General features: G+C 38.9%; 1 long non-coding RNA gene across 1 annotated transcript; it reads right to left on the reverse strand.

Moving 5' to 3' along the window:
• Positions 1-12,145: 12,145 nt before the first annotated feature.
• On the reverse strand, positions 12,146-56,092 carry LOC138066732 (uncharacterized). Its single transcript, XR_011140172.1, has 6 exons — positions 55,913-56,092; positions 40,521-40,675; positions 40,138-40,248; positions 26,553-26,619; positions 16,708-16,938; positions 12,146-12,490 (listed from the first exon to the last, which is right to left on the reverse strand). It is a non-coding gene; the product is annotated as an uncharacterized lncRNA (long non-coding RNA).
• Positions 56,093-72,089: the final 15,997 nt, after the last annotated feature.

The raw sequence follows: 72,089 nt of genomic DNA on the forward strand, positions 1-72,089 counted from the left end.
ACAATACCAAGCTAGTTTATTGCAGCAGTTATCTTCTGACATTCACTGACAAGTTTTACACCAGCTGTAAATTATGTTGCAAAACTTCCTCATATTAAATCCTGTCAGCAAGACCCTGTTTCAGCTCCAAGTCAGCACAGCAGAAAAATACTTCCTTGTGATTGACCAAAATGGGGGGGGGGGGGGGGGAATAGAGAGAGAGAGAAAAAATATAAAAAGAAAGCCAGAAGCCCTTTTTACAGTATTTCTAATTGTAGCTTCAGGAAGAGAATAGAGAGAAACCTTAAGACTCTGAGTTGGCATGGAGGGTTTTTCATGTCACTTCTTCACTGGCTTAAATCGACTTTGCCATTGGATGCTGATTTGCAGCTATAAACTACTTTCAGTGTTTACATTAGGGTTTCTGAAAGAAATGCATATCGCAGGCCAGCAGATCAAATACATCACTGTCTGCAGGAACTGAAGTGAGGTAAATATGCATTGTATCCAAATGAGGCCTGCAGGAATCCAAGACAAGCAAAAGTTTAAGTTACACCCAAAAATCTATGCACAAAGACAACAGTGAAGACCAAGGAAAGGAATAAAGTGAGTTTTTTTTCCATGTAGGAATAAATGCAGCATGGCTGTATCCATCTGCCTTTGTAAAGGTAAAGGTCTGCTTCACACGGGGAAGGAAAAGCTTTTTTTTTTTCCTATTCCTTAAAATATAGAGTGAGCAAGTTAAAGTCTGTGCCTTATTTCAAAATCATATGAGTTAGAGCAGGAGGTGAAATAAGATTTTCATGAGAGAAGAGAGCTCTGAGCTGATCCTGGTTTCAGCATGATGGACCCCTGTCTGTTATTGAAAGCTGAAAATCAGGCACTGTGCCCATGCCCAATATTTATGCCAGTTGCAGGGCAGAAGGGCACAGAGCCAGAGTGAAGGAAGCTTCTCTCCCAGGACTGTCCCAAATGCCATGCAGTTGTCTGGTGCATCCCAGCAGCCAAATTTTATGTTCCAATATGCGAAAAGACTTTGACGCCAGTCAGACCTCAGGTTCTGCTCCCCCTTTGGCTCATTTCTGTCATGCCTCTTGCCTAAATAGCTTCCTGCTGCCACCCCCAAATGACACTCATTCCACTGCAATTGGGCCCTTTGAAGTCACAAAGGAGGGGCCTGGATTTTATCCATAACACAGAATCCTAACATAACTTTAGACCTTTTTTTTTTCCAGTGGGGGGAAGGGGAGGAGAAGCAGATATTGAAAAAAAAGGAAGAAAAAATGTAAACATTAAATTTTGCTAATCTGCAGTCATCAGTTAACACATTAATAACTTGCTCCTCAGATTAAAAACAAAAAGTTGCTACAGTATTTGTCCATCCTAGTAAGCAATTATCTCACCAACTTGAGAAGATTTCCACAGCTATGTCACCATTTAGTCAAAGGCTCTTGCTTGCAAGGTCAATTAGCCCATGGTCATGTTACAGAGAGCTCCGAAGAAACTCCTCCGATCTGACACCTACATTTCATGCCTACCCATGTGGAGGAAGAGGAAGTGAAACTGTTAATTGGTTGTCAAGCTGTATGAAAATATCATTCTTTTGGCTCACTAGCTGTTCTTACATAAGAAATCCCTTTTTGTTGTTGTTTTTATTTTAGCCAATCTCCTCCCCCGTCCCCTCCCCAAATAAAACACCCTGTGTAATTCTTAGAATCAACAAAATTGGGGCATTTTGGTTTGATTTTGAGGCTTTTTCTTTTCAGTGGCCATAAATAAGATGAAAAGTTTTGCTGAAATGAGAAATCATTTCAGCCCCCAAATGACAACATATCTTGTCAAAAATGTGTCAGTCACAGGGAATTTTTGGAATGTTTACATTTGTTAAGGAAAGATTTGGCAAAACGCATTCTTGAAATGTTTTGGTTTCACTAAATCTGCCTCTTTACACATACACACACACACACACACACACAAAGATTGGTGAAAGAAACTTTCACTGAACTCTTCTCAAATGACAGATGGCTCTTAGGGTATGCAGCTTATGTTAAATGAAGAAAAGTCCTTAAACTGTAGTTCAGGTCACTGCTTAGTCTAGCATGTGTCCTTTTAACTTCTACTATATTTCTCAGATTTATAAGAGTGGACTCTTCCATTCAAAGTATTATGCAACTCTACCTTATGTCTTGGTTTCTGAATGTAAACCAAAATCAAAATATATCTTCCCCTAGCATGCTTCTGTTAACGTATACCAAGTGGTTCGCTGCGATCACAGAAGAAATCTTTGTAAAAAAGATTGTGCACAACCTATAAAGCTATAATTAAAATAATCAAAATCCTGACAAAATGAAGGCTGCTGTAATCTTTTAACAGCAAAGAGCTTTCTGTCAAGAGACAGTGCAGAAATTAAATAAACAGGGTAGGAATGAAAGCATGAAAACGGGGGCAATATAAAGGTGATAATATATAGCAGCAGAGACCTGTTTTTCAATTCATGAGAAAATCAAATAAAATACAAGCAAACACATTATGTATGTTTATATTGTTAGGTTCAAGCTAAAAGCTGCATAAAACAAGCTCTCCCCAGAGCGTTACACATTTGAGACCCTTGGGATTTCTCCCTATATTTTATGCAATTTATTTCTTATAAACTAATCTCCTACTTCCTCCTCCAGCATGGAAAGATGTTTTATTGCTATTCTGTTTGCTTTAGCAATGGCAACATGCCATAGACAACACTCTAGCAAGTATACAAAGCAAATTTAACGTTTTCACGTCCAAAGTATGAAACTGCACTGAGACGCACAACCATTCTTTTTTTCAAATGCACCCATGCTCCTGAATCTTACTTTCCTTTCAAAACTATTTTGTCTCAGCACCTTTTAACCAGACTCATGATCAACTATTTCTGCAATGCATTTATTATACACTTATACTCTATGTACTACCTGATAGATTTCTTATCTACATGGCCAAAGTAAACTATTCCAAGCATGTCGAAAGATCATCAAGAAGTTAGCGACAATGGTAACTATTTTTTGTGTGCTCCAGCTTTTTGGATTAACTTGGAATGCCAATCTCTTCGCCAGTGAATGTTGTGTACGTCCAGCTTCAGCAAACATAGTAACAAGGAGCAGAGCCGCAAGCTGCAAGGACATGCAACCTTACAACAGTAGAACAAGGACCACCACAAAGAAGGAGACAGAACACTTTTACTTCAGCATTTCATTTCAGAAGCCTGACTGAGATGGAAACAGTTCAGACTGCAGACTAGTCTTATGGTGCCTATTGCCATAAAAACATATTGCCTTGATGATACTATTTCAAGACTTTTAAATAAATTCTGATTTCGTGAGTTCAGAATCAATAGCAGTATTAAAACACGCTGGTGCATATTCATTGTTCAAGATAAGTGCAACATACCCACTATAGACAACCATAACATGAATCAGAAAACACAGCATAAACTAGACATTTGTGCGTTCTTGTTTCGGTAAGAATTCACAAAATTCAAGAGTGAAATATTTAATATAGACAAAAAAAATGCTAAACTTTATTATTTTGAGTTAAGCTGCTCGCTGGGATGTTCATCTTTCAGACATGACATTCAGCTTGTAATTCAGGAGTGTAAACAACTGGTTTACATCCTTCAGTGCCACTCTGTGCAATATAATGGAAGAATCAGTATGTTTTATTTAAGAGCCAGTGGCTTGGAAACGGAGGTCATTTTTCTCTGAACTGTAGAGTTAATCAGTGAAATTAACCCTCCTGTTTAGCATTTTAACACCTTTCCAACCATTAACCTAAAGTCATTTTAATTCAGTGTCTTGACTGATGCTTTACTAGGTGGCAAACTCTACTACACAATTTCTAGTATATTTTTTAAGATCTTTGGGGCAGAAGATCCTAGTTTTGATGAGAATTTCTGATCAACATGATAGTATATAATAATAGTTATTGCAACTTTCTGTAGCCATTCTTCTATTCCACTTAGGAAAGAAATTATTCATTGAAAAGTGGAAAAAACAGCCTCACTCCAGTAAGTGATCATGCTTTTTTTAAAGTCTATTTTTGATTTATTGATCTGGCATAATTTTCATTTTCTTTTCATCATTTTGATTAAACAACTCACTCTAGGATATTGAAATTTGGAGAAATTTTAGCAGCAGACAAAAGTCAAGTGGCATTAAAAAAGAGTTGCTTCATTTTGCACAAGTACTCACTTTAAGATTTAACTAAAGAGAATGAAATTTCTGCCTAAGTTCCTATTTTATCAGAACTAATGATCCATCCTTGAAAATCAGTAGTGATGGCCTCTAATCTCACTAACAGAATGTTTGTTTACAGAAAAGCTATTTGCTGGATTTAGTATAATTGGCCACAATAATTACAGTGAGGAGAATTTGTTTCATTTAGAATACTCCTGGCAACATAGGCAATTTAAGTCCTTAATCCACAAAAAGCGTGTTTTCAACAGGTTTACCTAGAAATTGTAGGTTTTAAGAGCCTTTGTGGTTGTTTTCATGTTCCAGAACCGTGCAATTCTTTGCATATATTTCCATATGGCTGGGGAGGTGTCAGACTAATGGCAGAGGAAGAGGAAGGTTGCAGGATAGGTGTGCAGCTCAGAGGCAGGGTACGTTTACCATCACCCAGCTTGTCTCTCGGCTGTGTCCTGGTCCCCTAGGGTTCAGATCCCTAGTTGTAGGCATAATTCGGGTTGCCAGCACAGCCACCAGTGATAGCAGCATTTCCATTTGTGGCTTTGGACAGTATGTTTCATTCTGGGGATTGCCATTTCCATGTAAACCTAGGCCATTTCAAACCAGCAGCCTAGAGGTGCTGGCTTCCTACAGCTGCGAAGCCCCTCAGCCCTTCAAAGCCCCAAATTCTCAGATGCATCTTTCAGCCGAGAAGTTTGGATAAGAGCTCAAGAAAGTGAAATCGCCCTGACCTGTAGTTTGCTCATCAGAAGGACTATTTGGACATATAGACTATGTCATTTTTTTGTGTGCTGTTTTTCGGATTTGCATTACAACTGAGAGCTTGAATAAGGGAGCTTTCTCTTTCTTTTGACAGTGGCAAAGAAATCTTTCTTTCTGTGGCAGTTTTCTTAGGTGTGTAATAGGAAGTTCATTTTCATCAGATTTTAAGATTTAGTTCACCTGCTACCTCTTACGTTCTGTGTGCTAAGATCATAAAATTAAGATCTGAGGCATTTTGGATCAAAATATATATAAGGCTGCAGGACCAAACCAATGTTTGAATGTGCATATTCAAACAGTGTATGGTTATGAATAACCATTCGTATCTCTATACAGTTAAAACTTCGTTATTCCTTAATATACAGTAGTGTCCTCTTAACATCAGTTTTGTCTACAGTTAATGAAAAAATTTTTACTTGACTAAACTGGTCATTTAATATGTATACACTTTAACAAAATGCAAGGCAAAGGAAATTTTTGACATTCTTCTAAAAAGCAAGGTCCATCCACTTGAGACTTCAAAATGAGAAGCCAGCCAGTACAGATTGTGCAAATGGTTCTGCTAAGAGCAGTCTGCTCATTTCTTGTGCTTCTAAACCAGAAAGAAAATACTTCATGCCTCACTGAGCTGGATTGTCAAATGTTTCTTGTACCCCAAAATTTTCTTTGAGGCCTTCAACAAATTCAGGCAGCTATCTCTCAGACTTCATTTTTTAGGGATGTCTTGGCTCAGAAAGGCTAAGTAGCTTTCAGAAATGTTCGATCTTAGATCTTAGAGTGCTATCATAGTTTTCATAGGAGAAAAAGTATTAGCTTTCAATTTCTTCTATTTCAAACAGGAAAAAATACAATATATATTGCTTTTCATTGTGATTCCTTATTATAACAGTTCTCAGAATTGCTAGTGAAGTAGAAGGGCACTTAATACTATTTTATGGTTTTCTCTTTCTTAAAATGTTTGCAGTATCTCAGTCATGCAAAGCTGAAATGCAGCTTTCAAGGTGTCCAGTCAAGAGCAAGTAGGCTTTAGGCCCTATCATGTTTAGATTTGAGGATCTGTATAGGTCACTGCCCTACCTAAAATGATTCTCACTCTTCAATGAAAGGACTTTCATTGGAGTCTTCTTGGACTTTCAAAGGAGTCTTTTCTGAAAACAAGTGTGAGAGCTCAGTGCAACACCTTGTCATTTCAAGGTGAGTTAAATAAACTGCTTCCTGGGAGAAGAGGTTTGGCATAGTTCACTGTCACAGATTTGCTTTGGTTTATTTATCTGTGTAAGCAATTTGCTAATTTTTTACCAGGAAATACATTGCTATGGGGCCACAGGAGCTTGTTTTGAAAGTAATAGGTGTTTGTAGCTGCTCTGCCTGTCCATGAGGGCCTGGACAGCAGAGCACTAATGCATAGAGGTCCCCACATGGTGGGCTACATGTATGTACATCCCACACACCACCACAGCCTACTCCCCAGCCCTCCAAGCAAAAAAGGGCCTTCCCTCAACACAAGCACCTCAGAGCAGGACTGGGGTAAAGTTTTACAGAGAGCAGCTCATCTTTTCTGGTTCTCAGACAAGATGCAAACAGGGCTAATATTCATTGATTTTAAAATGATTTTAAGTGTCAGTAATTTGAACTGCTCTGAGAGGAAGAAATTTTATTTTGTATTTGGGGAAATGGAATCTATGCTGTTTCAGTGTGAGAATATGTGAGAATATTTCATTTTAAAATACACAGATTAGATAGATTGAGAAATAAGGTGAAAACATGCTTTCTCAATAAATAAACAGAGCAGCGAGAATGTGGCTTGATGTGACTTTTCCTAATGGAATATGATTTTGACTCCAAACGGCGTATCTGACTTGTCAGGTGACAAAGGTTAGCCCTTCCATTAAATACAATAGCTATTTTGGTTAGTCTTAAATGTATGCGCTACATAAAATAAACCAAATATAACGGGTTAAAAAAGCACTGAGAGTATATACAAGCTTATCCTTTCTTTTTTGTAGGTACTGAAACACCACCAAGCATTCGACTGTGACATAGAAACTAATATTCGATTTCTGCATTAACTTTAAACCCTTGTGAGGGTTTGTGAGTCTTGTGAATCTTAAGTAAGTTGACTTAAGTAAGTACTCTGTTTTATAAGAAAACAAAATGCACCTTTGCTATGAAGTGTCTTAAGAAATACCATAATACTTCTGAGAGTTCTGCCAAACATGCCTATCAAATAAAATGAGTCACCGTAAGTACACTCGTGACCAGTTCCTGCAGAAGAAAAGGGGAGCTGTGACATTTTAACTAAGTTTTAGTTCTTCCTTTGGGTTAAACCAATGCCTGATCACAGAAGGGATTTGTGTCTAAGCATGTACATTTTCTTTTTCATAATAATTAAAAGCAATATAATTATATCAGACTTACACTCTTTTGAACACGGGCTTCTTTTGATTTGTCCAGCAGAGAGCTCACAGTTTAACCAGTAAACATCATTCCCTGAGCTACACTGACATCATCCTGGGTAAAAAAAACAAGGAAGCAGGCTAATCGGAGATCTCCTGATTTATATTCTGTAATGAATACAAAGGGGCAGAAAGCAAGGTCTTTTAAATGGAAGCTGTCAGCAAAAAAGAAAACAGAATAGAATTATTTTGGGTGGTGGCCAGGAAAGAGTAAAAGGGTCATGGGGGAAGAGGGGATTCTAGAAAATAGGGGAATGGTCTAGGAGATAACATATACTACTGCAATATTGCCCCAGCTGGTAATGTTATGTAAGGAGTTTTCACAATGTCATATCAGTCAGACTTTGTGAAATAACCACTGAAAAAGCATGGATCTTAAGAGAAAGTTGTGAATATATTCCATGTGGAACTCTGCAAGTAATGGATTTTTGTTCAAAGTTCTGATTTTTTAAACATTTTCTTTTGCCTCAAAATAATATTCATTTCGAGAAAATAGTCAGCAAATCAAAACAAATGAACAAACAAGCAAATCAATGTTTTAGGTTGAACAAGATTTTGAATTATTGGGCTTCTTCTGCTTCAAACTCTGTAACTACATTTATAAGCCATTTCATTTTCATTTCAAAAGGCTAGAATCTCTTGTGCTTTTGAAATTTTGTATCTTTTTTTTTTTCAGATAAACATTTCAGTTCAGTCACTTGAAATTCTCAAAGCATTTTGATGTTGCCAAATCCTTTTTCTCCATAAAAGGGTCACAGTCTCACTCATTAAAGGTAGGTTTTCTTTAAATTAAATTTGAAGTTCTTTGTTTCTAATGCAGTTTGAAATTCAGATGTAGAAACTAGCCACACTGTGACTCTGGCCCAGTGTTAAGCATAGGAACACAGCTCAGGAGTCCTCTCCTCCCCACTGCTGCGGTGCTGGGGCCAGCCACAGAAGGCAGATGTACTTTCTGGGAAGTACGTACTTACGCTGCTAGCTACATCTCTTAGCTGAGATCCTGTTGGGACATTCCCCTGTCCTGTTCAAGTGAATAACATAGGGAGATGTGGTATATCACGGCTGAAGCCATCTCCTCTCAGCTGAGGACAACAACCTGCTCTTGAAGAGCAGCGTCTCTGTGTGACTGGAGATGAGAAGCAACACTGAACGTCCTGTAAGGTGAAAGGTGGGAGAGGTAGGTAAGTTCTTGTGACTCACTGTCCCACTGCAGCTGAAATCCCCCTGGAAATAGAGGAGGATTTTCTTTTATCAAGGACTTCAGTAATACTGGAGAGGGCATCAGTTCAAGGTTGCAGTGTTTAAGTGGTCACCAAGCTGGGTCTCAGCCTTGTTCACAGGCATCTCTAATCACATTGTTCCAGGAGGTGGGAATTTAAGAAACTGTTTCAACTCGATAAAATAAAGAGAACTAGCGTCACTTGAACCTGATACCTGCTGCAAAGTTTGTCTTCTGATGCAGATCCTAGGCTGCACTAGCTGGCATGCTGTGAAGGTACAGTCTCTCCTTTCTTCCCTCCCTATTTTATTCATTCCCCAGTTGCCTCTGATGAACTGTGGAATAGCATCTCTGCAGTAGCTATTCTTTCATACTTCCCGAGATGAAAACAGTGGATCAAACACCATACTTTCCTTTGTAGGCAATTGGTATGGGTCACTGACTGGCCCTTCCGTTAGACTTTTTCTTTGTTGTATTACCCTTGGCATGACACAGGAAGAGCAAAACAAATCTGTGAACCTCAAAAAAAAAGGTGGGGGGGGGAACATTTAGAATAATAGCAAATGTATCATCAAGGTAAGCAGACTTAATAGCGCTGAGATCAATTCTGTCAAGGCTTCTCGTGCCAGTAGCTGAATGGAGCTGCTGGAGGAAGACTGGCATATACAAGGGTACAGGCCATTAAGTATTGCTCCTGCGGTCACAGTTGTAAGCATTACCCTCTTAGGCAAAATCAGCAGTACATGTTGCAATCAGAAGGAAGAGCGGATCATAAACCCCGTTAAACACAGCACATATATTTTTGGCATCAAATCTGAGAATTCAAGTCCTGGAGGAACTACTAGTAAAGCAGTAGAAAGGAGAACTATACTTTCAAAGAAAAAGGTAAGGGAAGAAAAATGCAAGCTAATGAGCTGTGGGAAGACACAAAACAGAAGTATCAATCCAAGAAAAATAAATTAGAAAAAAATCACACAATTACCTTTAAGCCAGAAAACAGTGGCATCAATTATAAGTATTCATCCACAGTGGAAATAAAGTATTAAAGCAAATCTGCTGATCCTGTGAAGAGCAGTAAAATAGCTACGGTAGGTTTTTAAAGTATATTCTGCTTTGGCCTGAGATCAGTAATCATTTGGGAGGGAAGGTTATTTCTAACCTGGCTCATTCCAGCAGTGCAGCTGGAAGCAGGAGGAAGGAGATTGCAGCAGGCTGTGAAAGACCTAAAGGTACCTATAACCACGGGTGTCCAAAATATGGAGACAAAACAAGTGGACAGTGAAAGGGGACCTTCTGAAGGTAGCTTCCATGCCAAATCTGCCCTCTGATGGGGCTGCACTATTTCTCCAATACTACAGAAGAGTCAGTGATCAAATTTCCGGTTTACTTGAGAAGAATCAGAACTGCGTTTCCATACTTGAAATACTTACATACTTGAAATATTTTGGGTTTTTTTAATGAGGAATGGGGGAAAATTTTTAAGCCTGTCACAAAATGGAATTGTCCTTTTTCAGTCCATTGGACACACTCCAACTCTAGCTACATGTCCATCCACAGAGATATCAGTGAAGTCTTCACCACACACAAAGCCAGGTTGTAAACTGTCATTCATGTTTCCTTTGCAAATGAGGTAACTATGTATTTGTTTGCCATATATAAGTGAGTAAGCACGATTTGTTTCATCAGTCCCTGTGGGCAAGGTAGGCCTAGCAAGGCTAAGCGAGCCATAACCTTGCACAGCATAGTAAGCCTTGGTCTTATTCACATCAAAGAGAAGCGACTGGACCCAGGACACACATTCGCATTACCTCAGGCTTCATCCACAGGTTGTGTTATCAATAGAGTGCCAGCAAAAGATTGAGGGTCTCCAATGACAGTTGTCCAGCTGAGACGCAGTGCAGCTTTGGCTAGAAATACAGGTTCCGTCCAAACCAACGATAACGGACGATTATAATGGGGAAACTAACTGGATAGCAAAGCTGGACCACACTCTTGCAGTAATACCAGTATAGCTAAATAAGAAAGTTTTTGGTGAATTCCCAGTCATAGTTTTGGGTGTTTTAAACGATTCATTTTTGTAATAGATCCATTGACAGGAGTTACTGGCTTGAGCCTATCTGATAATAATCCTCTTTCACATTTGTACTGCATGGCAGTGAATGTGGTGGCACACTCCAGGAAATGCAATCATTACTAAGATACTCACACAGTATCTGTCAGGAAGATATGTGACCAGACTTCCAAAATAACAAGTAAATTCAGACTACTGATTTATCTTGCCTAGAGTATATCTCTTGTAAAACACTGTATGTTTAAATACAACTGTTAATCACGTTTCCTAAACTGTTTTGCTAGTTTTACTGAAGGATATATTTGTTTAGGTTTTACTGGCAGTCAATCTTCAATTCTTATTTCCTGGCATTTGGCAGCCCTGTATATGATGTACATGTCTCTTCAGTGTCATTTAAAAAAATCTCAGACTCAGCTGCTTCCAGTGACTTGGAAAAAAAATGCACCTAACAGCTTTGCATTTCATGAAAACCACAGTCCAGCCAAACAGCTATCAATACCGATTCATTTTGACTGTTCAAATGTGCCTTGAAAGAATTAGCTTCCTGACTTTTTCTCTCACAAAGAAGACAGAAACAAAACCAGTTAACACTGTAAAGTCAAAATATTACTTTAAAACACCCTTTAGCTTCTGAAGTTTAAACAACTTACCTAACAAAACCTTTCTCATTATTCATATATTTGTCACTAGCAAAACTTCCTTTTGGTGATAAACTTTGCTCAGACAAAGCCTTTCTGCCTTCCTACAAAGCTGCCTTAAGTCATCTGTCAAGAAGAAACAGAAATCTTTTTCAGAAGTTTTTAAATAGCTTTCCATTTGCTTATCCTCTTCATTGCCTCCAAATTTCTTGACTCCCGTAATCTGTAGGTACTGTTGTGTTAGATTTGGGCAAACTCCAGACATAGCCAGCGAAAAGGTTTTCCTGTACTGTCACTCACACAGCGGCTATCTTGCTCAGGGGGTTTCGTACATGGAGGGCTTCTGGCTCAGTTCATATTTAAAGGCAGCCATTCATCCGTGACACAATCCCTTTGCACTAAATTGAACGCAGTTATACCAGACGTGTCTGATTTGAAGGTGTGGGATTTTTTTATTTTTACTTACAGAAAAGGCTATTAGTGCTGCCAAAGAAAAATGCAAAAATGAAGAAAGCAACAAGCTGTCTAATAAATAACATCTGGACAGTGCTACATTATGGGATTCCAATATTGAAATGAGCAGTGTTTACAGCATGTCTTGAATGACGTCAGTCAACCCCCCCTCATCAATCTTCTGCAAAGTAAAACAAAGCTAAGAGTCATAAAGTAACATCTTGGAATAGTTACAACATTGCTGATGTGCAGCTGATAGAAGTTTTATGTATTACATCAAATCAGACAATGAACTCAGAACGTCACCTTGCAACATTATTTTATTATATATGGCAGCCCTTGATTCTGAGTAGTCAGAAGGATATACATGGATTTCAATAAAACTTGCTAAACTTACATGTGGCCAAAAGAAATTCTATATGAATAGGAGGAGTGTGATGGGACGTACTAAGGCCAAGAAAATCAATTCTACTTTTCTGATCCCGTGAATCAGCATCTTCTTTACCATTGAACCTATATTCTTCATGCCTCATCTCAATTAGCTTGACATTTTGCTCTGGTCAGTTTGAGATTTCATGCTGCGCTGAAAATTAGTACTGGTCTCTTCTTTTGCTGTCCACTTCTGTTTCACATCAGCAGATCGTAAACGTGATAATATATCCAACTAAGATCTTCAAGACCTGCAGCACCTAGAATTTCCAAATATGCAGAATTTCATTTTCTTTGTCAGGCTGTAATTGCATCTGTTCTTGGTTTGCATACAAAGTGAAAATGCTATGGCATAAATCCTTCTTGCCAAAGTGTATCTTGGGAGAATGGTTATATTTATAGCCTCTGTGTATTCATTCCTTTCCTATTTGGGGTAAATAGAGTAACTACTTTTCTGCCCCAAATTATTAGTATCTTAGCTGTATCAACAATATCTAATTTATGTCATTCAGAAAATGTCAACGTTTTATTCCTCAGTGATTGAGTGGGGGGTAGTTGGTGTGCACTTTGAGCAGAACTCTGTAAATCTGTGTCAAAGATTTCACACTATCACGTGTACCAAAGATGCCGGCACAGGGAATTACAGTCCTACTTGATTCTATTTCATTTATATGGAAACAGCACTCAGTAATTTTCTTTTTTTAAGTATCACATAGTCACTGTGCTTCCGTGATGTTCACTTAACATTCTGACTTGTTACAACCTTCAGTGGCTTTGTCTTCAGATGAGCACCTTGAAACTTCACGTCCATTTTTAAGCTGGAATAAGAGCCACGTATGATAAGATAACTTGCTTTAGATCTTAGCTGACTATTCAGCAGCCAGCTGCTTGTAGACTGCCTTTATTTATTCTGTTTATTCTCTAGGACTCTTTTTTTTGTTTGTTTGTTTCTTGTTCACACAAACCTAATAAAGGTGATTATTTTTAAGAGCAATCTGAGACACTTCAATAATAGTTTCTCGGCAGGGATCAGTGGCATCCAAGTAACTCCTTGCAGCTTTGGCTGATATGACAGGGATATGACTAGCAGAGAAGCAGAGTAGCAATAACATGTGCTTATCCTACCATGAATGATCAAGATCTGCTGCTTGGCTAGTGTATGTCAGTCTTCTATCACTGCAATGCAAGTCTAAAAAATGTTCCCCCATCTTTATCTCACATCTTATCACTCACATCAGTCCTGAGATGTGGAAGATTCCTGCTGGATGCCTTCTTAATATACAGGTTTCCCTCCTCCCACTAACCATTTATGACCGACCTCTGTTTTTTTCCTTTGCATTTAACTCTCATTAATTTTAATTAGACTCAGACTAAGCCCAAGCCCTTTAGCACAATTTATAAGAAAAAGGAAAAAGAAAAGAAACATAGCGTGCCTGCCAGATGAATTTTCCCAGAGCTCTCACAGCTCTAATTTACACTACAGACACACCAGGATGTGGTTGGAAGAAGCCTTGCGTTTCCTGCTTGTGCATGCTTTGGATGCATGACCTCAAGATGTCAAAAAGTCAGTGGGTCATGGGGACAAGTCCAGCTTTGTCGGCTATGTTTTCAGGCTTGCAGATATGAAGCACGTAAACAACTTTTGAAGATATAGGATTTAGTTTTCACAGTTCAAAAGAAGTCACTAGGTTAACTTTTCTATTCTGAAAGAAATTTACATATTTCAGCCTATAACTTCTGGATTCTTTCAGCCCTTCATTATGCAAATTTACCAAGGGGGAAAGCATGTCATGAAATCGCAGACTAAAATCCAGAAAAAAATAATTTATCAGCATTTAATTTTTTTAAATATGCCTAACTTGTCACTACTTCTATGTATAGCCATTTATAGCTTTTTAGCTTTATTCTTCCTCTTCATTATCAGTCATGCAAAACTTGCTTCTGTTCAGCTTGTAAAATGCATAGAGCTCTGCATCAGTAAGGATCCTTGGATCAAATTTAACCTTGGTGGCCTGCCACCCAGAACAGAAAAAGCAATGCTAACGGGATGCAGGTGCAGCTGAACTGCTCCACTGATGTGGTGGAAGAGATCCTTAGGGGATCCCAAGAGTTGCTTATGAAGATGCCATCATCACATTAAAGGACTGAGATGACTTCCTCGCCTTAGTGGAATGCCTTTTTCAGTGTCTAGGGATGACATCCCATTGGGACTGATTGCAATACTTCTGTGGAGCAGGGTCCTCTCCACTTTTTAATGCGCTTCACAAAATATCTTGTATACATTTTCCCTGAAATTGTTGGAAATGTGCTTTAGAATCATGACAATTCTGTCCCTTCCTTGCCTGCTTTATGCTTTATATCATGCTGGAATATACTTAGGAAAGAACCCACCCATCCGGATACGTGTATTACAGAATAGAGGGTCTAAGAAGATCCAATGAACAGGGCATACGGCCTCTTTTCCTCCAGGTGTAGTTCCAAGAAGGCCTTTTTTCACTTGAACAAAAATAAATTATTTCTTTCTCCTATACGTTCTCTATTTACTGTGTCACATATATAGTCCTGAGACATAAAATAGAAAGCTTCTGTGAGATGCATTTTTTTTTAATGGTGACATTATGTTGTACTCAATACTCCTTTCTGACCGTCATCTGGGAATGACCTTGCGCCTTTTCTTAGTAACTGGGAGATAAACATGGAATTTCCAAGAGATCTGTGCCTGCTGAACCTCAGGCCAGTGCTCTTTTAACTGCTTGCATCAGTTGCTACAGCTAGGGAGCTGAACAAAGCCCTTGAAAATATACTGAGTACTTCATCATGTTAGTTATGATCTTTCATGTAGAGATTCATTTTAGCAATGCCTGACATGTACTTTGGCTAGGTAAATATCTACCCTGCTAAACGCATTTGCCCCAAGAGGTGCATACTATCAACTGCATCCACACTCTATTCTTTTTGGCCTTAGTTCCCTCGTGGGCCCTATGCGGTATCCCCAGGCCATAAGACACTGCTATTATTTTCTGTGTATTTTGTTCAGTTCCGAGGGTCTGAAACAGTGTGATGACTGTGTTGGAGCATATCAGCATGATGCTTTTATATCATGAAACAAAGTGGACGCTCTGCACACCCTGAAAGTGCTAAAGAGTACAAAGTCTCCTCGAGGACTGTGCAAGTGTGGTCTGAACCACAGTGCTTATTTGTAGCGATCTCTGGAGTGAGCTGTCCCCCAGAATTGTGCCTTGGCCTTGGTTTAAAAGAGATGTGATTGGTTCACTCCAAAAGAGAGTCCCAGAGTGAATAAGATTTCTGCAATGTGGGTGGTCAAGTGACCAGGACCAGAGAGTGAATTGGAGACCTCAGCACTACCTGACAATTATACACGTACAATATAGCCCTGACACTAGCTGGACTTTGCAACACTCATTCAAACTATTTGTTGTTTCTGCTGTTGAGTGCTAATCAAAAAGTTACAAAAGAAAGCCTTAGGAAGTATTGGACAAAATCCCTTCTCCTCCCAGACTTCAGGGATACTGGAAGGCTGCACTGTGCTTGTTTTTCTATGAACAACGCTCTCATTGACTTGAAAGCAAAGCTTAAGCTTGAGCCAATTGTAAAAAAAAGAAGCTTTCCTCATAGGCAGGCTATTCAATAATTAATTTCTGATCACAGAGAAGGAAGCCTCTTACACTCCTTTTAGCTAATACTATGAGTATCGGTACTTGCATGCTTTGAAGGAAAAAAAGAATAGAATTGATTATTAACATCACCTGATCCAGTGCAATCTTTTATCTCTTTTTATATTTTTATTTTTCCAAAGCAATAAAACTACAGATGCTTAAATGATCACACTGAATATTTTTCAAAATGATCGGCTTCGTTTGATTTTAAAAGAACAATCAGAGCAAATTGACTATTTATTTATTTATCCTTCTAAGCAGCTCCTGGCAGGAAAAAATTTATTCATTGATAGCATTCTCACACACAGATTTCACCTCCAGCTGTGCTCCAATGTTTAGGTTCCCTGAGAGTACAGTACTTTTATTACTACGTACTGATGTCAACCATCAGGAGCACAAGGATGGATGATGTCAGGCAGCACCAGGTAACAGGACTGTTCAGAGTTAGCTCTCCTTCCTTCAGAACAAACGGATTACTCTCATCACCGCTGCCTGGATCTCCTCACTATTGAGGTCTCCAGGAGTTTTGCCACTAACATGAGCAACAGAATAAGATCTAGCATAAGCTGTCTGGTTTAAAAGACCGCTGGCCTTATTATCTTGCAACACTGGCACAGCATTAATAGCTGTCATCTTGCTTTAATGCCTCTCACATCAATGCTACACCGAAGTCTTTAAGCAATTCTGACTGTTTATGCAACCCCAGTGTTACATATGGTTCCATAAAGACTCACATATTATTTATAAAAGAGCCTGGCAAGGTCCTCATAGATCTAATACTGTTTTTATTTTTAACCTACTTTTTTCTCTGGTTTAGGTCTTGCTTGTTTCAAGCTGAAGTGGACTGTGATGTGGTAGCCAAGCTGACTGCCAAAATCAGAGCATGGGATCTCATCCAAAATTCCCTGTGGTCAAGGAGAAATTTACCACTAATGCAGTAGGATTTGGATCAGGCACTCTTGATTCTCTTCTCTCATACTCTAGTTTTGCCTCTCTGTAGTGCCTTTGGCTTTTCTGGAAAGCATCCTGATCTGCAGGAGGGAGAACACAAAAATGTTTTCCTTTGTATTTATTTTCTTTAAACATTTTCTTTTACATTGTTTCAAATGATTTTGATTTATAGATCAGCACACACCCAAAACCAGTCCCTGAAAGTGACAAAGATTCGGAGGCTTGTTTGCGCAGCTTTAGACCAAAGTCTGCTTAACTGTGAAAAATAACATTTTTGTAGGCTGTTATTTCTTAAAGAGCTGCTGGTGCCTTCTGGAAATCTTTCAGGAACAGTTTGTTTATGAGTGAATCTGCTTAGGACAATATACACTTTTATTTTTAGGGTCTCTATCTGCTAAAAGTACCAGACAAAGCACCCAGAAAAGATATTCAAAATTGTAATTAAGAAAGCATAAAGGAAAAAAAAAATCATATTTAACAATTAGAATCCAGTCATGGAACTGAGCCAAACACTCTTACAAATAATGTAGTCTTAATGATCTGTGTTTAGAAAGATGCCAAATCTCTGAAACTTTTCAGCTCAAGTGGAAAGCCATTCAGATGACTTTTTCTATGCAAAGAAGCAACATTTTCTGTGGATGTAAATACTGGTATAAACAGGCAGCAATAAAAGGCACAGAGACCAAGGCAAGAGAAAAACTGACAAAGAGGCAGTATATGTTCTAACACAGCTCTCCCTGGGGAACTAAGACTTCACATTACCCATCAAAAATAAAATATAACAGGGATATAATGTTGGGAACCAATTCCGTGAGCCAGCTATGCATTTCCAAGTGTGGGGAGCCATTGCTTGATGTAAAACAATACTGTCAATGGTTTCACTGCTCTGGGGCATGCTAGGGACGGGAGCCGACTTCACTGCTCACTCCTAGCTGCTGCCTGATCAGGCGGGACCACGTTCATATGGGGTGACGAGAATATTCTTGAAACAGCTTTACTTTAAACTTCAGAGCAGTCTGACGCTCAGACTCTGTTTTTTAACTTTTTTATCCTTATGCTAAGCTTGCCTCAGTATAGAAACGGGCCGATAGTCCTAGAGGTAGAGTTTGGTTTCCATTCCGCACACTCCCTATTGAAGTTAAAGCACAGCCTTCGCTGACTTTTCCTGATTTCCTCCTTCAAACTTAGTTGTTTAATTATATATTACATCAACAAGATTAGCACAGCCCTGAGAATGATGCTGGTTAACCATTTTCTTGTTCCTCTGCCATCTACCCTGCTCAAGACACTGTCTGAGTACTGCAAGTTTTACAAATTTCCTGTCAGTAATTTAAATTATCATAATTTTGCAATCATAACCAGATGTCCAAAAGTTATGCAAATAAACAGTATCTTATTGTGCATTATAAAAAAATTAAAGGTAAGTAAGACTGTGAGTCTGTGTTACTTTCCATTTAACATTACTTAATTATACATCATCTTTGCATTTTATAAAGTTAATGAACTCCAGTATACTAAGCTCAAAGGACGTGGGAGAAGTCAGTATCTTAGCTGCATCCTCATGTTTCTACTTAGCTTAATTCAACACTTTGTCAAACAGAACTCTTGTTGAAGTCAATGAGCATTTGACTCAAGAAACAATTGAATAAAGACAGAGAACCATATTCAACATTCATTTGATTTAATGTCTTTTGGCACAATAACAGCAGGATTCGGCCTTGAGCAAGGCCTTCAGGATTGGACCAACTTTCTTCTACCACAGAAAGCAACTTCAGAAAAAAAACACAAGGCAGAATTCATAAATTTCGTATACTAACCTCACAGTGTATTTTTACTGACCTTAGTTTCCTATGAGAAAGTTTGCAGTCATCCCTGTGCATGGGAGGGAACGCTGTGCAAAGTCACATCTATCCAGTTCAATCTACATGAATGTTCCCATTTTTTTCCTTAGCCACTGAAAATTTAAACTACAAGAGAGAGCAATTTTGGAAAAGCTTTCTATCATTTTTATCAGTTTCCAGAACCACTCCTCAGAACACAGTTTGCCTGGCTGTGTCAATCAGGCACATCTGCCCCATTTCAACATTAACATCAATATGCTACTGTACGACAAATCTTTAAGTTAATCACTGCCTTCAGGCCCAGCTTAGCCTTCAAATTATGTTAATACTTCCTATTCAAAGTCTGTCTTTATTTCCTTGAGAAAAGCTGAAGGTAGCAGTTGTGATACCTAATCTATCCTTTGCATCCAGATGTGAATAACAGCAACAAAAATAACCCTGAGGAAATGAAATTTCAGCCGTAGGCTTGTTTACCTTAAAATAACTTTGTCATTTTCGCTTCCTTAACATGAGCATGTTTTGTCTGCTTGACAGGAAACAGTTAACTGAAACATGGAGCCCTCTCCCAGCATTTTTCAGATGAGCAAAGCTCAGACCAAAGTCCATATGCTATTCACTCATAAACACAGACACACGACAGGAAAAATGCATTTTAAGTCTGTGTGCTGTGTGTCTTGGAAGAAGTTTGTCAAACAATTATGAAAAGAATTCAGCTTCCTCATAGCACCCTGGGAATGTACTCAGACACTGGATCAGTTCTCATCTGGCTTCAAAGAAAACACTTGAATGGGTCCCCTTTTTACAGAATAGTGTTTATAATGTAATTTTACTTCTCATTAGGGATCTCTTTCTTTGCCAATGTTACTTTTAAATAGGATGATTAATATTTAAAGTCACTTAATTATCACATGTTAACCCACTTCCAGAACTGGTTACAGCTGCCCTTTGATGTATAAAAGAAACCAAACTCACCACTGCAGCTTTCTCATGTACTGAAGATGTCAGAAATATGAAAAGTCCTCCTCTCTTACTCTCCTCCTTTTTGGACAAACAACTTCAACTCCTCAGCTTTGCTAGATTAAACATCTAAGCACCTATTTTCTGAAGAAGACCATTTCATTTTGCCTGAGCTGCTTTTTTTTCTTCCGGCAAGGTGTTAGTTGCGTTAAAACTTTTGAATCTGTCATGCTAGGAATTTCCATATGCAGTGAAAAATATTGCGCAGAGGCTGCTTGCCATTTGCCAAGCTAAACTTTCAGCTGTTTGCAGTAGTCATGTTACATAATCCTTCCCACTATTAACATTAAAAATTCACTGTGCAAAGAGGTGTATTTCTCCTCTTGGTTTCATGGTTTCACACCTAGCTCCCAAAAGCATTAGTATATGGGTGAGAAGGTGTCAAATGGAAAGACTTATTAGGGGAAAGAAGGCTTTACAAAGCCCCTGTGAGCGAATCAGCAGATTCATCCCAGCTCTTCATCCCCCTAGGACTGGGACCTTAAAAACTGGTTTCCATGTGAACAGTTTGGTCCCTGGCTCTTTACCCACACTGGCCTCTTAGGCAACGGCTACAGAGTGCCCATCCCACCCGTTGCCCCGTGCTGCATCTCAGTGGAGGATTAGGGAAAAATGTTGTGAAGCAGGCCCTTCAGAATCTGCATGTGCCTTGCAAAATCTGTATGTGATGGGGTGGGCAGATATGGATTGAAAGGTGTTTCAATAGCCTGCAAACAATGTCTGAAAAACCTAATTAACTTAATGGCAGGGCTGGAAGAATCTTCAGTCAAAGAGGGAAGGGGTAAAAAGAATGGAACAAAGTTCCCTGGCAAATAACTCGGATATTGGTATTCATTTATACAAACATAGGTGAGATAGAGTGGGGTCAGGACAAGGATGAGACACAGTTCCGTAGCAATATCAGATAGCTTGAATTGTCACTGCCCAGAGCGTGCCTGCTCTGTGGGGAAACAGGAAGCTGCAGTTTGCTGAGCTTCTTTCACTTGTTCCATTCACACGTCTACAAAGGACAAACAAACAGGCAGCTGCAACATGACTCTAACGAGCATGAAGTGCTTTAGTCACTGTGAATGGAAATATCAGAGAAAGAGCATTCTTTAAAACACTCTTTGCACTATCAGAAGAGATAGGTTTGAAGAGTGGCCCAACACAATCTACCTAAACTTTTTCAGCTGAGCTACCATTTACCACTGTTTATTGCTAATATTCATGTGCTTTCGCTGACCCAAGAAGTACTACAAAGCAGCTTTTGAACAGGGAATAAGCCTGCAATTCCTTTTTCAATTTGTTTGCATATACAGGTCTTTTACAGACTATGGACTCGTAAATTTAACAATCCCTAAAATCATTTCAGAATAATTAAATATTTAAAAATATGGTTCTCAAGAGCAGGCAGGCGTACTGAATACTGTGATGCATAAGCCACAAAGCCATAATTAATGGAGAAGCGTGTCTCAAAGTCCTTCAAACACCTGGGCTTTGACATCACAGTTAAAGAAGCATTTAGGTACCATTTTTAAGTTGGGATTCAGACCCTGTTCCCCCTTCCTGCATGACATCATAGGCTTAACCACCAGGCCACAACATTATTTTACAGCTGAACTGTGAGAGCAGCAGAACGTCACAGACTAGCTAGATCTCTTCCACACAATGCCCAAATATTATCCAGGAGACAGCAGATATCAGGGACTAGCACGGCATGCCAGTGTGGCTCCTTCCCTCCTGCATACACGTGGCCCAGGACTAAGTATTAGGTAGTACAAATAGTATTTAGTCCGTATGCAGTAGTACAGACGTAAGCCCAGGTCTAGGTCCGCCAGGGCAGAAGGTGTGTGCAGCAGGATAGGAATCTGGATGGTTAGGCCTGACAATGAAATAGTGTTGCTTGGCATGCAGATCAACCAAACTTGAGGTCCGTAAAGGAATTTTTCCTCAGCTCAGAAGTTTGGATGGTTCTTCTTTATTTAGGTGCCTACATTTTATCTAATCTGCAGTTTATTTGTCTGTCTATTATTCTGGATTCACCCTGGAGTTCTCTTACACTGAATGAATGAAGGTATAACTGAGAAATGCTGTCGAAGGTGAGTGAATATAAGCTACATGATAGCAAAATGCTTTTATTGCAATGGCAATATTAAAAGTCAAAGACTATTTCTGCAAAGCTTTATCCACTAAATGCATTTTGCTGCTGCAGGATCTTCATAATGAATTGTTATAAGTAAAAATCTCTCTCACACAATTCATTAGGCAGTCATCATCCTGAATTACTGCATGTTTTCCTCCTTACATGTAAAAGCAGTATAGAAAAGGGGTGGAGAGTGAAAATATTCTTATGTCTGAATTGTAACTTTACTGGCACCTGTCAAAAATAGAGAGGTGGGAGGAAAAGAGGGTTGTGTCAAATAAAATGTTCCCCAAAAATAGAGAATTGGAGTCTGCTTTCACTCCTCTGTTCCCCTTTCTGTCATTCTTTCTGTAAATCATGAATTAAAAGAAAAAAGTGCCCAACTTTGGATCTTACAATAGCTAAAAGAAAACATCCATAGCATTCCTAAACTTTAGTAGCACAAGTGTAAAATAGTGGTCCATTTTATGCTTCCTCAACATTTGCTGAATCCAGTCAGCTAAGCGCATGGACAAGGCTCAGTTGCATCTACCTGAAAAATATTATATGTAGACATACGTATTGACATAAATAGGCCCCTTCAGGATGACTTTTAATACTGTCAATAGGCAGATCCAGCTATGCTGACAGTAGAGCGGGAATTGCTTCTTAACCTGATTCAGTCAAAATGAACTGTGTTAGAAAAGACCTGCTTTCTGTGCTTTTGAAAGCTGTGGTACAATGAGATGGTAAATCAAGTATGAAAGCACCTAGCACTTGTTTTAAGGCAGCTGTAAAACTAGCAGCTAGTACAAAACTGCATGGCTGCGTAGCGCAGAGCATTAGACTAGCAGAAACTCACTCTGCCACTTCAAATTGGTTCAGACAACCCTGAGGAGGTAATTTTGTCCTAGTAGACCTGATGTTGCCTCAGGTCTTGTCTGTCTGTGCTGCTTTATGCTGGGTCAGGAATCTTCTGCTCTCCTGCAGCCAGCAGAAACCAGCCTAAAAGAATAAAGCCAGCATGCATATCACATTTTCCAGCTAACTTTGCAGAGTTAAGGTCACGTGTCCCTGCCCGATCCAGATTAAATCTGCGCAATCTAGTGAGCTGTATTAACGAGCATGGATTGTTCGATTCAACTGAAAAACATTATAGACAAAGCTCACAAAGGCCATTCGGGCAGCAGATTTAATGAGGTGAAGGAATGGTGGGGTGCAGAGGGGAAGAGTGGATGGGTAATGTGCTGTTTTCCCACTTGTCTGCACCTGAAATGCTCTGAAATCCATCTGCTTCTTCTTATTTTGTGAAATTTGATGTGCTTTCTGGAGACAGGGCTCTGACTCATGAGTTACAGTCAAGACTTAGGATAACTGTAAAATCTCCCGTCCCCACTTATTAGCATGTCTCTTTCTCATCTCCCTGTTCCCACTCTCACTATGGGGAGGGCTCAGGCACTTGTGAGCACCAGTAGCACACGGAGATATATTTGTGGTTCATTAATAAGTGAATGCTAAAATACAGGATATGCCAAATCTGCAGTCAGAGAGGGGCACCTGAAAGTAATGAATATCAAACAGGTATGCAAAGTTTCACAGTTTTACAGCTGTCCCATTTTAATCTACTTCTGTTGGTGGATGTGATCTTTTAGAAATTTGATTCCATGTTTGTTTCAGGTTGGGATTTCTAACATGTCCTCCGGAACAAGCCAAATTAAAGTTGAAACAACCCTTTTTTAAAGATGACTTTTTTTTTTCAAACTGTGCTTTGTTTTCTTTCTTACTATGTTCCACGATATTTCAAGGCCTACACATTCACTCCAGATACTTAGTGGTGTCCTCTAGCCATTTAGAAATCATACTGGACAAGGCTCACAAGGAAGAGTGAAAGACTGCAGGTGGACGATCAGTAAGGTCAGTATCTGAGGAATCTGAAGTGTATCTTCAGGCCAGTAACTAGGGGAACTCTGTGACTTTTCGATCTCTGACATCCTTCCTTTGATATTAACCTGAGCTGGAGCAGGAACGGGAATAGAGGCTACCTCTGTACAGCAGTGTAGCTGGGGACCCTTTTTTCCTCTTTCTAACTGTTAAACCTTATGTGGGTTTTGAGCCCTCCAGGACAGTCCTAAGGCTCTTGCTGTCTTCCTTCAATGAGCCAGAATCTTCACTTTTTTAAACATGCAAAACAGATTGAAAACAATAAAAATTAGAAGCTTACGGTGAAGGTCATCCCTACACATAATGAAGGAGACAGAGGTGGAAGTTTAAGAGAAGGTGCGAAAGCCAGCTGCATAGTCCAGGAGCGTGTCAAGGGGGAGAAGTGGCTGTGGTTTATACAATGGATTGAGTCCTTATCAGGTGGGAGTAAGGTGGGTGTAGAGCTTAGTCTGATATACAGGAAAGCATGCAGGGTTCCTGCAATTGCTTGTGACATATGCTCATAGTGGAGGAGACAGCAAAGAGTAACTTTTTATATACAGTGGCTTAATAGGATGAGATGGAAGCTGGAGAGGAAATGCCAATAGTATAGGATATATAGTTTGGAAATGGGAAATGTAAAGGAGTGAATATAGAGTGAAATGTCCCCTTTCTCAAAAGTATAAAGCTACTGTAACCACCAATAGTTAACAACAGATGTATTTACCTAACAACCAGTAGTTTATCTAGCCAACAGCAATTAACAGGCGATTCATTTATCTAGCAATAGATAACAGTAGTTTTGGGGACATAGATTATGTCTCTATTTCTTATTTACCCTGTAAGCCATTACACAATCCAAACACTTCGGAGAACAACCAGAACTTATCCTCCATGAGAATACCAGATGTGGGTCAGTGGATGATCACTTCCTCCTTTAGAAACATTTTCTTTCAGTCAACTACAAGAATATCAAATAACCGCTCAAACAGAAAAAAGCAAACAGAAAAAGAAGCCCAGAACTCAGCTGAGCAAAAGCAAAATTGCTCTGGCTCTTCCTGAATGCTGACTCCATAGAACTAAAATGTCTAACACCACAAACTCAGAAGTTAAGGTATGCGCTCATGCAGCCTTAGCTTTGCCTTCTTTTCCTACAGTGGGTTCTGTATGCTCACAGCACACGTATCTTCACTCTGCCTGCAGACTACTCTGAACAGATGGTCCTTATGTCAGCCCAAAAGCTAAACCTGCAGCTTAATCCCTAGAAAGACTCTGAGATGCCACAGCTCAGTTCTGACTGATGTTCTTAGAAAGGAGAAACCACAGAGGCAGAAACACAAAAATATCCGCAACCAAAATAAGAAGACAGTGTCCAAAGCCTCCCTGCTAAAGTTTGCTTTTTCTTCAGTCTTTTTTACAGTCCCGTTGCCATCTGCACGTGATGTCATGTCTCACTATCCTTCCATTCACTTATTATTAAACCAGCAGGTCACACTCATCTTCACCTTGCTGCTGACAGCCCTGATGGCAGTAAGACAGGGCTTTAAAATTAGGCTTGCTGGAAAGACATGCCCTTCTTTGCTTGAAAATACGCACATATATTCACCAAAACATCAGGCAGATGGACATGTCTTACCCAGATGGCCTCAGTCATGACCAGCACTGTAGCAATCTGCTAAAATTAACCTGTTCTCTGCAGCTACACAGAAGAGAGGTGATGCAGTTGCAGTACTGGTAGAAGCTTCACTGGCATTGCTAGGTGCAGGTAGGCAAGATTAAAGTTATCTGGTGGGGGGCGGGGTCCAAAATAGTGGGATTCTTTCTCTACTCTTCAGTGAATGCTGGATTAAGCCTACAGGTATTTTCAAATTTGAAAAACGTGTTTGTTACCTGTTTTCAGATTATTTTCATACATTGAAACCAAGCTTTGGGTTGATAGTTTAAATTTGAAGTGTATTAAGATGAGATGAAAGAGTAAGCAAATCCTGAGAATGTTAAAGGATCAAAAAAAGCTGAGGCATTAACTGAGGTATTTTTAGACTTTAAGCTCTCCAGAGCAGTAATTGTCTGCTGTTGAGTGTTGTACAAAGCTGAGCATACTGCAAGCTCTAAAAAAGCACAACATCATCTCTGCTCCTGAGGAAATTCACCTCACATTAGATAAAAGGAAAATATACAGATTCAATAAATGTGAAGACACAAATGTTTTTGTCAGAGAGAACATCTGTAAATCAAACTATGCAAAAGGATTCCCGTTTCAAAAATCTGGAATGAAAAGGCAGCTTGATCATGTATTTCCAAAATAATCAGGCTGTCATACGTACTGTCTACTTACTGTAGACCAAAGCAAGCTACCAGGAAACTACTGAAAAAGTGTGTGGGCTGATATTCCTAATATTTCTGACTCAAATCAGGGTACTTTAAATTTCATCAACTAGAGAATACTGTAACTGAAGAAAATAAAAAAAATAGTTGAAATTTCTTTTGAAAAGGCATAGAATTCCTAATCAAGAGCATGATTTTTCCTTTCTTTGCACCCCACACCATTGTGATTATGAAAACTGGGCAGAATGGAAGATAGTAAAATTAGGCACCATCATTCTCTACTCATTTACATTAAAATTCCATTTTTCACTTGTCTTACGCAAATATAAATAACTCCACAAGATGTAATCATGCTCCTGGTGTTTTCTCAGATAATAATAGTCCATTCAACAGTAGTTTACAACCCCAGGCATTGCAAAAGCCAAATGGGATAACAGAATGTATTGTTCAAACTAAGAAAACAAAGGAAGTTAATCAAGGTCCTTACTTGACTACAGCTGTCTTCAGACATAAACCTTGGGGTATTTCTTAACCAGTGATTAATGTGTAGACACCTGAAAAAAAGACTGCCAAATTACAACTTGTTTGCTTAAACAGTGCAACAGTGAATCCACAAAAAAGAAGCTGTTATCACAGAAATCATGCAGAAAAGCCAGTTCTACAGGAGAGCAAAGCTGTTTCTCTTTTTTAACACTGCAGACAAGGTAAAAATACGGATATATAAGTGCTGGTCATAGAAAATGCATTCAGGTCTACTACTGGAAAAAATACCAATAGGATGTGCATTGTAAAGAAATCTGAAATACATATTTAAATTTCTAGAAATCTTGCCAAGAGAGTTGAAAATCTACTAACTGGTATGAAAAACATAATGAGGAAAAAATTACGACAACTCTGATATCCAGGATACACAGGGCAAACATTGGGCTCATCAGAAAACAGAAATACTCCCTAAAGTAGCTGTGAAGACTTTAGAAGTAATTCAGAGGGCTTGGTGGTTTTACTCTTTTATCACACATCACACATCACACATCATCTTATGGATAATAAAGAGAATCAACTGTTTCTGAGGTCTCACCCATTTCTACATGAAGAAATATCATCCCTTCAAGTTTGCTTCAAGGATTCTAAGGTTTACAATGGCGAGGAAAACAGGAGAAATGGGTGAATTTCTCCATTCTCTTTGACAGCCTCTTAGACATACTCTGATTTAGCCTGTAATACGTGTGTGTGTGTACGTACACAAATACGCACGATCAAATCACCTTTGGACAGACACCTCAAGGAGGTCCTTTAGTTGCAAAAAAGCCTGCAACAGCCTCACCTGTGCTGCCACCAAACACAGTTAGGAGGAGAAAACCTGAGCTGGAAAATGCTTTGAAGTCTGAGTGGGCTTGTCCGTGCTACCACAGGGCACAGTCTTCCCTGCTAGCTGTGAATGGCTTGGGGGTCATTGGCTTCTTGTGAGAGAGAGCAAGTACCATTGCAGAAGTGCTCAGCATGGCTGAGCAATTACTTCTAGCACTTCTAATTAGAAGCAATGCTATTTCAGATAGAATAAATCAATCTTCTCCTTACTTTAGGAGAAGAATTAGTTAAAAACAAAAGCAAAAAGAGAAAGAATAAAACAAAACAAAAGCTCTATTAGAAGTCAGGGGAAAAACTGGAGCAATGTGTGTTGCTGCAGATGCTTCTTTTGACAATTACAAGTGCTTGTGTGTAACGAACAACACCTAATAAACAGACTCTACCAAGGCTGTTTGTTAAAGAGAAAAAGTGTTACTGACCATGCAACAAAAATTCCCTTTATTTGAAATTTTTCAGAGAGCACAGGAGCTAATTCTTTTAGATCATATTCTGTCAGCTATAGTTAGTTCTTTGGAAGTTACAGTTTAGATGGCTCCTCCACTGCAATCTGTGTGTGCATATCCATCACAGAGAATGAGAGGAAAGGCTGGTAAAAGACAGACCCAGTAGCTGTAGCTTAGTGTTGCCAGGAGATTTGTCTTCTCTTCTCTTTGCTTGACCCTTCATAAAGTGAAAGACTGGATAGCAGCATTAAAAAGTTGATTAAAAGAGAGAACCTGGACCATATGGGAAGAACTCAAGAAACCATATGACCAAGAATACTACAGTAATTTTATATGAAAATGAGAAGAGGTAAAATTGACGTAGTGGAGTAAAAATGAACCATGAGAAATGTCGGCTGAAAGAAACGTCTACAAAATAGTCTCTTCATCGCCAGCATCTTTGTTGCTATATAAATCTTCATTTTAAGATATTGGAAGTGTGTTTAGTTTTAGTTAGTGTAGTTTTAGTTGTGACTGAACAGTTAATTATTTACATTGCTGCCTTGGCAAGTAAATCAAGGGGACCAATAAACCTAAAGCATCTTCAAATTCTTCTATTTAACATTTGATCATTTGCTAGAGTAAGCATTATTTGCCATGAGAACCAGGTAGAGTTTTGTTAAGTCTGCCACAGCTTGGACAATTTAGTTTGTCTGATATAGTACTGCATGCTGTGAAATTTCTTCTAGAGTCTTGATCACACTTGGCAGTAATAAAATAAAATAAACACAAAAGAATATTGTTGAGTCAAAGCCACAGAATATTTCAAATTCATCCATGAAGCTAAAGTAGATTTTACACTGAGGCTCTGTTTCAGGCACGTTAATATGCTGTAAATATTGCCTGCTGCCAGAAAGGATGGTCCCGTTTTCCCCCAGGTTGCCTATTCCCACCTCCATCACTGCACCAGAGCTAGCATTTGTAGGGTGAGTCAGACCACCATGCAGCTGCACAAATACTCATGCCTACCCAAAGGAGGAAGAAGAACATCCAGTTGTGGGTGGCAGGCCATACTTATGTCAGATTAAAGTGACTATAGTACCACAGGCTAAAAAATTAGCAGAATATTGCTCTTAGCCTGCAAGCAGAAATCACAAACAATAGAAAACCTCAACTGAGAGCACTATGTGACCTTTCAAGTAAGCATGCTGGCAATAAAGTGTTTTGAAATGTGACCATCTGTTTTTGGATAGATAACTGGAAATTCAGTTTATCGTTCCTAAACTCCTCAACTTATTAAGCACCATGCAAGTGATTATTTACCTACTCTAAAACCATAAACCATATACCTACCTATACAATAATGTACCTTCTTTTTTGCCTGTAGCTAAGCATAGCCACTGACAGCAGAATAACGTTCCAGCTGCTGCCTACATTCCTGAACATGTAACACATTTAACAAGGAAACACAGATAGATCAAAGACTCCAGTAAGGAGTTGGTTCGGGTTACCTCTTCTTTCCTTTCATTTTTGATCCACAGCTGGATATTATGGCCACTGATAATCCAAGCTGAAAGATCTATTTCTGTATTTAAGTCTCTAATGAGAGCTGCTGATTTTTGGTGATTCTGAACTCCTACAAATCTCAGGCATTTCATTATAATATTGACGAGCTTCTAAAAATAGAAAATGAAGCATCATAAATATATATTTAAGTAGTTATTTTTGACTGCAAATGCAATAGATATGTCTTATGACTTACAGAGGAATTACAAACAACAATACATTTCTGATCCGTGGATCAGAAAATAAGTAGAAACTAAAGAAAAACTGTACAAAAGACATGAGAAAATAAAAGGGAAGAGAGCCAATAAAAGAGATTAAATTCAGGAAAGAGAGCTGGATCATGATATGAATTTTGCCAGAACTAATCCAGCAGCATTTCCACTATATGATTCAAAACTGAGTCTTACATGTAAGGGTTAAACTTCACAAAGCAATCTTAAAGTCTGCAGCTCAAATATTTGCTGTTAAACTGTAGCACTTGTTATCTTGAGGTCGAAACTGCAGATTTTCGTAACATCTAAAAATCAAATGCATGTATTGTGTATGTATGGTGTATGCAGTTTTACCTGGTATTAGCAAGAGGAGTTACAAGGAAAACAACTAAAGTTCAAGCTTCAATTAATTTGATTTTTACTCGTTCCAAAGAATGCCTTTTGTCAAATCATGCAATTTTTCTGATATTCATCCTGTGAATATGAACTGGAAAAACAGAAACAAAGTCAGCCTGTGAGTGTCCAAAGTCCACTCGACTCTACTTCTAGTATTTATCATCGTAAATTTGTGAAGTGTTGAGTTTTGATCTTTCTGCTGCTAAAAGCAAAGACTTTAAGTCTGATCTGTTTACAAGTCAGACAATCCCAAAGCAGGCAGAAGACTGCAGCAAGGGAGTAGATGAGGAGTCTGTGAGGCTGCACTATAAATCCACAACAGCCAGCAAATGTGCAAGGCATGTCCACCTCAGTCCAAGTGACAGAAGGGTCGTGAGCAGAGTGCATTCCAGTTTCTGCCCCTTGGAGCATTCCTTCTCGCTATCTGGAGGATAAACTGCTCTTGGATACAAAAGAGCCAAGAGAGAAAGGAAATATATTTCAGACTTGAAAGGACAATCCAGGCCTAAGGAACTGGGTTTCTATTTTGATTCCTTCTGCCATCTGAAATAGCCATTCCCACTAATTCTCTTTAAATTCCATTCAGGAGTCATCTGCTTGGTGGCCAGTGCCTCTGCAACTGCCTAAAAAAGTGCATATCCCATTGCCTGAACTTCCCAGTTTTCCAGTACTCAATCATTCTCCTGAAACTTGGCCATTGTTTCCATCTTCACCCCTGCCCTACAACATCTACAGATGCTTCCTGTAAATCTGAACAGTTAAGTTGTGCCATTCAGGCATGTGTAGATAAACCGGCTTTGAAGAATTTCATGATATGTTTGTATGAAAGACAATGCATAAAAATAAAGCATTTCATCATGTGACCAGTCCAGTCTGATCTAGCCTCTTCACTTATTTCTTGAGTAGACAAAATCACCTATTAGTGATAAAGATTATCCCTTATCTATACTTATAAACAAATCTATATGTATTTGTGCGTATATGTGTATGTATGTACCTGTGTGAGCTGATAATTACTGTATCTGAATAACATATTGGTGGCTTTACTGATGAATTAGATAGAGAACCCAAGACTTTGTTCCTCCAGTGATGTTTTTTTCTCTGGGAAAAAAAAAAAAACTATAAAAAGAAGGGATAAGCTGGACTACACTGTCATCATTACTGCTGTCATCATTACAGTATATAGCTGCTCAAAGCGCGCTGAAGTTCCAAAACTCGAGGAAAACAAGGAAAATATTTGGAAAATGCCATGATTCTCTTCAGCATTCCTTCATATTTTTCTGGGCTTGGTCACTGATCTTAGACCTCTGTTCATATGAATGCACCAAAGAACAGTGCAAATATCTTGAATAGCAAAGAAAAGTTGATGATATTTTAGAAACACGATGAATAATCACTTTGTTTCCCATGTGCAATATTTAACAATAGCTTTTAATACAAAATATTGACTGTTCCGTCAGTTACAGGTATGTCTCCAACAACCTGAGGGAGAAACCTCTTTAATCTTTTAAGAAACAACCAAGTTAAAGAATGAAGAAACAGATAATCAGAACTCTTAGACTGCTCACTCTGCAATAGCAGGTCCCAGACCTTGCAGCATTCCTTTGAAACAAATACAATTCAGTAATATTTTTTCACTTTTACAGCAGACCGCTGTTTTCAGAGTCACGTTTTACTGGAAAAGTAGTATCAAGCAAGCCTACACTTCATCCAAATGCTAATTTTAAGAAGAGGGAGTAATTTTATCTACCCACAAATTGGAGAGAGAAAGTTTTGGTTTAATTATGCATAATGGCATGAAGTGAAGCACATCATAGAAGTTGGAATAAGTTAAGCTAGGTCATAGACCAAGCCAAAGATTAAATTGCAAACACAATCTCTTATTTCTCAAAAGGTGGAAATGTTTTGCAGACAGGGACAATTAGCTGATATATAGAAGACAGTATGGAAAGGCGCTATAAAATCACTGCCTGTGAAAGTACTTCCTTGTGGGATGAAAAGCAGGAGCCAAGGCATACAGGAGTGTTGGTCTGCTGAAGTGAGTTACTCCATAGATTATTCCAAACTGGCCCAGCGCTTAATGTGGTCACTAACCAACAGATCCGCATCGATTCCTTCAGAGTGTGGACATCCCTCTCTACTTGATTTGATTCAGTTCAATTCTTTTATTCTATTCCTTTCTGTTTCAGTCAGAGCATTTCTACTCCTTGCACAAAACCTGCACAGTTTTGTGCACACAAATGCATAGGATGAAAACTCAGGCTGGTTATTTTGATTATTTGCAATCATTGTTCCCACCTTACTTCATTATTGCAGTCGCAAGGCACAGATGTTATCATATTTAGCTAATATTAAACAATAGCAACATGATTCTACAGATGAAAAGTGGTTGTGCTTCTACTCTGCTCTTCAAACTCTACTCTAAATCCTGAGGTACCAGCCCAGCAACTTATGGCAATATTTGGCTGTCACAATAAAAAAAAAAAAAAAATCCGATTTCTTCACTCCAATCTGTACATAGCCATTCTCAAAACTTTGTTTGGGAGGAGTAACGTAATCCACATACTTGCCAAAATTCTCTCATATAATAATTCTAGAAAGTCCACTGTCTTCACAATTTATGCCAGGATAAAACACAAAGTGCTCACGAAGTAAGAATAATTTTGTCTTGGAAAGTAAAAGAAAAACTGACAGTGAGATGAGTTTTTTAGTCAGTAAAGTAACTATTGTGCTGCAAAAGCACTTAAAAAAGCTGAGGTTAAATAAGTTTATGGAATGCAGAATTCTTTTCTGGCTGATACAGGAAGGTTTGTATCTAATAATTCCCTGCCATCAGTGATATGATATTATTATGGATACACCCACAGCACCTGCATAAGCTCTAGCACAGCAGGATACCCTCTCACAGTGACCTTTTCATAATACTACACTATATTTACAGTCATTAACCATGTTAGTGTTGTTATGCAGCTGTTACGCTACTATCTTGTGTGGGTGGCTTTCTAACGCTGGCTTTTTAAGGGTCCTTGAAATCACAACAGGATAAATCTTCTTCAGGGAGAAAGTTCAACCACATTCTTTCGGAAAAAGGAAAGCCTTTTTCTATCGTGCAGTCCTTGAACTCCCAGTTCCCGGTCCCTCTCAGGCTGCCCTAGTTGACCTACAGTGAATACAAAAAGTGAAATCTCAGGTTTTCAGAGCATTTCCTATTGCAACAGGAAGGGTTTTAAACTCCCTTCCACATTCCCTGGTTTCATCACCGCCACAAGAAGAGGAGCTGGTTCAGTGTGGTGTTGAGCAAACAGGCAAGCTAAGCCAAGCTGAAGATACCATTTTTATCCTGTGTGAACGTTCTGTGTGGCCAACAGGAATTTTACACCTGAAAAAACATTTATATCACCAGCGCTACACAGATCTGAAATGTAGGCAAGCCCATGACTCCTTCACAATAACAGGAAACACTGTCGTCAACAGTTGAGCGGGCTGTACAGAAGCAATCTATTCTATACGTGTTTGACGAGGAATGTAAAGAACATTCCCTTGTAAAGTTTATTTGGACAACAAAGGGTTTAGGAAGACTATGCTATATTCTCATGAGAAGCAAGGTGTTTCCAAAGATCTCTATTAAAAGGCTGAAATTCTTTGTGTGACCTTTCAAATGCTTGGGCAAAAAGGGGAAAAATTAAGCATTAAGAGGTTTGTTTAGCACCGCATTCTTCCTTGTTATGAAGTTGCACTGACCCAACATAGCATCAGAAAGACTGTGCCACCCCTTCCCTCTAAATAGATTTTTTTTTCTTTTCTTTTCTTTTCTTACCCCATTCAACTGCCATAATATTCCAGCTCTGAAGATCAGAGCAAAGCGGGTATGCAAAAACGCACTCTTTCCTTGGCTGTGTTTTTCAGCTTGCCCATCAGGACAAGAGGTGGTATAAGCCATCCCTCAGAGTCCAGCATGCAGGGAACCCCAAGGTCGCAGAGCAGCTACGCAAGTGTTGGGAGAACTTCCTGCTTAGGGACCTCTGACTCCGTGTAGCCACAAAACTCCCATTAGGGGTCTTTTCACAAGGAACATAGCTCAAGGTATTCATAACAGCCTTCTAGCCATGGAAAAATCAAATACGGATATTACAGCTAAATATTGCCAGCATTAAATGTCCCTCTTCAATCCCTGTTCTTGCATCCACGTTCTTTAATCTTGCCAAAGGACAAAAATGTAGGGCTATTTCTTCATGGAACTTAAGCACATTTTTTTTAGGTTAGTCCTTAATGTTTTTGCTTTAGGGATTTTTTTAAAGTGGTTTACATTTATTCACATGTTATTAGGAAATATAAATTAACATTTATTTCATGGCATTTGATGGAGGAAATAGTCTGACTCTGTGTGTGTGTATGTGTGTGTGTCCATGTCCATGAGTGAAAAAGAGGTTAGAAATCCCAGGAGTGTAACTTCTTTCTCCGTTTCCTAACGGGAACATACATTCATAGGCATGTGAAGGATGACTATACTACCTCAGGCTGGCTGTGGATATTTCTTTACCATCTAGGTGTACATATAGATTAATGTGCACCCTTCTCTGCCTGAATTAAAAAAAAAAAAATTATCCTTCTGCATAAACTTGCATAAGCTTATCTGTAAAAACTGAATGTCACCACTCAGACAAATACAATTGCTTTCTGTGAATCTGGGCTAATCAAGTATCTGAAAAACAACTATCTGCAGAAAACAGCATGGTAGAGCTTTTCTGTTTTCATCTGGGCAGAATATAACCACAAGAAGGACTTGGTCAGACCTTGAGCCACAGGTCCTTTATATGCCTATGGAGGACTGGCATTGAGGACCTCTCCAGTACTGGCGGAACATCAAAATTCAAGCCCTGACATCTGATTTTTAGAGACCAATGAATATTTGCATGTCAGAACCCTTCTTGACTTTACAATGTAGGGCATGACAACATAGTCGTCACAGAAATTACCTAAGCATAACTTGGAGGCTCCTGAGTAGGCTGGTCAGTTTGGGGACCAGAGGCAGTCTAGACACAGGTGCGTGGAGCTCAGCGCCATTTGATTTAGCTCCTAGTACAAGCATACACTTACACACATAATAAAAGGCATTCTATTGCAATCCCACACACTGGAAAGTAATAAGAGAGTCATTTTTCAAAAAAAAAGTGTTTAAGGTAACTTGTTGACAGTTAGTAGTCACTGCTGTCTTAAGTGTTGACTCTTAACACAGTTGGGTTAGAAACCGTAGCTATAAGAATGCCAAAAGGCCAATTGGGTTATTCTTTTTGTGTGTAAGGCAGGGGACAGAAGGCTGAATGCATAATTTCTGTTGGTCATCCCGAGCCTTTTGCAAATCTGTGCACTTACCGTTCAGCTGTGACTAAGTCACAATCTTTGCAATCAGTTTGATGTTGCACCTTTGCAGTGAGTTCAGCTCAGTGCCAAATTTCAGGGACCACTGAGGAGTAACAAGGCATTCCTTTAAAAGAAATCTTATGGTCCCTCTGCTATGCTAGGTGAATCCCAAGAGCCTTGTGTGCGGGGGATAAACACTAGAACACAAAGGAAGAGAAAAATCTAGGTACATCACAGCCACCAGTGCAACACAACCATAAAAGGCAACTGTGATCTGAGGAGGCAACACGAGGGGTGTTTCCAGTGAGACTGGAAAGTATTCCTGTTATTGTATAAAGCGCTCCTGAGCTCTCATCTGGAACACTGTATACAGTTCCAGTCACCCATGGTCAAGAAAAGTAAATTCAAACTTACTTTGATAAGCAGATATAGAGCTGGGATACCGTAGTGCAAGGGGAACGCAGAGCTTTTGAGAAATGACTGAGATAGCAAGACTCAGTTAGCCTTATCAAGTGGGTAGTCATGCTCAGCAGAGGGGCAATTGTGCTTTATATTGCATATGAGTCTGGGCAAACAGCAGGGCTGAACAGGAATTATTTAAACTAATCTGCTGATGTTGACCCAAGGCCAAATGGATATGAATTAGCTATGAATAAAATTAGCCTAGAAATTAGATAAAAATATCAAACTATTCTTGGCAACAGAACTGTGGACTCACATGGCCCTGTCCTACCTGATGGTCATCATATATTATCCAACTTCACTGTTCACAGTCCACCACAATCTCACCTCCAGTCACAGTCACCATAACTGAGCAGCAATTAGCTGACTAAACCAAAGTCATGTTTCCATTCGGGAACAGTACAGTGTTTTGCTTAGCTCAAAATAATTCACATCAACATTTCTAAATCATTTTTTTCCTTTCTCATTAAGCATTTCAACATTTGCCACAATTTGAGGCAAAACAAATGCCAAAATTACAACTTGATTCTTGTGGGTGGAGGTAGTGTGGGGCCTTGTTCCCCTTAAAAAGGACCTGATCCTGAGGAGACTGAATGTTGCAATGCTTCACGGGGTACACCTTCCCTTTGAAATACTGCAGGACATAACAAGGGATATATGTTTTACAGCTTTTGGGAACAAGAAGCCAAGGATAGTGTGGCTGAATGTTAGAGGCCAAAGTCAAGCTTCACCTTCATGACCCAGTAATGCATACTTTTATAGCCTATACACCTTGGCAGCTTCTTTCTATATCCACTGTACAAAATACATTCCAAAATAAACACAGAAAGAGTTGTAAAAAGTCAGGGGATTTCCCGAAATTAATTCTGTTTGGATTTTAGCCTTCCATAATGAAGAATGGTTTGTATTTGTATTGTCATTCCCAACAGACTGCATCTGAAATGCTTAGAACAGAAGTAAGGTTAGCTGTTCTGTAATAAGTTCCTAGAGCCAGCAAAAAATGGGCATTATTCCCATGCCTAGTTCTACATATTTCCTCTTTGGCAACAACAGCATATTTTAACCTGTCTTGATTGCTAAGATGTCTCAAGTGAATTCATCTTATTTAATGATGAATTAATTTCCTCTGTTTGACTCATCCCTGGGGTTGGTGCATATCCATCATAGACCGAATGTCTAGTCAGACAACCACAATATAGGGAAATGCTCTGGTGTTTAGAATTTTATCCATATCTCTTGAATTTGAATAGAAATCTCCTAAAAAATGGTTTTAAGTGAAATATCCTGTGCTTCCAGCTGTGAATAATGAAGAAAATTTTCTAAAAGACATTTTATGACTACTTTCCTGCCTTGTTTTCTGTTTTGTTGTTTTATATTTCAGTCTCCGCTTCTTCAGGTCCTGGGAACATAGAGGCATGTAAAAGGGGGAAAAAAAGAGCAAAAGCTCTTTTAAGAGCAAATATAATCTTTTAAGAGCAAATATAAAATTGGGGCCTTTTTCTTAACCTAAACAGATAAACTCCTGTGGAACATACAAATCATTCGCTTATTTTCAATTTTGCACACTAAGAGTTGGATTATATACCTGGAGATCACCACAGGTAAGGATAACTGTTCCACACAGTGTACCCCTCCTTCTTTTTAAATTTTACCTTCCTGGTAGTATTTACCCTAAGAAAAATCTGAATATTTATATCGCTCTTTCAGAAAATCTGCTCAGCAAAGTAGCTATTAATTTCAGGAAACTGATCTTTTTAACAGCATTCCTACTATTTTCCCAAAATGGTTGAAGGTTGAACACTACTTTGCCTTTCAATTTATCCACTCCTCCACTTCTCCTCAAACGAGGTTAAAAAGTTACTTCACTGTTCTCACACAAGCCTACAGCAAAGCTTCTGGGACAGAGCGTCAGTATCACACCCACAGAAGATTGGCAAGAAACTGAGTAACTGAGGCCAAAATTTCTCTATCCGTTCAGTCTTTATCAGTTGCCTTTCAGTCAAACTGCCAGTTTTCTTTATATCCTGCACCATTCCAGGGCTAATCAGTGAGTTTAGCAGGTTAACACTGTGATTTACAAGGCCTGAGTGCATCGTATCATTTCGACATCATTGGACTGAAACTTCAGAGCTAGATAATGCAGTGCTTACTCATGAAAGTATCCATTAGTTGGGGAAGGAGGCCAAACTATTTAAGAAGATTGTTCCCAGGAGTAAAACTCCCTTAGGATTAGCTGAATCCAGCCCCAAGACCCATCAATAAAAAGGAGTCTAATCCTTTAGAACCTCTGGCTGAGTTTTTCAGATTCTTAGATTCACACTGGAAATGAAATTCTGCTACAAGGCTTTTTTAGATACCTTTTACAAACAGAACAAAATCATTCTTTTACAACTTCCATGTTTTTTGGAAGTCACACAAAGTGCATGAAATCACAAGCATAAAAGATATAAAGTGTAATAGATGGATGGATACATGCACGCTTGGATAGCTGGATATTTTACACTTAAGCTGAGAGGCAAATCAATTATTAGAAAAAAGAATATAATAAATTTCCAGATTTTTGCATACTCATAATGTGAAACGGGTGAATGAATCATCATTTAATAGGAGGGAAGAAAATAATATTTCTGTTATTCAAGCATAACAAATGGTGAGACGTTAAAATATTATCTTTTTGTTGCTTACTTTTTCACAGAGAGAAGGCATAGTATGCTCAAAAACCAGAGGATGAGTTTTACTCTGTTTTTCTCCATCACAATAAAGTAACATTTTCGTTGTATATATCATAGAGTCTACTTAACTGCGAAGATACATGTTTAGTCAGACTGCACTACACACATTGCGCATTTTTTACTTTTCCTAATAGATTTCATAATATACTTTTAGCAATAGTAGTTGAGGTAAATAACTCTTGTATCCAAGATTTATTATATACCTCATGAACGTAGCCAGGAGGATGAACAAAATCATGGGCGTTATCAGGAGAAATTAAAGTTACCGTGTCTTAGATCACATACGAGTCTTAATTTTATTTTTGATTATATAATTAATACGTGAGTGTTAACTGTGAAGACTATAAAGATCTTTGTTATGTCATTAGGATAAAAACTACACTGTGAGCTTTTTTTTGGTTTTGTTTATTTTTGGGATAGTGTCACTTCTGGACAAGAGTGACATCATGAAATGTTCATTTCTTCAAATTGAACTTGGAATACTCTATTAACTTGAGTGCTTCAGAAACACAGAAGGTATAGAGAGAAACAGAGAGCAGGAGTAGAGGAAGGAGCAGAGTACCATACCATAGAGAAGAAATGAGCTTTCCAAGCCAGGAAGAGCTTCATCTTTGCTTTCTGATTCCTTTATCTCATTGTTTACAAACACCAGTCATTGCAGAAAGGCCTCATTTGTTGCCAAATATTTTCTTTCTGAGGAATCGTTCCACTTATTTTTAAACTAAGACAAAATGCCATTTCTCTTTTATACTAAGTTTTCCCCTTAATGTGCTGCTATAGCTCAGAGGAAAGCTATTGTGAAGTTGAGAAACTACTGAATATATATTTTAAAAAAAGGAAAAAAAGAAAAGAAGGAAAAGAAAGCTACACTCACTAATATTAACAACTTGAGAAATCATGGTCTCTCACATCTCTTTCCTTTTCCTCTGCATAAACGGTTAACAGAGCTGTTTTGGAGATACCAGTGAAAATGTCAAGGTTTACAGTAGCTGGTATGTTTGGAGGTAGGACCTTGGTGCCATCTGTGCCTCTCCAGTTCCAGCCAAATTCATCTCCTGCCCAGTTGCAAAGTGGGAAAAAGGAACAGAGTGCCCTCTCCCCTTCATTGTACCACTCTATGAGAGCAGCCCCTGGCCCTGTTCCTCAGACCATGCAGGAGCTTGGGACAGGTCAAAACTGCCCAGAAGTGGGTAGACAATTAAGCAGGACAGAAAATCAAGCCCACACCTCAGCCCTGTACCTCTGCATCTTTTGTGCCTATATGTAGCCCACAGACATTTCCTTTCAGAGTACGGTAGAAACTGTCTGAGCAACACTTCAAGGATATTAAACGACATTTTACTGATGGGAAAATTTGGCAAAGAGTGCCTTGATTTACCTATAATCTCACAGTGAGACTTCTGCAGCAATGTGAGGAGAATCTTCGCTTCCAGCCTTAGCACCCTGAGCCAGCCAAGCACTTGAGTGTGTGTGTAACTGTAAGCATTTGCAGAGTCTTAAGGTGTTTAATGGAGCTAGCAATATGCTTAAAACTGAACACATGAATAAGTTACCTGAAAGAGGGCCAACTTCTTTTACCACTCTTCTGGCCTGTGCTCTTCTTTCCCTTTACCTCTTCTTGTAGACTGTGATGTCTTACTTTTTTGGTAGACTGTCTGCTGCACCTGTTTGTAAGTGAAATCTTGTCTGTATGCAAGCCATTTTGATTGCTGCTGCTTATAAATCGCATGAAACATAAAGCATAATTTCACTTTTTTTTCTAGATTCTAGGTTCTCTAGATTCTCTTGTTATGGCATATTTCTTATGTAATCTATAATGTGTGATACTAAATGATAATAAGAAGATGACGGTTTGGTTCAATGAGAGTGATAGATATTTTAGTCTTGCAATCCTAACTTCCCATAAGCATGCAGGGATATAGCCAAAACAGCAAACCTGGAATATAAGTTCCTAGAACTGCTATCTCTGATGCGATGTCTTTATGGACAAGGAGGTCCACAAATGCCTACATGGGCCATTAACTTCTGCTTGATCTTCTTTTTCAGATGAGAGCCCAAAGCTTGTTGGTCTAGCAGCTCAGGAGGCAGTAGCTGTGGTCAAAAAAGAAAGCTTATTATTTACGTTGTGCTAACACCAAATAGAACCGAGAATACAGTCCTGTCTCAAAGCGCTTCAGCTAATGATACAAGGTAAGAATAAAACAAAGAGCAAAAATGAAGAGGGAGGGCAATGGTAATGGTAGCATAACCCAGCTAGTGGCTGGCTGACATAAGGCTGACAAAACTGCTGGTGATCAGTATAGGACTCCTATGTTGATACGACTTAGCTTTACATGAAACCTGTTGTATGCACTTGATTTCTCCCAAATCTCTTTTTCCCTTTTTTTCCCTTTTAACAGAAATATTAGACCACTTCGCGTAAACTGGTGATTATGATTCAATTCATTTCTGCTAACACATTGCTACTTGGGTGACTTCCTACTTCTAGTGAATTTGGCAGTTGCACTCTAAGTAGCTAATGAAATCACGTTTTGGGTCATATAATGCCTTGTAGTGCTATGCCTCACTCTCTGAGGAAAGACAGTTAAAGCTTTGTGAGTCTTGAGCTACTTTTTGCCTTAGTTCTAATGATTTTAGAGCTAGGATCACAGCTAACACTGAACAAGTCAATACATGAACATCTTCTGTAGTCTGCTCCATTTGGCCAAATCAAGGGTGGGTAAACAGGGCTTGGGACTTTAAAAGTAACTTATGCATTTATTTGCATTTAAAAGGTAGTAGCATGACAATTCACTGTATTCCATAGAATTTTCTAAGCTCAGTCTATTTTTTCAAGACATAAGAGGTCACATTTAAAAATTGCAAAAGGTTCTTTAGAAGACTAACATGAAGAGATGTTAATAAAAAAATCCAGTCCCTGTAGGCATCATCTAAGGTCACTATATATGTCTCTCAAGACACAGCAGATTTCTTATCTGTGATAATAGGGACTGAAGATTAGGAGGAGGACAATTTAAGGCCCTAGATACCAGAAACGTGTGATGGTGAAATAAAATATCATTGACATAAAAGGGAGTAGGTACAAATTATGAATGTGCCTACAGCTGTTTAGACAGAATAACTGAGATTCATGTAGCTTTTAATTACTTCTGCGGTTTGCAGCAGAAAATTTATCGTCTGAAATGTGTGCGTGCACGCGCGTGCTTGCTTCTGCGTGTGTATGTGTGCATGTGTTTTGTGGGAGCCATTGAATAATTGACTGAAAGATGCAATCATTAATAGAAAATATTAGAGAACTAGAAATCTTCCATAGAGTTGCCCTGTAGGAAGCAAGGATAGTAACATCTTTGTTTGTATTCACGGACTGAGAAACTGTACAATATTCATGCTAAAGGACTGATTTAAGCAAAAAAGAGACAAACAAAAGGAGAGGGGGCAGTTTTGCTCCTCTTACTGTGTCGCTTTGTTTAAGGAAAACTCAAAACGAGTTCCTCTCTGCTGAAGTAAACTCTGAAGACTCCCCGCTGAGCCAAAAGAGGGAGTTTTACAGTCCCATTCACTTTTCCTGTGCTTTCCCAGCATTGTGTCAACCTTTGCACTGTGTCACACATCCGCAGTGCAAGGCACAGTACAGCTGCAGTGCTCAGATTGGAGACAGGAGAGCAGAATCACACAGTTTTTCTCAAAAGTCTGTGGCCTGGCTTTCTATTGCTGCACATCTCTAGTTTGGCTCTGTGATCCAGATGCTGTCTGTTGTTGACGCTGAAGATGGAACTTATTTTGCGGGAAAGCTCTTACGATTTAAATGAGAATCTGGTATGGTAATTAACTGCTCCAAAAATGAATACATTCAGAGAATCACGGCAGGCTAAAGGAAAAAGGATCATAGACCACGAATAAAATGAGCCAATTTATGTTTTAAGTCTAAGAGACTTTTTTTCGCATATTTGTATTCAATTTCAGTAGGTCTTCCCTGAGCCAATGTGGCTGACTTCTGTCAATAAAAAAAAAACAGGTGGAGGAAGTAATTAATAGATGTATAAAAACCCCTCAAAATGAAAAAGAAATGCTGGAATTTAAGATTTATTCTTTTCTGAATAAAATTTCTGAATATTTTATTATTTCAAACCTCCTTTACATTAATTTTTCAGCATATATAAAAATACATGGTATTTAATGATGAGTTTAATTACGACTGATTTTCTGACTGATGTGAAAAAGACACTATCCTGGATTGGTCTGCACAGAAAACGCGTGTCATCGTATGAATGGAAATCATTGAACAAGTAAATGTTTAAAAACAAACAAGCAAGTAAACAAAAACAAAACAGATTTTTCCCCTTTTCAGTTTTGCAGTTCATTGCACCTGCCTGATATATATGTTTACTTAAAAGTAATTATAATAAAAATTATTTTATTTAAAAAGGAAAATATTTGTAACAGAGAATCTAGGGAACAGGGAGTTTCTTTAAATGGCAGCTCATATGATTACTGAAATCTAGAAATGTTTATAACTTCACTAAAATCTGGGTAGGTTTATTAAAAATATTTATCCTGTAACAAATATCCTCATTTAAAAAGTTAAAATTGCAGGGAATTTGTAATAATTATAGATACCTCTGCAGTATATTTTAATGAAGCAAAAACATGGCATCTTGAAATTTTCAGAACAAAAATAGTTTTTACACTCTCAAGATACTAATGCCTCATCAGAATAGTCACAAACCATAATGGCTTGATAAAAAGCATGTTGTCTGAAGAACTTCTCATATAGTTCACATAGTTAACTGATGAAAAGCTCTCCAAATAAAAATAATTGGAATGAATAAAGCAAAAGTTAAAAGGAATCAGTTATCAAAAGCAAAGCTATATAGCAAAATTGTTAATGCATATTTTCGTATTTATATTATTATTTCTATCCAGCTTTCATGGAAGGTACCTGAGGAGCAAGTAATGATATGTGCAGTTAAGTCACATTTATAAAATTATGTTATAAGTACTTAGAACCTTATCCAATCTATTGGGACAAAGACTTCCTATGATGGGCATAGTGCCGTTTGGCCAGCTGTGTTACGAACATCTCTATTCTCATTTCCACCTGCCTTTGTCAAGCTCTCTCTCCCATCTTTGCACAGCCCTCTGAATAGGAAGACTGAAAATTCAAGAGACGGTATGAGCCCAGACAGGTATTGTCCTTCAGAAAATGGGAAGAAGGGACTCTGTGAAGCTGGGGCTGAATCCCTTGCAGTGCTGGGACACCTTACAGGCTCTGCCTGCACTGTGGCGTGGAGGTGCTACATGAGGTGCCCTCTCCCTGTTGTCTTCTGCCCTGGAGACCCTCAGACCTGGAGACATGCAGCTGGGCGCCACAGCTCGATGCCTGCCTGCCTGGATTTCCTCCCAGGGAGGGCACTGGTCCTGGCACATAGTCAAGATGCAGCCGGCATGCTCCTAGCTCTCACAGTTTAACTGAAGCTGAAGTCTTTTACATCAGCTGCATCAAGTCATGAAATGGACTTGGGCTTGGCTGTGGGCAGTTCAGTGAAGATCTTTGCTCTATGAATAGCAACAGTCATCTAATCAAGCAGAGCATTAGGATTTAGAAAACATAGGAAAGAGAGAAACAGCAAGAAAAAAATTATGCTGCCCTGTTAAGATGTGGACTCAACTGTGCAAAGTGCACAGTCACCTCGCTCCAGAAATATTAGCGCAGCTGTAGGGAAAGTCATGATAAGCATTAGGGCAAAGAAAAATTAACACGCAATAAGAAGATGTGATGGTCTGTACTCTCTGAGGAGAAGTAAAAAAAAAGAAAGCCTGATAAGAGTGGACAGAGTCTCAGGCAATGGAGAGCAAAATTGCAATCAGAATTTTTTTTTCTCCTTAACGTGTACATGTACTCACACTGAGCGGAGGAACATTCACAACCAATAAATAGCCAGCCAAGCATGGATACTATCGTTACATTGTTGTATAGTGTGGAGGCAAAGAACTTAAAAAGGAAAAAATATTTATTGCATAGATTACTAGAATATCTAGAATGATAGTAGTAAATAGTAAAAATAAACTAAAATTGCAGAAAAGATTTGCATGCCTCTAGATCTAAACAATTTTCCAAGTACAGAGAGTAAAGAGGAATTTTTTTTTCTGGAAATAGATTATTCTCTAATTCTTCCTACAAAGCGTCTTTTCTCTATCTTGGATGCATCTAGTACTAGCCTCTGCTGGAGGCAGATTATTTGGGAGAATGTCATGCAATTGCCTCAGTTTGATGCACTACGGCAATAATCAGGTCTCCCCTTTCAAAAAAAAAAATCTATTAACTCCTCAGATATTCACTTCTGTTCTTTGTGTGCTTAGACACGAACTACAGGTTATACAGAAACTGATAGGTGTCCCCTGAGGGAGTGGACAAGGAAGATTTATTGCATAGAGATTCATCACTTGTTCATGTTACTGAACTGATTCCTAGATATCCTGTCATGTCTGCAAGTCTTATCTAGCAATGCACTCATTTGTTGTGCTGCATTGAGCACAAAGCAAAGTAGTCAAAATAATTTCTCTCCATTTTCAGTCCTTGAAAACTGGCAGTTTTAGAAGTGTCTAATACACTCTGCTTCATCATAACACATTCTGTGGCATTGTGAATGCCCTGTAAACTAAGCTTTCTCATATGGCAAAGCCTGTTGCTTTCTGCTTTTCTTATCATAATTGCTAAAATAGTCTTTTGCTCTTCACAGAAGTGACTGTCTAGTATGTGGAGAGATATTTCAGTTTTCTGGAAACTACAGACAGGAAACAAGTGCCCCATGTCAAAATTCCTGTGCACTTACATTTAGTAGAAACAAAGTAGTTTTTGTTTTGGTATGGTTTTGGGGTTTTTTTTTTTTGTTCGTTTGGCTCTTTATTTTATTTGATTTTACTTTAAAGGAAAATGTATCAAAACCATTTTGCTGGGAGTAAAATTAGTATTTTCATACTATTACTTGTGTATTTTCCATCTACTTTGCCAAGAAAATAGAATTAACCTATGCTGAGGTTTTGGTGCATAGTTTGGACACTCCCAGGAACCACGCTAGCTGGTTTGAAGCTATGTGACAATGTAAGACTGGCCTTACAAGCTCATACTAAAACTTAGTCTGGCCTGTCTGTATTCTGCCTTTCTTTTACTGGGATCAACAGTGAGTCCCTGGCAGGGGCAGGGGGTATAAGAACAGGGCAAATATGTAGCAATAAACCCCCCTAAAGACATCACAACTTCCTATCATTCCTAGCTCAGGGATTTCCTGAGCCAACAGTGATGTTTTGGGATTTAATAGACCCTACTGGATTTTTTTCTTCCATTAACTAATTTGATTGATTTTTGAACTCATGAAAACTGTTTTTTTCACAATAGACTATGGAAAGAAACTGCACAGATTATGTAGCTGCATTATGAAGAGACACTCCATTTGCTTGCTCCGAACCCACCACCTGCTAGTTCTGTTTGCAGCATTGTCAGGATCAGTTCAGATACTTCGCCACACTGCAAGGAATCCTTCCCCACTTATACTTATTTGGTCTTCTGCTAACGCTGTCATTTACGTTAAATTGTTCCTTTTTCCTCACTATGTTTTACCCACTTTGACATACTGATAGGAAGATTTCATTTAATCAAGTAGCATAAGCCATGTTATTTTAGACTTCTATTGTAACATTTCAACTTCCTCAGTAATTTTAGTATCTCTTCTCTGCCTACAACCAGTTTCAATTTATCATTTGGGAACTTGGCTGACTACAGGTTTGCGCAATATTCAAATGAGGGACTCCCCGTGGTCCTGGTCAGTGCAGCAGTACTTCTTAACCGCTACTGGAAAAGCCTTTTCTGGTTTCATTCTGGGATTGCCTTTGCTTGTTTCGTTTCACTACTTTATATTCATTATGTAGCTGACTAATGCACCCAAATTTTTCTTCTTCCTTTATCTCTCACAGATGACTTCCAGAGCCTAAGTAGTCCTTCATTAGACTCTGTTTACTGCAATGCTGATTTCCATCCCACTCACTGTCTAGGCCATCCAACTCTTCCTGCTTGGTTTTCTGATCTCACTGTTATTGACAACGTTTCCCAGCTTTGATGCAGCATCTGAATGGCTTAACCGTGCATGAATTACAAAATAGCTCTTTCACAGACCCAATCCTTTAACCTCACCATCACTGAGGCCTCTGTCCTGGAAGGTGTTTTACCTTAGCAGCCCAATTTGAAGCAAAGCAACAGCGGTCGCTTCCTTGAGGGCAGCACATCGCACTGTTAGGATTACAAAAATGAAACTGTGTTGAAGGAAATGCAGTCTATTTAGCACAGCAAGCCATATGTCAGCTTTCTTTGAGGCTGAGCTATATTAAGGAACAAATGTCAATACATATTATGATTTCTGACAGGCACAGTGCCTCTCGCCGGCACTCGGAGGAGTGGAGTGCAGAGTCTTGCTACACCTGGAAGGGGAAGGGGCAAATGGTAATCCCAGTTTCCCAGCAAAGGAGCCTGGCTCCTTATAGCCCACCCATGAAGGCTGGCAGCAGGACCAGGCAGCGCTGGAAACACAGCTGCCAGGGCTGCTTCTCCAGATCCCTCGCTACGCAGTGATATGTGCCTAGACTGTATGGACACTTTACCAGATGCATCAAGGGTATTTGAAGCCCATATACAGGCTCAGATACCCACATATAGACATTAATTAGGCTAATAATAGCTGACTAAATGCTGTCCAAAAAAAATCCCTAATCATATTGCATAGAAAAAGATACTTAAAAACATTCCTTCAGGAAAATGGAATGTGTTTTTTTTTGTATATTATCATTAACAATGTGAAACAACTGACTAGTTCCTGAGAAGTTACTAATGGTAAATAACTTCAAAATGCATCAAATTTAACATAGAGAACCTATGTTGTGGTTATTGCATTACAACTGGCTGATTATAGCTGACCTTGGTGCTCAGGTAGACCAGTCCCCAGAGAAATAAGGTTACTTACTACAAGATAAGATAAAATGCTCTAGGAAAGGTTTGAATGGGAATTTGCAAGGTATTTCCTAAAGATCTGCCTTCCTGTTCATGGAAACAAGTCACAGAAGCATCTTGTTGAAATAAAGTTTGTGCTACGTGTATTTATATTCTGCATTCACTGTTAGTTTTTATTGGGCAGACCATAGGTAACATTAAGAAAAACAGCAGTCAGTGTCGCCCACTATTGGGAAATACCCCTTCTGGGAACTGGAAAGTCCCTATGACGGAGTCACTTTAGCTTAAGCTAGGGAAAGCACTTAAGGATGTATTCAACAAATTCCATTAGGCAAGGAGAGGTAAAAATGGAATCTGTTCAAAGTTTTAATGATTTTCGTCCACTTCTAGTAGTAGCTTTCCATTTTTGAATAGCATACAGGTAAGTGAAATCTCCCAAGAGTCTCCTGCACCATCCAGACAACCTTTCAATAAACCTCTGCCTGTACTCTGCAGCTGAAGGTTTCCTTCTGCGTCCGGAAGTCTGGCAGACTGGTTACTGGACCCTTTCTATCTTCCAGTCTCCCATATTCTGCTGTATTAATTAGATATGACACTTAAATATAGCTATCTATTAAATAACCAGAAATTCCATACAATCTTCATTCAGAGTTCTTTCTCATGCAGTGTTCACTCTCTGCTGTCCAGTCCAAATCCCATTAAAATTAATTTAAAAAAATCTACTGACTCCAGTAGAAGCTGAGTTAGGTATGATAGTTTCTTTTATAGTTATTTCTTCACTGCCTTTTGAATTCTCCTCTCCTCTCCCCTCCTCTCCCCTCCCCTCCCCTTCCCTCCCCTTCCCTTCCCTTCCCTTCCCTTCCCTTCCCTTCCCTTCCCTTTCCTCCCTTTCCCTTCCCTATGATAATTGCTAGCTTTGGTGCTATGAATTAGTTGCCAACCTCCACAGAGCTGCTTGCCCAGTCTTCCCAGTCTTAGAGTAATAGATTACCTCAGGTATGAAATTGCTCCTGTGTTGGCTAGATGACAGTTTCAGTGCTAGGGACTGTGAAAACATGTCAATATATGTTAAAACAGATGATCAGCAAAATTTGGCAACAGGTTTCTTCTAAGAAAGTCCCTCATTCCAATCTGTGGAACAAGCTGGGACTGTATTTTATACTGCATTTTATATTCTATTTTATTATGGCCCTCTCCCAAAGCCTCTTTCTCCAAAGGACAGATCTTTAAAAGGTGCAGAAAAAATTCAAAGCTTACATTCCTAAAAGAGATGCGTAATGGCTGTTTTTTCAGGTTCCAGAAATAGATATAACAGGTAAGAAATAATCCACAGGGAACTTTTCTGTTGCAACATGTGTACTGCAGAGATCTATTATAAGAGTATAAAAATGTGAAACCTTGTCATTAGAATGATGTTATTCAGGGCTATGAAAATGCTGGGAGAAAAAGGGTTCACAAATATTCGTTGGAATTTAAAAATTAATCGGCTTCTTTAAGTTCATGCCTCTTTTCCCAAACACTTTACTTGCATGGACATTCACAGGAAATGAATTTTATCTCACATGCTCTGTGAACAATATCAGTGTTGTAATATTCTTGTGAGGAGTCAAGAGTTAATTTCATAGAATCCCATTTTGGTCATAACAACAGTGATACCACATTAGCTGACAAAGGATTTTTTTTAGCCCTGTAAACTCATGCAGGGATCTGAAACTTAAACTGGGTTCTTTCTGATACTTACTGCTTTCCTCTATAACATTGATACAGTTGCTGGTAATAACTCTGCAGTATTGACAGTGCACAAGATAAGAAAAAATCTACATACTTGTTCTGAAATGCGTCATAATACTGATGGTAGTGCAATGTGAGTTTTGTCAAGAAGGTACAATTTTTTTTACTTACTGATGGCAAGCTGGTGAAAATCTGTTGAAATGGTGAAATGTGGTCAGGCCATGCAAAGATTTACGAATACCACTTGTATTTCTTTTCATTATAGAATTAAATTGAATTCAATGGTGCAGAGAACTGGAATAAAGTAGAGCAGTGGCTTTTTATACTTTCTCAGCTTTGCTTTTTCACTTAGCCAGTGCAAGGAACATGATGTAAAAAATGGAAACAGTGAAGTTAGTAGCAGATTTGGCCAGTATTTTCTATAGGCCAGAGATTCACCATGAGAAAGTCAGTTGACTGTGGGATCAAATTTCCACATTCCTGTTTTCTGGAGTAAGGCCTTCAGAATTAAGTCAGTGTAGAAAAGTGCTTTCAAGAAAACATCATGATGGCACTCATCCAGTGTAGCATTTAAACGCATGCTTAAACTTGAGTGGTTGAAAATTCCTACCTGAAGAGGATTATTTACAGGCCTAAAGCTAAGCACATGCTGAGGTTTTTGTTATATTAAGTGCCATATGAACAGAACATCTAGTCCCATGAAAACACAGATATGAGGCTCTGTCTTTGGACACACAGTTTTGTTTTTCAGCTAGTGGGTTTTTGGGTTTTTTTTTCCATTATGATAGGCTATTGTTCCACAGAATGTTATATCATGAAGGTTAGATGCACACACACACAAACACAAAATGGGCATCGACACACAGCTTTCTGTTTGTTTCGCCACCTGAATGTTGAGAAAGGAAGAAGAGGAATCCACTTGAGCAATAAATCCTCCCAAACTCATTACTTTGACTGATCAGAATTCTGAATACCACTGCAAGACACATACAAACATGGTATATTTAATAAATTAAAAATAAATCTATAGGCCAAAGGAGAGAAAGTGAATATATTTTTATTTCTATTAGCCAGAAGGTGCAATTATCTATTTTTTTTTTAAGCCTTTCAAACTAGTTTTTCTAGGTCAATAGACACATTTGGGCTAGATAGCTTTCATCAAAAAAAGGAAATCAGGACAGTATTTCCAGTCATGTTGCTTGTAAAAAAAGATTACAATGCATTTTTATGACGTTCTGCCTCTTTGTAGCCTGCCCTGGCATCCAAGTTACAGTGACATGTAATGTCTAAGACAACTCTCAGAAAAGGGTTCAAAGCCAAAGTGTTTTCAGGCTTTAGCAATCATGCCCAGAGCATGCATGTGTATCTTTCTCACTCTCTACCTTTTACCTGGTCAGGAAAGTATAGTGTTGCTGTTTTTACAGCAAGGCAGAAAACATGTTTTAATACGCCACATGCAGTTCAGCAGAGATTCTATTTTCAGGATTTTTTTCATTGTTTTTATGTTAGTGTGGTATGTGCTGAGCTACATAAGAAAGATTATATTCTTGTATCATGGTTATATTCATTTAATAAATTCTGAGCATAATGAACTCCCCCCCCCTTTGAATCAACAGTTGGTCTCGGCTTCTGATATGATGAAAGTAGATTTTCCCTTCCATACAGTGCTGCCGTTGTCTTAAAGAGAATTTGATCCTATTTTTTTTAATGTTAATATCCTACCTTCCCCCATATGATAGAACACCTTTTTCACAAACTAGGTAGAAAATAACTAACATAAGTTAACATATGAATAGAATATTTTTACTTCTCCTTTTTGTTTCATTATTATTTTTTTCACTGCTTGCTGAAAAGGTGTGCTTCTGATTTTTACTCCTTGCAGGCTGGCTTTTCCTTTCCCTCTTCCCATTACACATGTCGTCTCTTCCCTGTAACCCACCAATATTCCTTTTTAAATGAAAATAAGGAGGGCATCTTCCATTCTAGGGAGACTGCTGTTCTTCCTATCAACTGCACTTGTAACAATAATTTTTTAATATTTTTTAATACACTGGTGTGGACTGAGTGCCAAGCACCCAAAAGAAAAAAATTACTGAGTTAAGAGACAACTGTTTTGAGAAAGCTGTATCAGAGATAAAAGCTCACCTCTGCTGGCCTAGGGAAAGGAGTCTATAAGACCAAGGTGGTGCAATGTTTTGTGGTTTTGCTGAACAGAATCCTGTGAAAAAAACAGGTGGCTGTAAATGCAGTATTTTGGGCATTTTGCCATAATCTTTAACATGTTTTAATATAATTAATGACCTTTTAAAACTCAAAATTAACTTTTCTTCTGCTACTAATTTTCTAGTGGGGAATAACAGCCTACCGGACCCAATTCTAATAACATTATTTTGCTGCAAGGTATTCTACTCACTGTCTGAAAATCTTTACTCTTATCAGTAGGACAGAATGAGACAGTTCTTAACATGAGTAAAAAAGGTAAAGTTTAATACGCAGTTCTTTGTTATCATGAAGAAGCTACATTTTGTACATTTGCAGATCACATGAAAAAAAAAAAAAAAAAAGCAAAGGATTAGATAGCCCATTAACCTAACATATTTTCAAAAGAATCACTTTCCTCCCTGCCTCACGCTTCCAACGCGTTGCAGAAGACGAGTAGAAAGTTGTCTCTTCCACAGGACAACATCCTCCAAGTTGAAGTTTGACTTATCTTAGATTTTGTTGCCAATATTTCAGCTTTGCACGGGGAATTTTGGGGTGTGAATGAACAGCTGCATTTTTGGTGCAGAGTCAGATTTCTTGTGCTGAGTATAGATTCTGTGATTTAGCAACATTTGATAGTAATGCACTGCATTTTCTATTTCTTATTTTTAATATTTCACCTGTTAGGCAGAAACTGGACTAATAAAACCATTGGCTGTTCTAGACCCTAACTGAAATAGAAGACATCCATAGTATGAATTAAAGATGTATATACCATCTTTAAGCAAGAACAAGGAACGCCAGCAGTGACTTTGTCTAGTTTCAGTCCTTATTAAACCTATATAGATAGACAAATTAGCATGACCACTTAGCCTAATCTCCTTTCGAAGACAAAAGGGCTCATATTTATAATATAAATATGTAACCGGGTTCATTTAGAAATTATTTAAAATTAATTTAGCTGGGTATTTGCAATAAGAAATTGCTCTCCACTAAAGGAAAATGATATGTCTTTCAACTAAAATGGAGGTATTTGTATTTGGCAATCGTTTCGTTTCCGTTAAATCTATACCTGTATCAGTTTAGCTGAATCAACACAATTTTCACACCTCAGGTGTGGCCGGTGACATGAAATGCTAAAAGCAAATCCACTCTGGGTAGAAAAATATGTTCTTAACGTGGTGTGGATGTGGTTCAGTCATATTCTGGCTTTAGGACTCTTCATACCACATCAAAAATGTCACAACCACACGATACAGATCACTGTCAGGCTGTGTAAGCTTACTCTACTGTGTCAAACTTGTCCAGAATATCTGGTGATTGACTTTGCAGTAGCAGATTTTGGCTATGTCTATACTAGTAAGAGCAAAGGACCATTCTCTGGCACTGATGCCAAATATCATCGAATAGCATGAAAATAGCATGTGAAACCTATTAATCCACCAATACAGAGTGGTACCATCCAAACACTTACTGGAATTGTTTCTGGCTAATGTTAACTGCCAAGTCATGCCCAAGTTTGGTTTAAGAGACCTTTTGGACCAACAAAAAGTAGCCAAGAAAAACTGAATACCCTGCAACCTTGAGCATTTCCAGTGACAATAGATATCGTTGTTTGAGGAGCTGAGCTGAGTGCTTTATGTTCATATGCAGTTATCACAGACCAGTTATGACCCTCCTAACCATATCCGTCACACTTGCATGAAAATGGCATCAAGTCCATATAATTTCATAAGATCTGTTTAAGTCAACAGAAATGTAATCCGATCCCAAGGAATAAACAACAAATCTGAGATTAAAATGGGTGACATGACTATGTCCCCATCTGCTATTACCGACGGCGGAGCAATAACCTTGTATTAAATTGCAGTAAAAAAAGTGTACATTTTGTTTTAACTTAAATTGGTAGTTCAAGTCCAAATCTACTGCAGGGGAAGCACAAGCAGAGGAGTAGACAACAGCTCATCTTTCTTTGTAAATAAATAACTAATTATTTTTCTTCATATTTATGTCAGGATTCAGCACAAATCCTAACTCATCACTTCTGCTTTTGTTTTTCAGAAAAGTATTCGGGGAAATCCACTAATTGACATGAGAAAAGGAAGAGCGAAAAAGTGGAATTTCCATAATCTGCAGTTCAAAGCATAACTTTTTGAAAGAAAAAATAAACTAAAATATTCTAAACTCAATCATCAGTTTCAAAGCTTCTTGCACCTTCAGTTTTTTTTTTGGTGTAACGTTCAATTACATTGAATTCACTAAAGTCTTAAAAAAACTGAAAATCTAACTGACTGCAGAATTGGGAACCCAGAACCTGGGAAAACTTTTTTCTTTTCTTGAAGTCTGAAATTAGGGAGATACAATTAAGTAATAGGTCCTAGGTGAGGAAGGAGGGAGTTTGAAGCACATGATTAAATGGGTAAGGAATGACTTCACAAAAGGGGTGAAAGGGTGTTCTTCAAAGAAAAAATTTCTCCCTACTCCTTAATAAGAGACTGCTGGACTAGAAAAGAGGGGTCAGGAAGAAGGAGAGAATTCGCAGTCTGGAAAAGTCAAATGCAGAAAGAGAAAGGATGGTCAGCTAACGAAGACCTTCCTTCAGCTTAAAGAAAGCTTGACAGTGATCAGGAAAACGGCCCGTCTGCATATTTGTTTACTTCAGCTGCTTTGTAGATCAAAATAAATCTCAAGTGGAAAGGAGACTTTGGAATGGATTAGATCAGTTTATTGAAGAATGTGAGGACACTTGGGTCTTAGGAGCTCTTATGTCTTTACAGCGCTTTGTACAGCGCTCACCTTTCCATAAAGGGCTAGAAGAGTGGATGGCACTTGTTTCCAGGAACAATAAAGATACAATCACAGAAATATATGGAAAAAGTGTATGTTGGTACCTATTCATAGGTCACATGCAGAAGCTTAGAAGCACATCAGTATGAGGAAAATAAACAGTTAATTCCTCAGTATGAGGAAAATAAATAAACTGGTTAAATTTGAGGAATAAACCTGTAGTGTGAATTATCCTTGTCTGATAATGGAACATTGCTATTCACAGCACTATCCTTTGTAATTTCAACATTTCTTTCAACTCTTCCTTTTCTCTTTTCACACGGATTCTGCATAAGTGCACCAGAAGTTCTCAAAAGCAGTTATCAATGAATCTGAACAGATTCATTCTACCCTGGCTTTGACTTAGACGCCCAGAACTCATTCACTGTGGGTCTCTTCATTTTTAAATAAATGCATTAGTTAATCTAAACTTTGCAAAATAAGTGAGTTAGGAAAAGTATCTAGATCAATACTTTCTAACAACTGACAAATCATTTTGAATCTGGTAGATGTTAATATGGTTAGCAATAACCGTCTGAAAGTGAAACATGATGAAGCTGGGTTTTGTAGTAATGTTCTTGTAATTCGAAATTCCTTTGGAAAACTATAGTAACAAAGCACCAGTATTACTTCAAAAAGAGAAAATGTTATTATGCTCATTAACCGAATATTTTCCTCAGTATGAAAAATGTAAAAAAGTTTATCTAAGATAATTTGTTGAAAATCTGTGATATGGTCATGTGAAAACCAAACCTTTAGAAATAAGAATAACAAGACTACCTGCAATTACGAGCTCATTGTTTCACTGTGTTGTATTCTAAGCTAAGTATTATAGAAATAGTGGTATCACAAAGCAAATAAGAAGGGTGATATTTTTATTTCCTCTTACATATTTTTTGTATTTTGCACTGCTTGTCACCCTATGGATCTCTTTTTTTGTTTTCTTGCAAAGCTATACACTTCTGGCTCTTACTCTGCACTTACACTCTGCGCTTATACTCTTCCCTTGGTCAGTAATAGGAATGCCTTCGTTAACCCGTCCTACAATCTATTTCATGGCTGGCATGACCATTTTACGTGACACTACATGATTTACAGCCTATCTTTGCAGGAAAAGTGCAATCTCCAAAACAATAATTTGCTGTTCTGTAAAGAGTTGAGCATGATATTTAATATCTCCATTTCCTCAGATCATAAACTTTTTTGGATCAACACATAAGTAAGTAAATGTAACCTCTATTTAAACATTGATTTCATATGACATCAGCCCCCTGTAGGCCAGATTCTGCCTGCTTTATTTATATGTGAAGTCTCTTTTGAGACTGTAACCAGTCATGGGGAAGCTGGCAGGACTTGGTTCTAAACCTGTTCTTTTGTCTCCCATTTCAGCTGTTCAACCCAAAGTATTATCAGACCAGTATTAACCACTGTACGTCTACTGTAGATGTAGGTTTGTGTGAAAAAATCCTGGAGGAAAAAACAGTCAAAAATTCCCTGAATTAATTACAGACTGAGTTAACTTTGCCTGAATTAAAACAAAACCCTTCCTTTGACAGGCTGCCATCAGATACCTTTCTGAAGAGTGAGTCTCTGCCGTTATTCCCGCAGACATAGTGAATATGTACTGATCCTCTTCTGCTGCAGCTTTTGTTTTCAGGGCTTCTTTTTCAATGGTTGCCATAGAATCTACCAATTATCATATGAAAAGCCTCACACAAAACCCTCCAAAAGCCTGTTGCTAAAGCCATGAACACTTTTCAATTTTCATGTAAAAGGAAAAAAAAAAAAAAAAACAGAAGTGAAACCGTTTCTGAGGGAGTGGTTGTGTCTAACCACTTCTGTCTTTCTCCTTAAAGATAACTTGATTATTATTTCTCTTTTAACGACATAAACTACTTAGTGAATCTTCCTCCTGGCCATCATAATGATTATGGGCAATTTATCCACCAAAGTAGTTTAATTAATTGACTCATGAGTCATGTGATAGCCATGTATTTTTCTTGCCTCATTTGCTATGCAGACTGTTCTGTTTTAGCATGTGTTTGATTTTGTTGAAGGTTTTGGTTTCCATGCTCAGTTCCCAGAGTCTGGCCTCAAAAATAAGAAGTGAGGAACTTCTAAAAACCAAAGAAAAAAACAAAAGATCCTTGGTATGTTCTCCCTGCTCTTACAGGAGCACTAATTTGATGTAAATAGAGGCAATGGTGGTCACTGGGGCTTAGATTCCTGATAAAGCCAAATTTTTAATATAATTATTTTATCACTGAAGCCTTACCTTTTTTAACACAGGTTTTAAGCTGATCTTATGCTGGAGAAATTACACTCCAATTAGTGGAGCTACAAAAGAGTATCTTAGGCAATTTCGCTGGTTACTTCAGTGTAAAAGACTGTAAACAAAAGACGTTTTTGGATCTCAGGACTTTGCTACAGGAAAGAAGCTTTATTTTCAAACACCAGACATGATGTATTTGACGGTATTTGGGGAATACTTCCAAAACCCAATAAGGAACATAACATGGCTACATCACTGCATTATGTCAGTGAGGGAATTTTCAATCTCTTGAAGTTTTCTAACTTCAGGAAGGTCAGGTTTTTCTCAAGAACCTGGAATGTTTCCCCATGTCTCCACATCTTGTTTAAACATAAGTAGCGTACAATAATGTCATGTCTAGGCAGCATGGAGGTGACACACTCCTTTCCTCACAGTTGCTGTAACACAGTTTTGCACTCCCTTCCCTCCTTTCTTTCCAGAAAAAATGCCATGAAAATTTAGCCTAAGGAAAAATTATTAAGCAAATCCTCACTTTTTTGGCAGAACTACTTCAATGAATAACTATTTAATAAAAGGTGTACTTATCATGTTCAATATATTCATTCTGCCTAGCACCCTCTTCAGAGCGCACACTGAGTAGGTTACCTTCTTTCCTTAACTTTGTTAAGCCCCAGTTCTTCTAATGTGGACATATCTTATGCCTGTAATGAACTGCCTTTGCACTGCTTCATATAACTACACAGATGTCAAATAATAAATAAACTTTTATTTTTATGGCTAGAAATGGAGAGAAAAGTAACATTATATTTCAGGTACATATAGATTTTGTAGAATCTGATGATGACTTGTTGGTAGGATGATTTTTTTCTTCTTCTTCTCTGCTAACAATTTTAATATCTTGACTGTTTTTTACTCTCTGAGCATGACAGAAAAAAAAAATAGTAACATCTTGGCTTGTGTGTATCTCCAGCACTCACAATCAGAAGCTGTTTGCAGCAGCCAAGTACCTTTGATTATGCCAACAGTAGCATGCAGCTGGAGACAAGGTTCTTCCTGAGAAACATAAAATGGTACTACAGAAACCAGGAACCACAAACAGAGAAATTAACAGACAAGATGACACTTTATACCGAGGCTGATTATCTCACAGACTGTTTCTGCACTGAACTTTTTTCTTCTCTTTAATATCCTTATGCAAGTGAGCAGAAGAAGTCATTTCTATATCAAGCTAACAGGCTTGCCAGCCGAGTGAAGAAGACTTTAAATTTTGTTTATTAGAAGATGGAAACTAAAGTTTGAAGAGAAGTGTTCGAATGAGGGGCAGGAAGTACCTGGGGAACAGTAAGAAGGGGGAGGCTCTCACTGCTACCCTGAGAAAGCAGTGCAACTGGGAAGCCCATGTCAAACGCCTATACATGAACAGACAGCATTGGAAACAAACAGGAAGGATGAGAAGTTTAGGCACAGTCACAGATACATATCCTCACTGGGATCACAGAGATGTGATGAAATAGCTCACACAGCTGGAGTGCTGAAACGACTGGATAAAGGCTTTTTAGGAAGGATAAGCAGGTTTAGATGAGGAGGGAAAGGTTCGTGCTACACAAAGGAACAGCTTGCAAATAAGGAGCTTTGATAAGAACTCAGTGAAAGCTTATGAGTTAGCATCAGAGGCAAGGTCGACAAGGCGTTGGTGATGGTGAACATCTGCTATAGACTGCCCAGTTAAGATGAGAAAGTGGACAAAGACTTCCTAAAACAACTGAAGGAAGACACATGATTGCAGGTGTTAGTTCTCAAGGGAGGCTTATCTAACCCAATATCTGCTGGAAGGGCAACCTGGCAAGGCATGTGCAATACGGATTTCTGGAGCGTATCAAGGGCGTTTTTTTTGTGCAGGTGCTGGGTGAGCCAAGCAGTGACAGTGCTCTGTAGCACGTTCCTCTGGAAGCCACTTCCAGGCCAGGAGGGACAAGAAGGTGACTGGGAACAGCCCAGTCAAGTTCTCCAAATCATATGTGACTGACCTAATTGTCTTCTATGATTAGATGATTGTATTGGTGAGCAAGGGGATTTTACTCACCCTAACTTTAGTAAGTCTTCCAAAATGATCTGCTTGTAATCAAGGAGATATGATTGTAGTTGTAATTGGATTGTAGTTATCCTCACGCAACTGGAGAGAGACAGACTGGATGTACTACAAGGTACAAGTTAAAATGGCGCAAGGGCTCAACAGTAGGATCAGTGATTTGGAGTCCAACAGACGCCTGATTACAAGTTGCATTCCTAAGAGGTTGATTCTGGGGCCAATACTCTTTAATATTGTCCTTAATGAGCTGGACAATGGGACAGAATGGACCTTCAGCAAGTTTACAGATGTCACCAAATTATGAAGAGTGTTTGGCACACGGAGTGGTAATGCTGCCATTCAGAGGGATCTGAACAGGTCGATGATATGTGTTGACACAAACCTCATGAAGTTCAACAAAATCAAATGTAAAATACTGCAGCTGTGTTGGAATAACTCTGTGCAACAATACATGCTGGGAGCTGAAAGCATGTTTGCAAGGAAGGGCCTGGGGTCCTGGTGGACAAAAAGTTGCATGTGAGTCAGTAATGTGCCCTGAAAGAAGTAAAGGCTAACCCACATACTACTGGGCTTCATCAATAAATTCACAGCCAAGGGAATTCGTAGGTCAAGGGAAGAGATTCTTCTCCTCTGTTCAGCACTTGTGAGATTGCATCTGGACCACTGCGGTCATTTTTGGACTCCCTGGTACAAAGAAGACATTGACATACTGGAGAGACTCCAGAGCAGAGCCATCAGGATGGCTGGGAGGCTGGAGCACATGATGCTGCAGGAGAGGCTGACGCTCTGGGCTTGTTTAGCCTGGGGAATAAAGGCTGAGGGAGACATCTAATTTCTGCCTTCAGCATCCTAACGGAAAGGTATAAAGAAGGTGGATTCTGACTTTTACTTCTGAAAAAATTCAAACCTCATCAGGGCAAGGCCTGAAGGTAGCCTTGCTTTGTGCTGGGGGCTAGTCCAGATGTCCCTCAGAGGTCCATTCAAACCTAAATTATTCTATGATTTATTTTCTATGATGTGGAAAAATATAAATATCCTTTTATCTTCCTTTATGTACTGAGAAAAATTTCAGAAGATGTCTCTCTGGTGACCAGACATGATTAAATTGCAGTCCTCTCTAGAGACCAGACTTCTAACCTCAGAATAATTACCATGAAGAACAAACTAGTAAACTGTAAATGAGACCAGAATATTCAGAGTATGGCATGGCTTCATCTCTGGAAGTTATGCCTAGCTTTCTTCAAATTACAAAGTAAACACTGATAATCCCAGACTATGCAAACAGCAGTACTATTATTTGAAGCTTCTATTACGTGTTCTGTACGTAGGCCAGCTTTGTTATGCCTACAGTGGAATGGCGTTTTCTTACCTGAGTTTTAGGAATTATTGAAAAAATCTGAATTTCCTGGACTCTTGTGTCATATGAAACAGACTTTCTGATGTTCACTAAAACAAAATACATCCATATTAGCATGCTAGCACATCTTTTTGGAGTGATGTGCTTGTTCATCCTTAACTTGCGGTGGTTTGGTTTGCATCAAAGAGCACCGTCAGAGCATGTGAACCTGATTTGTTTTTTGGATGAAACTAGGACAAAAGGTGCTCTTCAGGAATGCCCTTCCTGTTTACTAAATCAGATTTAGAATTGATCCGTAGGACAAGACAAGAGCTAAGTCAAGGTAACCCCCACTGCAAAAAGGCATGGTGAATTCTACACATCCAATCATTCCTAGAGGGCAGTGTACTGGCTAATGTGGACTAATGTCTACAGGCTAATGCCTTAGTGAAGACTGAATGTCTACTGATTGATTAATAGTTGCATGCGCTTTCAAGCACCACAATTTCATATACTTGAGTTTGGAAAGTCTAAAGATGATCTGGTGGGGGAAAAGAGCCATAACCTTTAAGTAATATTAGCATAAAACATTGGCATCTTTCACTGTAGACAGATGAAAACAATTTACATGGCATTGGTTTTGTGTTTCTGCCATATTTTAATACTTTATTTTTCCTCCAAATAATTCTGCTTCTAGAAAGCATTAGATAGAACTGTAACTACTAAACCGAAATTTTCTTGACTGTTCAGTTAATCCACCTCTATTCTGATTCAGAGGGGTCTGAAACCTCCAATATTGGTCTTATTTGACCAGACTGTTTATTATGTTACATTTATAGAAGTCTACAGAGAAAATTATCTACATCTTTGCTATTTCTGTACAAATATTTACATACAAGAGACACATACACAAGCTCTGAAGAGCTTTAAATAGTTTCGTCTCCTTCATTTGTAAAATCAGAAACATCAGCTTACCCACAGATAATTTTCTTTAACAAGATGGATAAAATGTAAAGTCCATTACTGTTGGTAGATTACAATCCTGTGAATAATATGGTGCAGCTCTGGGAAAATGGCAGTCATCTTTCTAATGGAATGCCACGTCTCATTTTTCACAGGTATTCAGTATTTAGCAGCTCAGTCAGATAGTGTTGCTGTGTCTGGAATAGTATGTGTCCCAGGAGAGACTAATTAGTGAGCAGAGATGTTTGAACAGTTAAGTTCATTTGCATTTTCTCCCTCAGCTCCACCTTGACCGGAGGAAAAAAGCCCTTTCCTTCCTTTCATTCCACCCCACAAAATCTGGTTTGATGTTTCCATTCTTCTTTTCACTTCACTTTCACTTCCATCCTCCATCCTGTTCTGCCTTTAAGAATCCCAGTCCACCCTTCTCTTAATCAGCTTGATGGATCAGGAGAGCCTCCCTAGCTGATGTTGCACCTATTACACAAAGAGCAGAGAGATTTTGAGAGAGGACTGTTTTACTGAAACTTAATCTAAACATTGCTGGAGTGTTTGCACTAACCTAACCCAGGTCAACAGGGCTCTGCATCACTGACTTCTAAGCAAAAGCAAAATTGCTTTTGGGGAAGAGTAAAGATATTGCACTGAGCAATGATGGTCACAGGCCCCGTCTCTCCCCTCCTCTCAGAAGCAGCAGCAAAAGCGAACTCAGCACTTACGACTCTATGTTTCAGCTCCACACCTTTTCCAACTACTTACCCTTCTTCTGGCAGGACCAGCCGGATCTCAAACACTAATACCTGGAACAAAAAACTAAATAATTTTACCTTGCCTGTCCAGAAGCACTGGCTTTGTATATGACTCTGATTTTTGTAGTTTCTCCTGGGCCTCTGGGGGGTGAATAGAACAGGAAATTGTTCTTTTTTGGGGATTTTACAAGTAGCTGTCTGATTACAGTTGTCCCTACTGTGAAAGGACGGCTGGGAGAAGGGAGCAGATTCAGACACAGCTGGAGACAGTAGGCATGAAGAAAAATAATCAGAGAAACTTTAATTAATTAAACTGAAATATAAACGTACTTTAAATCACTATCCAAACAATAAATGCTTCTCTTCATCCTGTGCGACAGCACAATTTGGGATGGAAATAGAGCGTTCCAGCACTCTATCTCTTTCCAACTTAATGTGTATCATATGGTCTCAGGGGCAGAAGACATTCCTCGGCAAAGCCAGCAGCTGCATAGAAGATGCAGCCAAAGCAGAAGCAGCTGCACATCTTCATAGGCACTAGATATTAGTGGTGTTTTCCAACTCTGGCTTCAGTTTTCCCAGTTGAGAATCTTTCTCCTCGTGCTCTTGAGTCCCCAGTGTTTCCACCCTCCTCCCACCTCTCTCTGGCAAGTCCTCTTGTGTCAGCTTCATTACTCTCACTTGCTATATTCTCCTTTACTTGTTTCTATCTCTTTCCATTCCCGTCTAGTCCTTTCTGCATTGTTCTAATTTACTAAACCATTCTCACTTTTTTTCTAACTCATACTTACCTAATTATAAAAATGTGTTTAGAAAAAGCCAAAACAACAGCCTATCTTTCACCAGTGTATGACAGAGAAATGGCATACTGCATTTGTAAGCTCTTGGTCCTACTGGAGTCTCTAGGTGCCAGGATAATGTGCTTGGAATAATAAATACAGATGTGCAAAGCAGTGAAGTTAAACTCACTGATTTTTGAAGATCAGCAGGAATGTGAAGGTTTTGCTAAAAGACTGTTCCAGATCAAAGCTGACATGTACCAGGGAATGTAGATTACAGCTGTTGCCTGTGGTGTGTGAGAACTGTAAAATTAGCATCCGTAAATTAGCATCTGCAATTTACAATTTATTCCTTCAGTAGATCTTCAGCAAGAGAGGTTCACTTCAGTTTATAGAGAAAATCAAAAAAGTGCGTTGCTTTGATTTCCGGTACTTTTATTATGTTTCTCCTGTATCTCTGCAGCTGATATAAACTTCAGTTTCCCACAATTGCGGTTTCATGGTCTTTAACTTTAGAGCAGTTCTATGCCATATGAGGATACCCAATCACAGGTTGAGTCTGACAACTTTTACAGTGAATATTTCTCTAGTCAGTGGAAAGAGAGGATTATCTGAGAGGCAACTCAGAGCACCTCCCTGTGTGCAACCCATAGCTCTTAGCTTCTGAAGTCTTTCCAGTGAAATGGTAAAAAATATCCTATAAGAGTATGTTGGATAGTTTTCCAGGGCATGAACCATGTTATCTGAGAAATCACAGAAGAGAAAACACTTATGCCTGTAAAGATTTAATGTTTAGGTGTCTTTCAATGTCTTGCACCATGACAAAGCCTTTGGTGCCAATGACTAGTGAAATGCAACATCAGGTTACATCCACTTTCTTCCCCTGAAAGCCACAGTCTGCAAACTGCACCTTTGGTAGTTCTTCGTTTTGGAGGTAAATTAATAGTCTCCATGATTAAGAACACTGTGGTCCCAGGCAGCCATAAAGAAATGATCCATTCACTAAGGTGATTCCATCCACAAGACTGGTTAATGAATCCCCATTCAGTCCATATAATACCTGAAGCTCATATACCAGTGGAAGCATGAGACGTAATATCTCTCCCTTTATACAGGGCATCCTTCAGGAAGCCCAGAAAATGATACTCACTCCCAATCATTAGAAAGTAGAATTCCTCAGAACATAAGTTTTTTTGGTCTCTGAAATCACTGAGAAATGGTTGTTCAGTCTTTCATGTGCTGGCGGTTAGAGTTTACTTTCTTGCTGCCTTCCATGTTCGATATGTGGGTTAGACTGACCTAAAGGATAAAGGAAAAATTACTATTACACTACTATGAGTATAGTGATGACAGTCAACTCATTCTCTCTTTTCTGTTTTCATCTAAGCCTTGTAGCTCTTTGATTTCGCCTGTACTTAGTTAAGGATAGGTCTAGATAGGGGGCTTTTCAAGTTTTTTTCAGGAATGGAGAAAAAGATTTAATATCCTCCAGAACTGAGTACTGCCTTATCCTGGCGGGGAGAGTCACAGTCAGGTATGGCAAAGGGAGAGGAAGAAGCTGTAGAGTCAGGCCAGACATAGGATTGTTGCTCACCAACAGTAGTTTGCTAGTCCTGACATCTGTCAAAACTGTCTGCGCCAAAAGCCAGTTGCCCATCCTCTAGCTAAGGTCTAGTAGACAACTTTCAGTGAGCGGAAATTATGGTGAATACCCATATGCTGAGGTGAGTCAGTAATAGTTGTTATGGTTTCCTTCAACATAAATTTTATTTTCTTTGGGGAGAGGTTGTCAGTAAAGTGTATGATCTGAAGTCCTTGGCTCTTTCTAGAGGGTTAAATAGTAGCAGTGAGGTGGCTTTTTAAAAATCGTTCAGTTTGATAAGGAGTCTGCAACTCTACGAATATAGTCAACCCTGATACTTTCATTTATCCAGAGTGGATTAGTCATTTATGATCTGCTTGCCATTATATTTTGAGACCACTTACAAAATGCATTTATATAGAATTCAGCTTCCCATTACATTCAGCTCACTGAGGATATCGGACAACAAATCACCCTTAGGTGAACTGAGATATGGCTTTACCGTGGAGGGAGGCAAGCTGCATGATCAGGACTGATGGACAGCTTCAAATTCACTGTGGAGCAAAGGCTCGCGCACAGGCAGTGACCATGGCGTATCAAAGACCTCATAAATGCACACTGTCACTTAGTTTGTGCTGATTTGTTCCTCTGCTCATGTTCTTAGTGGTGTTTCTCACAAGGGGTGTCAGACAGCTCATGCTAGCTACGAGTTTGCTTTCAGATGCAGTTCAAGGCGTTGATCCTCAACTGAATAAGAAATGTTCCCCTTGTGTAAGAGTCAAAATGTCTGAAAGAATGTTCAGCTCAGATAGTTCAACCGTTTAAGCTCCTAGAGATAAGGACAGTCCTTTTGAAGAAAAAATGCTGAGAGATGTACTTTTCAACTACATCAGCATCATTTAGGCCCCTCACGTTACTTATTGAGAGTGTTAGGTAGTATCGCTTATGTACCCTGTATTACGAGCCAGCAGGGAGAGATATCGAACTTGAACCTTATATCAGCATTGATTAGCAAACCAAGAACCCACTTACCAATTTCTAAAAGCTAAAAATAAACGAACAAACGAAACCAGGAGTTATCTGTCTACAATATAAATGAGCCTCAACAAAACCACTAACTTAGAGTGGTGCTGTCACCAGCTAACTCAAAAATTTCGTAAATATCTGAGACTTTCTGTGTGGGTTTGCTGAACAGATACACAACCAACACTCTTTGCAAAGTGCAGTCCATTTCTGATCACTGTTAGCCTCAAAGCTTGACTGTCTGTGCCTCACCAGTACCCAGGAGAGCAGGAACAGTCGCTGGTGGACCTGGGAGATGCTGAGCAAAGTTCCTTTGACTAGCTACCTCAAATGCTCAGGTGCTTCAAGAGCATCTTAGAAATACGTGGAAAACAGAAAGAAAGAGGAGTCAGTTTCTTTCATAAAGCTTCTCTCCTTTTGACTCTCTTGTAACTTTACATATTTTTTGCAAATGTTTACATCTGTAGAGAGGCTTAACAAACACAAAGTGTTTCTCCAGACAGAAACAATACGTGTGTGAGGAAGGGACATTAAACCAAGAAGGCAAATTATTGGAAAATCATCAACATCTGATTTTCTCAACTCTCCAAATAATTATCTCTAGTGTTTATCTTTTTTTTTCCCAGTCAGACTGAGCTCTACAAAAGACTAAAATTGTGTTGAAAAGAACTATCTCTAAACAGCTTCCTCCTGTTTCTAAGACACATATAACATGTATAGACAACAGCAAACATATACCATGAAAATAGTTTCATTCTTGAACATCTGATTGCACTTACTCATGTGTTATCAGAAAATCAAAAACATAGCAGATAATGAAATATACTTATGAAAGTAAGATAGGCAGGATGTTGGGGGAAGGGGATGGGGAAGGACAAGGGAAAGTCAGGAATGAGGCATGTGGGGCAAGGGAAGCATCTGGCTTATTTTGCCGAGAAAAGAAAAATAAGTCAAAACTACTTGTCAAGACGAACAATGAATTAGAAGTACATAAGTAATACCTCGCCTAAATCTTTTCCTGGCTTCCAGTGCTGTTGGAAAGTGTCAGTTCTTCTTCGTCATGTCTGCTAAGCACATTCAGGGGAAAAAAAAAAAAAGAGCAGAGAGTGAACTTAATCTTGGAATCCTTAAAAAGTCGCCTGTGTGCTTTTTGTAGCCCCTGGTACAGCAAACCAGGTTGCTATGGTAAAATGGGTCAGAGCAGCAGAGCAGTAAGCAAGTTAGCTTGTGCAACAAAATCAGACTCCTAGTGCAGTGATAGAAGGCAGAGGCCAAAGTAGGCAGTAATCTACAGCTGAATCTAGGTCACTGGGGTGCTTTGTAGCTGCAGCTGTCCGTGTGGGACTGTGATCTCTGACAGGCCTCACAAAACCATCCTGACGGCTGAGCTCCTGCTTAACGGTTACTAATGTACTGTGGGAGCTGTTGCTTTGTCTCCTTCAAAAACAAATTGTAATTTTAGATTTTTAATTATGGATGCGTATGAAGGCAGCATGTGTCTGTGTGTATTATGTATGCACATTTATTTTAAAATAAAACATACTCAGCAGGCACACGGCCCATATTTTGGGAACCCGTTACACAAATTAACACTCACACTCCAAATGATCATTATCACATATTTATGGGAACTGTGCATCTCACTCCATGAAGCCTATAAAGATTTGCAAGCAAACATAAGAAATCTCTTCCCCAGCATAGCTAATGAATCCTCCCTCCTCCCCCCCCCCCCCCCCCCCCGACAAATACCCTCTCAGAAAGCCTGGGAAAAGAAAAAGGGCTTTGGAGAATGTCAGGGAGGTCGTCCCACAGTTCAGCCTCTCACATCCCCCTACAAACATATGCTGATACACCCATCCGTGCAGTAATCTATTATTATCATTTATTATTCTGTGATTGTTTAAAAAAAAAAAAGGGAACAACAATCATCTATTAGAAAGACAGGCAGTGGGGCCAGATCAGGAGTAGAAGTAAACCAGCATCTCCCCCACTTATGCCAGCAGAAATGCATGAGGTTATGCAGGCTCAGGGTTCATTTTCAAGTACAGACATGGTCCTCACCTTAGGAGGGGCAGCAAAATGATCTACAATGGAGGAATATAGGAAAATGCATACTCCTACGTGGCTAGGTAGATATCTGTTTTGAATGCAAGGACTATCATGTCACTGAGCTTTCTTGCCTTTTTCCTTTTTATGTTTGGAAATTCTGTCTGGGCAGAATTTGCTGTATTTGTCTGGGATTCTTGGACGCCTAGCAGAGAATCTGAATACATCCCCTGCACTCAGACTTGTTGGCCTTCAGTGCCTACAGAGCGAATCTGGTGCATCCAGGGTACGCCAGATTTATTGCGCATGTAGCAATCAGCCATTCAACAAGCACATAGGAGGCCTGAAGCTTCCCAGAAGCCTCAGCCTCATGTGGGGCTCATTCAGGCACACATGCTGAATCGTTCTTACGTCATATGCACTGTAAGTCTGGCATGTCAAATGCCAGACATGTTACTGTCAGATTTAATTTCTTCTGCCTTGTGTAAAAATCTTGAAGAGACATACCAGCAACCCTAGGAAGAGAATTTTAATGACACAGTGAAGTATTCAGCTTTTGGAGCTGGTTTTGAGACAGTATTGGATGCATGTGAATTTTCCCTGTGAGAGCCACAGGATATTAGACATTTCTGCTTCAGAGGATTATATCAGACCAAGCATGCAAACAATATCATGGGATGTGCTTTACGCAGTCCTTCATACTTAGGAATGTCGGGCTGGAGCTTAAAGTGTTCTTGGCCCAATGCAAGGAGCAAAAGTCATCCAGGCTCCAGGGGTAACAACTTTCCTGTTTTTTTTCTTAACTGTCACACCTATCATTACTGCGTCAAGACTTCTTACCTATTCCTAGGGTGTACAAGGGCAGAGGACAAAGGAAGGGCAACAGCAGCTCAAAGCCTCAGAGTCAGCAGGCCACCTGAATAAATCAAGTACGACAGCAAAGTTCCTGCCCTCCAAACCTTGTGTTTTAACATGGACACTGAGATTAGAAATGTGTTAGGAATAACTGAAACACCAGCCAGGCCAGGAGTAATCCGTGACAAGGTCAGCATCCGAAGACAGAAGTACTAGGATTTATTCAATGAACTAAATAATGGAAATCAAGTATACTTTTCTAGAAAATGTTTAGCACATGCATATTTTTAATGAGGAACATCTGAAAGACAAGATGAAACAAGTGAGGACTGTATTTGAAATATCTATTTGTATCTGAAGCAGAATGTCTCATTTGCACATGCTGAATGCTGCAAACACGCTGAGCGATTGCCCATACTATTGGTCACTATCAGACACAGATAGCTTGCAAATGCTGAAGTCAGATGTACGCATCATAAACAATCAATGTAATATATTGCTACCTTTCTTCCAGAAGTTTTTAGCAAAAATAAAAAGGGAAGAAGTTGCCAGGACAGGTTCACGGATGAGTTTCTCTCCTGATGGTCACTCAGGACTTCGCTGCTTCTCTCAGCAATAATAAAGATGATATACATAAGAAAAGGCCTTGGCTTTTCCTATCTACCACATATTCATAATCCCTTCTCTAATTTTCACAACAACCAGTCTTAAATCCTTCAGCATTCTTCTCCTTGATTATTCGATGGCACTTGAATAGCACCGATAACCCGTCTGATACAGCAAAATGACAGAAATATTTGTCTACCAGGCATTGTCTTTGTAAAGCAAACAAATACTGCTTTGTTCAAAGGAAGACAGTCAAATTCATCACTGGTGAAGCATTCTGCGTATAAGGTTTATGCCTAATGATCCCCAGAACAGACTCATTTAGAGATATCCCCAGAGACATAAAGATCTGCTATTCTGTTGATAAAATTCTTCTCATGCCGCTGATACCTTAATAGGCAGGTCTATATAATGACAGTGACACCAGTCAGGCATGGAGACCTACCCTTCTATGGGTGGAAGGGGGTCAAGAGGGTTGTGATTTTCATTTGATACCAGAATTACATACCCCAGCACAGAATTTATAACTTCATTTCAATCAAATGTGTTCTCAGGGCATTTTGCGTTATAACAGGATACCAAAAAAGTCTGCACATAAAACAGATGAAAATTTAAAAAGTTGAAAAATAAATAAAAAAAAAAAAGATAGTTCATTTCTTAACTCTGATACAGATATTTTATACTTGCAAATAGCTTTAGTCTTCCACTTCCCAAAAAAGGCAGTAAATCACAAACTCAGGGGACTATGCAGACATTCACCAAGTGAACAGATTCCAGGGTGTGGGGAGGGAGGGACAGTCTTACAGGCATAAAAGAAACATTCCATGGAAGTAAAATTGCCAGATAAATCCCATGTTGCGGTATATCTGCACATTCCATTGTTAAAGGGCCGTGAGTTCCAGATAAGAGGTCATTTTCTTAACCCCGGACAAACAGGCAATTCATGGCAAAGAGCTAATTAACTTTGTAACATATTGGAAGAAGTGAAGTACCTGACACACTTCTGTCACGCTCAGTTCTCCAAGCAGGGTGGAGTGGGTGTTGACTAGACGAGATTGCAGAAAAGGCTATCTGATAAAAATTCCTCTTTTCAAGTGATTTTCTCTTCCTCTATGTACTGGAAAATGTTTTCTAATGAAGAAGGAGGGAAGGAGGAAAAGAAGGAAGGAAGGAAAGAAGGAAAGAAGGAAGGAAGGAAAGAAGGAAAGAAGAAAGGAAGGAAGGAAGGAAGGAAGGAAGGAAGGAGAGAGGGAGGGAAGTGATCTAGCTGGTTAAATAATTACCTGTGCAAAGCATTTATTCAAGCTTCTTGTAGAGAAAATGCAGTTCAGGCTTGCATAAATGTGGCTACTTATAGCACATTTAGCCTGTTGAAAGAGATCATCATTATCACCACAACACATATGGTCTTCTTAAAGAGAAAAAAGTGGAAACTCCACACACTCCTCTTAGAATTCACAAGGAAACTTTTGAGTTTACCTCATTTTCATTTGATAAATACTGTGCTCCTCCACCTTCTGCTCTCCAGAATGGCATAACTAGGAGATTAATTTAACTACTTTTTTAGCCAGTGCTTATACTGAAGGATGCAAGCATACATATCATCTACTTTCCAGACTGAAGCTCATGACTGTTCACCTATACACTACGGTATACATGCCTCAGCATTGACCTTATGGATTTCACCAAACAAGGGCTAGCAGTTTCCCACTCTATCACCTAGCGTAACTGTGGACTCTTCTCTTGTTTACTGACATCAGGGAATGCTTTAACAGAGCAATTATTGCCTCATACCTCTTCAAACACTCCTGGGGGTGGAGAAAGACAAACATCTGATGCATGCTCCTCTCCCTGGAATGTATTAGGAAAAGATCAGTCCTTCAGTCAGCAAAAAGGATTAAATCCCTTTTCTATGAAATGAACTCCTTCAAAGTACTTTAGAGTTCTTCTTAGCTCAGTCAAATGACTTTTCAAGAGATTCTTTAGCAAGAATATAGGCTATATTCTATCTATATATATTCACAGAGACTATGTGAGTATATTAGAAAGTGAACTCATAACTAAAACATAGCTATCAGGTAAATGTGTGAATTAAGGGTACTGCAGCTGTTACGGCAGGCAGCAGTTTTGACTTATTCTGTAAATGACCACAAGGTCTGACGGAGGCGCTTTACCTGTCGTCAGACTACGGGCTCCAGTCTCCCCAAACTTTTTGCTTTGAGCCCCTACACAGTGGGCTATGAATTAAACCAGCTGCCAGTTGTTAAAAGATCTGAAATAAAAAGAGAAATCACTAGAGCACACGGGCCTATACAGAATTTCCAACTGTGCAAAACAAAATAATGGGCATTTTAAAGAGAAATACTTTAGGCAAAACATAATGTCTGGCAAGGTGACTGGGGAGGAAGTATCTCATGTCATCCATGTGGAAGTCTCGAGCTGTAACAAAAGTTTCCTTAACCACTCAGTAAGTAACTAAAGCTATAAACATTTATATCACAGCTAATTTATTTTCAACTGTACTTTGGAAAGCTCCTCTCACTTTGTTAAATGATGCTGCTAAATGTCAAATTCACAATTTTGGAAAGTCATTGTCAACACTTTGCAATAAGTGGATATTAATTAGTAATAAATTGCAATGACTTCCATAAAATTTCAATGGATGCCAAAAGGAGAAAAAACAAAGTTTATCTTCTGTGTTACTACAGTGAATAACAACAGAAAAAATAATGGTTTTCCACTCCATAAAATAAAAAGTTGCCAAGAGCTACATTCAACTAGTAGCCGTTTAATTCTAGTGGATACTGACACCTGCCATCCGACAAGGAAATATTAGATTTGGTAATCTTGATGGCACACGTTAGGTGAGCAGCGCCAAGAAACACAGAACTGTCTCTTAGCAGTAGTCCTTTTCATCATAGCTGTGTAGCATGGTGCTTAAGCAAACTGAATCTGTGATGAGAATAATGATGGGGAAAAATGTCTCCGGGAGCCTTAAAGGGGAGGAATGTGGCAAAGAAGGTAAGGATTACTGTTTGCCGCATTTTATTGGTCAGAAACTGGAGCGAATAAAATCACTGGAGAGCTCAAACTGCTAAACAAAGTCACTGAGAAATTTTTTAAGCGCTGTGCTTAACCCAGTATATTCATTGATTCAAGACACAAGAGTAATATCTAACTGTAGAAAGCCTCGTGGAAGCCAACTGCGACATAGGCCACTGTTTTATAAGAGCAACTGCATAGGATGCTAATATTGAGAAGAAGAGACCAGATAAGCTGAGCTGAAGAAAAGACTGTTAATATCACTCACAAGACGATTCGACCTATATGGCAGGAAAATGACCAGGAGTGAACATGCATCAAAGGTTAATTGTCTTCAGAATTTGAGTGCATCTTGTGTTGAGGGCCATGACAAAACCAAAAAAATAAGTCAAAAGTCTTATAATAC

The sequence above is a fragment of the Struthio camelus genome, chromosome 3, assembly GCF_040807025.1.
Source record: "Struthio camelus isolate bStrCam1 chromosome 3, bStrCam1.hap1, whole genome shotgun sequence".
Lineage (NCBI taxonomy): Eukaryota > Metazoa > Chordata > Aves > Struthioniformes > Struthionidae > Struthio > Struthio camelus.